Source organism: Rhyacophila brunnea, unplaced genomic scaffold, assembly GCF_057557595.1.
Source record: "Rhyacophila brunnea isolate RB1 unplaced genomic scaffold, BYU_Rbru_1.0 scaffold_13, whole genome shotgun sequence".
NCBI classification, from domain to species: domain Eukaryota; kingdom Metazoa; phylum Arthropoda; class Insecta; order Trichoptera; family Rhyacophilidae; genus Rhyacophila; species Rhyacophila brunnea.
In genome coordinates this window covers 28,671,940-28,744,028 of record NW_028232785.1, presented here as the reverse complement: position 1 = coordinate 28,744,028, position 72,089 = coordinate 28,671,940, and the positions used below count along the sequence as shown (strand labels likewise).

General features: G+C 34.5%; 4 protein-coding genes and 3 long non-coding RNA genes across 7 annotated transcripts in view; 6 read left to right on the top strand and 1 right to left on the bottom strand.

Moving 5' to 3' along the window:
- The first annotated feature begins 3,674 nt into the window (after positions 1-3,674).
- On the top strand, positions 3,675-8,670 carry LOC147077180 (uncharacterized). The gene is made up of 2 exons (XM_085941457.1): positions 3,675-3,903; positions 6,564-8,670. The coding sequence occupies exons 1-2, from the start codon at positions 3,751-3,753 to the stop codon at positions 7,335-7,337; spliced, it is 927 nt and encodes a 308-aa protein (XP_085797583.1). The 5' UTR covers positions 3,675-3,750; the 3' UTR covers positions 7,338-8,670.
- Positions 8,671-15,933: 7,263 nt separating this feature from the next.
- LOC147077179 (uncharacterized) lies at positions 15,934-20,428 on the bottom strand. Its single transcript, XR_015069778.1, has 3 exons — positions 20,205-20,428; positions 18,578-18,712; positions 15,934-17,044 (listed from the first exon to the last, which is right to left on the bottom strand). It is a non-coding gene; the product is annotated as an uncharacterized LOC147077179 (long non-coding RNA).
- A 1,638-nt stretch (positions 20,429-22,066) lies between these two features.
- Positions 22,067-29,396, top strand: LOC147077178 (uncharacterized). The gene is made up of 3 exons (XR_015069779.1): positions 22,067-22,276; positions 24,073-24,210; positions 26,124-29,396. It is a non-coding gene; the product is annotated as an uncharacterized LOC147077178 (long non-coding RNA).
- A 9,915-nt stretch (positions 29,397-39,311) lies between these two features.
- On the top strand, positions 39,312-41,559 carry LOC147077177 (uncharacterized). Its single transcript, XM_085941615.1, has one exon. The coding sequence runs from the start codon at positions 39,312-39,314 to the stop codon at positions 41,310-41,312; it is 2,001 nt and encodes a 666-aa protein (XP_085797741.1). The 3' UTR covers positions 41,313-41,559.
- A 5,180-nt stretch (positions 41,560-46,739) lies between these two features.
- On the top strand, positions 46,740-49,339 carry LOC147077176 (uncharacterized). The gene is made up of 3 exons (XM_085940735.1): positions 46,740-46,993; positions 47,821-48,159; positions 49,178-49,339. The coding sequence occupies exons 1-3, from the start codon at positions 46,817-46,819 to the stop codon at positions 49,181-49,183; spliced, it is 522 nt and encodes a 173-aa protein (XP_085796861.1). The 5' UTR covers positions 46,740-46,816; the 3' UTR covers positions 49,184-49,339.
- A 15,026-nt stretch (positions 49,340-64,365) lies between these two features.
- Positions 64,366-72,089, top strand: part of LOC147077174 (uncharacterized) — a 26,970-nt gene continuing 19,246 nt past the window's right edge. Inside the window, exons 1-2 of the mRNA XM_085941614.1 lie at positions 64,366-64,558; positions 68,712-68,849. Coding sequence (XP_085797740.1) covers positions 64,406-64,558; positions 68,712-68,849 — 291 coding nt within the window. The 5' untranslated portion in view covers positions 64,366-64,405. The remainder of the gene's footprint in view (positions 64,559-68,711; positions 68,850-72,089) is intronic.
- On the top strand, positions 69,576-71,982 carry LOC147077175 (uncharacterized). The gene is made up of 3 exons (XR_015069422.1): positions 69,576-70,202; positions 70,667-70,823; positions 71,097-71,982. It is a non-coding gene; the product is annotated as an uncharacterized LOC147077175 (long non-coding RNA).

Here is a 72,089-nt window from a genome sequence, read left to right as displayed (position 1 = left end):
ATACACACATCTCTACAGTGTCGCACTCAGGATTTAATATTGGGGGGGGGGGGGGCAATGAGGAGAATATAAATTAGTCCCATAGGCTCTTTTTCTTCATCATATAATTATTTTTTACATATTATTTTCACAATACACGGCGGTATATTTTTACAGTTTCTCCTAGTTTTAATTAAATTTCAGGCATAGTGGCGGTAACCATTGAGCGTGTCATCATTCAGTGACTGGCGGATTGGAAGTGACTAACAGCGACCGTGCTGGACATGTGCGCCTAGTATGCTAAAACATTACTCAAATAATATGGGCTGTGCTACCCGCTTGTAGAGAGCTAAAATATTTATGCCGAATTCCACTGAAAAAAAGATTCTTTTGATTTACACCACCACCGACTGTAGGTAATGGGTGTAGTCGTTCTTTTCGCCGACTATTTGTCGTCAATTTTTGGTTTTTTAATATTGAAGTTTCAAAATATTGATTGAAAATGGACAAAAAAAATATTTAGTATTGCATTTAACTTATACACAAACCTATTCAACACAGCACAGCCTAATTTCTCGTTTATCGGTCTATTGCACTTGGTGTACCTGCACCATGGCCCCCACATCCTGAAACGGCCCCTCAGGCTAGGATATTTGGCGGGCCCCCTACCTACCGCTAATATTAAAGGCAGTGTGAAACACTACATTAACGTTTTTCAAATTGTTTTAGTTCAAAAGGATACTTATACAGTGAATTATTGGCGATTTTTAATATATCTACTGCGCCACTGCACCTCTATATCCTTCTGCGCACTGAACGTAGCGAGCCATTGCCGACTCAAGTAGAAAGCCGATACATTCACAACGACTGGTCCTACTTTTTCCGCCCCTCCCATTGTTGTCTAAGTATGAACTGTCATTACCTGTCATTGTTCTATAGAGCGCTCATACTGACACGTCTGTCGTGTTCACATAGGGAAAGGTTTGATTTGAATATTTTTTGGAAATCGATAATCAATATGCCAAGCAATCTGGGATCTGATTTTGACAGCTGAAAAGTGGACCACTCGTTGCTTGTGCAAAAAGTTATGCTCAAGCTTTATTAACTCTTTAGTGCCAGACTCAATTGCTCACGTTAGTAAGTGTCACCCGTTTCCATATGGACACGCAATTATTGTAGTACAGTTTACTTTGCCTAATTGTTATTTTGAAATAATAATTTGGTTTATAAACGTTAGTCAGTTGAAATAAGTACACTGCTTCAATTGTTCGTCATTTGAATGATCTAGCTGACATAATAAAAATAATGTCAAGTGTCAAAGTGGCCATTCATTTTATAATCACTAAATGATGGACTTAATTATGTTGAAGGTAACCGTGGTTTTCTGATTATAGTGTTTCAAAGAATAATATTTCTGTCATTGAATGAATTATAAATGTGTTCAGTTTCATGATATGTAATTATTACGAAATGGAATTATTTTTGTTTATGTGGTGTTATTGCATAATGAATTAATGCGTGTCCATATGGACACGCGTGCCACTTAGCACTACAAATTTAAATTATGATTTGTTATCAGTGTTATCACTATATTTTTTATAAAATATATTATTCTCATTTTGTCAAAGTATTTAGTTTCTGGGATATGTCTAAGATTGAAGAAAGAGAAAATATGCTGGTAAATAATGCATTGAATGCACTTTATGAAGCTAGTGATGATGATAATGTCGACGAATATAATATTATTATTTATCTCACCACCGACCAGATCCTGCGGTTTTAACAGATGAGAATGATGGTGGAACAATCGATAAATTAAAGCATAGACAATTAAAAGCATATACAGAAGTGAAATCTAGGAATGCAAGAACATAGATAGACCAATCTGATATTTTATACTGCAACTGGTGATTCTACACGCAATTACACCTAGCTGCACAAAATATCAATTTTACGGGGAAAATGTAGAAAATAAGAACGCTGATGGATCTTGATAGGATGGATATTCAAAACTGTGTACATCAAAATCAATGGTTCTAGCAGATATATACGATTTAACGAGTTAAATTATTTTATTCAAAAAAATAGATAAAATCGTCGATGTGACTGATTTTTTGAAAGAAAAAGAAACATCTGAAATCAGAACGCAGTGAAGAAAATGGAATATTAGCTTGTGTGTAATGTGTATTGAAAACAACAAAAGTGTCACGCGTGTCCATATGGACACGGCTATTATCTCAAAACTTAAAAACGATATGAAAATTTTATTTTCACTATTCACTCTCTGTTATATTACAGATAGGTACATAAAAAATGTAAATAAGCAATTTTTAAAACAAATAAAAATTCATATCACACCATCAACAAAATTGATGTGTCCATATGGACACCTGTGCCACTAATGAGTTAGTAATCTAAAGATGGCGGTGATTGAGCGCATATTGCCAGCTGGTATTTTTTCCTAGTAACATAAACTACTTACATATAAGACCGGCATGTTGAATTTCAAGCAAAAATCTTGTGTAATATTCTAACTTTATTTTGAGAAGTTTTAAGCTGTTTGCTGTGTCGAAAAACGCTATAATTAACCCCATACCATAACCGGGTACCATATAATCGGGACTCTAAAAATCGAAAAGAAAATATGCAAACTGTTGTTCAAATAAGAAATTGATGCGTTTTCCAAAATGTTTTAAGACACTAACGATTGAATTGGTACCTAGCTTAATCTTTCCGGGCAATTGTTCAATAAGAACGACGATTGCTCATGACAATAGTTGAATCTGGTCGAATCTAATTAGGCCTTAATTATTAGGTCTGCAAGTCTGCTGGTGTAGAGGCCTTTATGCCGGCGCTCCATTGGCACGCAAGTCAGACGATTTACAGTCTTCGGACTTTTTTTTCGTGTGGAGCACCCCAGATCTGCGGATTGGATTTCAAACATGTTTGATATTATAGGTACTTCGTCCGTCGATCACTATGTAAAATACTATTTAACATTAAGGCCGTACATCAGTTGAGGCACGGTCTAAAAAGATCGTTGCTAGGCGATGCGCGGATTGCGGGTCGCAGGTGCAAATGACGCCTGTCAAACGAAATATTATTTGTCATATAAATCAAACATACGTCCATTTTATGTTCTGTTTATTGTTCTATTGGTAACAATAATAATATATTCATTGACATGTTTTCTTTTTAAATTAAATGGGTAACGTTTTTAGTCATCCTTACACGATTTAAGAATTAATTGGCCCGTCGCCATCACGAAGCAAAGTGACGTGTTTCTAGCTCGACGTTATCTCACTGAATGCGAGCGAGTCCAAAATTTCGTCGCGCCTTCAGTTGAAAATTATTTGCCGTTTCACTGATGCGTCACCTTAATACGAGATCATTCGCACCGAAAAAACTCGTATTGTTTTCACTGCTATATTAGTTTATGTAAGTCTACATATTATAAATATCACAAAATTATAGGATTATCGGAAGGTTTTACGATAATCGCAACTTTTGACAGCTAGACTTTTTTATTATTTCGTTGATCAGTAGCAGAACATCGACAAATCGGCGATTTATTGGCTCGCTGGCATTAAATGGATTTTTGTGTATCACAAAATATTATTACATTATACTTTTTCTACTGGCAGCACTGGGAATAGACAATTTATTAATGTTGTCTGACAACTACTGAACTGACATTATACTGTCACATTTTTTCCTTGTTAGATGCTTGTTAATGCATTAGTAGGTATAGATACAATTTAAATACCTAAAATGGATATTAAACGAGAACAAAATGTAGAGGAATATGACACGGAAGAAAAGCTAACGAGTCCAGCTTGGTTTGACGTACCGATAGAGCGACCAAACAGCCCAGCAATTCATCTGAAGCAAGAGAAATCCGACGTAGCTCAGCCCTCATTTGAGGTAGGCACCTACTTTCATATACTAATATACCTACTGACAATAGTCTAGAATTTACGTACTAGTAAAGTCTATTATCCAAAAACATGCATCATAATTCATACCTGACACATATAATTTCTTCTAAAGCATTGCAACCGGTATATGATTGGATGGTTTCATGTAAATTGTACGTAAAACAATTCACCGTGGCACAGTTCGCCGTGAGCATTCTTATCGGAAAGAGATGACCGAAAACTATACAGTCTTCAATGTTCTGATTTTGGCAAAATTCATGAATTCAAGAATGAAATCCTAACCTAATAAATAATTCAGTATATCGACTGTTTAAAAAAATGTTTGCTACTGGCTTAGATTATAGAAAAATATAGATAGAGCTTTTGCAAGTGTTTGTCCCTCAAAACATGACGAACTTTTTCACGTACTTGCCTCGTCCCCTCCACTTGCACTTGCACTTGCAATAGCTCTATCTATATTTTTCTATAATCTAAGGTGCACAAGTTCTGAAAGATATGTATTACTTCAAATTTAATGTAAGCTTTTAAAAATGGATAAGTACTAACTATTTTTGAACTGCAGAAAATATTTGCGGCCCACCCAAAAATATTCGCGGACCACCGTTTAAGAAACTATGGTATAACAGGCTACGTATCTCGGGTGTGAAAAAATATGGGATAAACTTAAACACGTGTAAAATAATATAATATTATTTTCAATAGATATTTGGCGGAGTGTGTGGAGAGTCGTGTTTTCTTGTAGATTTCGGAGAGGGCGTTTATTTGTCGATACAATAATAAATAAACAAAATAATAAAGATGACAGCGTGAGGTTATAATCGCGGATATGGATACTGATGTGATCGAGAGATTGATTATACTAATGAACTGAGAGACTTGACTACATCGAATGGCGGACTCGATGAGTGAGTGAGGATTCATGGTGTGTCCTTATTTTTACAAATGCAGTCCATATATTACAATAGATTTTTTCGCAATTAACAAATCATAACAGACCCTACTGATTTTGTTATGATTGGGCAAATGCTGACAATCCTTTTCGTTGTATTATTTTGAATTGACAACTTACGACCATATATGATACTAATAAGATCATACGGGCCTCTACAGAGTGAAGGTTTGAATTAGAAAATTTTGTTTTTACGAGAAATGGATGTCAGCCACTTGCTCAACCATACTCTGACGCATGCACAAATTGAAAAACAGTATGTGTACTTTGCCAGACCCAGAATCCGAACCTGGGACCCACGATGCCATAGGCCGACGCTTAAGCCGCGCAGCCATCGTGGGACTGTAAAAATATTAATGTACCTATGTCACCCATGTAATGCTGAGTGGTATTATTGCTACTGATACGTCTGTATTATAATAATATGCATTAAAGTTTGTCACGTAAATTTAACGACCATGCAATATTGAGGGCTGTCAGTACTCAGTGTAAAAATATGTGTTTATGGTCTGATCGTCATAAAAGTACAATGCTTCTACAAAGCTTGATCAATGATCAATGACCTTTACATTTTATTAATCTGTTCTGTGCGTCCCACTTTTTAAGATTCGTCTTCATCTTGGGTTCCAGACTTTTAGTATATTCAATCTCAATTATATGGGTTTAGCCTGGGTAGCCTACATGGTGGGTTGACCAGCTAAGTGAGATAAATACACACCGCAAATGTTCCTTCATAGTAAAAAAACTAGTCGATAACTTCAATGTAGAATTTTATTTTATAATTAATTTAGTGTGTTTCCTGCCTAATAACAATGGTTTTTTATCCAATATTTCAAAGGGTCGCAGGATTACTTGGCCACCGCAAAAGGTGATCTCGATCAATGCTTCATATTGTTGACAACTCAATAATTCAACTGGGTTTATTTAAAATACAAAAATCGCCCTAAATACACTGAATATCCATAATTTTACCTTGCGTAACCCTGTGGTTCCGCGGATTACCATTCGGGGCACACCACTGTAGAACATCAGCTTTTAGTCTTAGTGATGGCGTGTAGGAGCCATGCCCAATTCAATGTATTTATAATATACTAGCTGAAGTACCTAACTTTCGGTGATAGATATATAATTAATTATCTTACTTAACATAATACTAACTTAATTCGATTTTTCAACATCAACATCATTATCATCATCAGCTGGGATCAATCCATTGCTGGTTGAACCGCCGGATCGCTCCAAATTTTATTTATGACGTACTTGCACTTTCTAATAAATATGACACTTAATTATTGATACCTTGATTTAATACATAAAACTGATAGCTAAAATTAACGCAAGTTAATAAGCATTTCATTTAAAAACTACTGATGGGATGCCTGTAGCTTAATCGGTAAAGCACATTGACGCAAATCCAGTGGTTACAAATTCAAATCCCGCCGGGCATCGTATTGTTGTATGTTATTTGATTTGCGGAATTTTTATAATTCAATTCGTAACAAGTACTAGTGTATTTAAATGGTTTTGAAATCAATGTCAAGCGAGCTGGGATCTGATTTTGACAGCTGAACAGTAGGACTACTCGTTTGAGAAATATGCTTGTAAGAAAGATAGGTTCAGGCTTTTTAATAAGAAGAGAGCGGTCTCTCTCATTTTTATTAGTGTTTGGGTGAATAATTAGTGTTTTTTTTTTACAGGATTCAGATCTACTGCTAGAAACAGTCGAGAAAGTTCCAATAAAAAAAGAGAACGACCCATGCGACGAAGAAATATTAATTTTTGCTCCTAAAGCCTCTCATTATGAAATAGCTATAGAATATAATAAGACAAGAGAAATTTCACCGGATGATATCGAAGAAGTTAAACGATTCAAATGTGATGTATGTGGCTACAAGTGTAAAACGAAGAGCATGCTGCGCGTGCACAAAATGAAACATTCAGGGGAAAAACCCCACAAATGCGACCAGTGTTCGTACCGATGCGCCATGCCCGGCGGAATCAAAATACATAAAAGAATTCACTCGGGGGAAAAACCTTACACTTGTAATATGTGTCAATTCAGCTGTACGATGTCAAGCACTCTAAAAGCACACATCATGAGTCATGTTGGTGATAAGCCTCACAAATGTGACGTATGCTCTTATACCTGTATACTGTCAAGTGATCTCACTGCACATAAGCGAATTCATACCGGTGAAAAACCTTATAAGTGTAAGCTTTGTTCTTACAGTTCCAGGAAATCCTGCACGTTGAAAACGCATATGATGAGTCACACTGGAGAGAAGCCATATCAGTGTGATGTGTGTCCCTACAAATGTAGGTTGTCTCATGTTCTTACTGTGCATAAGCGGAAACATACGGGTGAAAAACCCTATGGGTGTGATGTTTGCTCTTTCAGATGTACGACATTGTGCAATTTGAAGAAACATAAAAGGACTCATGGTGAAACGAGAAAAATAAACTCAGAATAGATTTTCATTATTGACCTGCTTTGACCTCCTGTAAGATATAATTTTGGCTAATTCGTCCTTTTTTCAAAATACCGACGATATGGACACCGAGCGATGCTTCCGAGAATCTCTGTCGCTAGTCAGTCTTCTTGCATCGTTCCAAATCATACCTGCATTCCGTAGATCCAAAGTCTCTTGGTATGGGGAATATGCCCGGAAAACCGCGGTTGAAGCGACTAGAAACGTAAATCTGGAAGTCATTGGCACCTGCTAAATTTTGTGAACCCTGCCTCCCGACAGTATCTAGCGATTTTTTATCCCTGGGAGGCCCGGAGCCAAAGTATATGCGTGAAATGGATTACACCGAAATTTACTAATTATCGTTAAAACCCATTAATATTGGCGATCATTCATTTTCTCGTTTATGTATAGTGATGTCTTTACAAGACTTGTTTCCTTACCGATTAACATGTGACTGACAACAAAGGATCTCATATTATGTCGATATCGGGAATTGATTGTGGAAATCATAGTTTTAAGTAATATGTAGTATTATTTTTAAGAATATTTTAATGACTCATTTATAACTCACGCAAAAATAGTGTTCCGTGTGTATTATTTACTATTAGGAAGTAAATTTATTTAGATTGAACAGGGGAAAAAATATTGCTTTAGGGCAGGGGGGGGGCAAACTGCGGCCCGCGGGCCGCATGTGGCCGCCGGGTATTTTTTTGCGGCCCGCCATCATTAATTGTACTTCTGATTACGAATAACTTTTTTTATATATATTTTTTAAAAAATATTGACAATAGATTAAAATTTTAAGAATTTCTTGTTTCGTAAATGTATTATCTCAGTACGTCTTCCTTGCGTCTCGTCTCATACTATGTAACCACTATTTTCTACGTTGAACATCGATTTCAATAGATATTGATAGTGTGCCAACAGAGCTACAACTTGAGATTATTGATCTGCAGTGTGACACTGATTTAAGAGAATTGCATCGTCGTGAAGAAATCTCCAAATTTTACAATGCCCTTAATTCAGACAATTTCGACCAACTTAAAGATTATGCAAGAAAAATGTTCGTTATTTTTGGATCAACCTATATATGTGAACAAACATTTTCGATCATGAACCTCAATAAAAATTCTTTACGATCAAATATCTCCGATGCCCATTTAGAAGCAGCTTTGAGAATATCAACTACAAAATTAACACATGAATTTAAAAAAATGTTAAAAAAGGTACATCAGTTTCATTCTTCTCATTATTTTTTTGTAATGTTTATTTTTCGTGATAATAAATAGTGTATATCTAAAAATGGTATTTTACTTGCGGCCCGCCGCTCATTTTTAATTCTTGAATTTGGCCCTCCATCCAAAAAGTTTGCCCCCCCCCCTGCTTTAGGGCCTTTAGGCCATTAAACCAAGTTATATGTAAATTATAAATATTACATTTCACCGTACACAGTTCGCCGTGAGCTTTTTTATCAGACAGAGATGATCGTATACTATACGGTCATCTCTATTGCGCCGGCTACACGTCAGCGTCCTGCCTACGATGTATAGTTTGCGCAACAAATAACACTTTTACAGCGCTTTTCAGTTTGCGCGAGCTACATTGAAGTACTTAATCGAGCGTACCACGTGGCCCTACATTGGCGATGTGAAGCATCTAGTTAAGTTTTAGGCCGGGAATGCCCTAGGAGGAGATACCCAGGACTAAAGTTGCTACGCTCAAAGTGAGCTCTGACTGAGTTTAAAGTTACTTTCTAATGCAAAGTGCCGGGGAGAGAAGATCACAGGGAAATTATGAAAATAAAAATCATTCTAGTGTATATAAAACAAAATAATGACGCTAATCATACGAACAGCAAAAATTATGTGAAGAGATCTTCACGCCCGCAGTAAGACGCCGCAAATTTTTTAAATGCAAGATAATTGGCCTTAATAGCAACCAAGTTGCACGGCCTGATGGGCCCAACAACTGGTTGGACCGAGCTGAGCATCTCCTCCCGATCGGAGCACATTCTAAGACATTCCCAGAGGATGTGGTTTGCATCTTGAATCTCCCCTCCGCATTTGCTCCGCTCCCTCCGCTCGAGCTACAGTTTTCCCGTCCATACACACGGGTTTTCCGATAAGAACCGATTTGCGAAGGTAAGCTTGTGGTAAAGCATAAGCGTCCAGCCAGCGCTATAAGCACCGAGATGAAAAAATTACGCGTTACGCCAAAAACTTTTTTTATTCGTCCTATCGAGATAAAATCGTCTTTGATTACCAGATATATTTAATTTATGTCGGCCATTTAATTTCCAAGTTAATTAGAGCAAACTCCGAAAAATAGCTCCTTTGGTATTGTTAGTAAACTGAGAGGGCGGTTAACGTTTTTTTATTGTGCCACATAAGGGACAAAGTCCACCAAACGTGGCGAATAGGGGCGCTCACTAAGTAGTAGGCCCGTGAAGCCTGAATACAACCGAAATGACACTCCTTCCACTCGCGCATTAACCTTCACCTATGTAATAAAAAGCGCGAAAAGCACATAATAATTATTATTATCAAAACCTCATAATAAAGCAATAAAAATATTATTTTATTTCTCGGTGGCTTGTAATTCATATTCACGATGACATAATTCTACTAGCAATATATCGCACACCCAGCAACTAAACAATGACTTTATTGTTATCAAAAGAATGCCAAGGCGCCCGTCTATCGACAACGCGTCCAGAAGCGGATAAATAAAAAAGCGCGCGCCCCTTGTGCTTGTCGAATTCAATGGGCTTTGACATATTTGAACATGTAGTATTATCGTTAATTCGTCCCGCTGAGAAACCAAATGTGCTTTGAATTATGGGGCAGGCGGGCGCAGCGCTTCGTTAAAACCAGTTACTCTGCCGTATTTGATCACGTTGTAATTTCGATTATTCACCGCGCCACTTGTGAAATTTTGCGCGAGCGCCCCACTCGCTGCGTTAAGTGGGTTTCACGCCTAAGCCTTCGCCACGTCGCCTTCTATGTGTTCTTGGTCTTGCGTTTTAAGGCGATGTTCCTGGTCAGTTCCACTTCGGTCAAAAGGTCAACTGAATCAATGAAATCGCGTGTAATAAAATTGTATTTTAGCATTTATTAGATGATAGATAATACCTATTTATTGACATTATAGATAACGAAATCATTGCAGAGCATAGATATAACAAATATAGATCTCAAGTTAAAATGAAATATAAAACGATAGTGTTCACGAAATAAAAATTCGAAGTGAAAGCATCACGTAAGTACCTAAATATTAAGCTGCGTTTAGACCAAGCGAGGGAATGTTTGTTCTTCCCCCACTCCAGCGAAATTTTCTTGACGTGAACGCTTTTTATTGCGCGAGCATAAGAATTTCGCTGGAGTGGGGGAAGAACAAACATTCACTTGCTTGGTCTAAGTGCGGCTTAATATTAAGGTACTATATTAACTATTATAACAGTATTCTAAAGTTTAACTGACCTGTAACAAAGTCACTTGAGTGAATAATAAAATTACCTAATGAGATTGAGATCTCATACTCACTATGAAGTCATCTCCGGCCAATGATATTATTAAGGGAGAACGCAGTCAGTACAGTAGCTAGCAAGTATATTCGCACATGTATAGGTAGACGTCACGTGACAAAATTTCGCAATTTCCATTATGCGATATCACGCATCGGGAATTTATAGCAATATCACTTTTATTGTAATGGCGTTAAAACAGTGTTTCTAGTGTCAATGTTCATTTGAGCGAGCGATATTGATATTAAAATATGAATTATGCCATTCGGCAGACCCGACAAAAAGTATCGGGAATTTATGGCAATATCACCTTTATTGTAATGGCGTTAGAACAGATTATGCCATTCGGCAGACCTGACAAAAAAGTGAGTGTCATTTTTTTCCAGATGCTTCGTCCATATTAATGTTATTGTCTCCGGCAACCAAAAACTGCGGCTAGTTGCCGCAACTGTGTGTATAAACACAGATTTCCTTTATTATGCCACGTGGTTGCTGTCTTCCTGTTAACCGGCGGCTAGGGAATCCAATCCAGAGCCAAAATTTAGATCCCGGGATTGACGGTTTTTTCGATAGTAAATATTTTTTTTTATTTATAAAAATAGCATTCTGATAAATCGGTCAAAAATGTCTAGTCTAATTTATACTATTTAAGACATTTATTTTAATGTCAATATTATGTACGTTCAATCTTGGAAATACATGGGTTTAATGGAGTAAATAATATTGTAATATAGATAATAATGTAAAACAAGTTTATTTATTTAAGAAAAGATAACATTCATGAAATTCTGCGGTGAAATAAATGCCTGCCTGCACGTCCGTGGCACTGGCGGTTAGATGCCATTCGCGTGCCAGAACGTCAGCGGCGACACCATAGCAAATCATCTCACACATCTGTAAACCTTTTATCTTACTCTAGCGCGTGTCGTAGAGATTATAAGTGTGCCGGATACTTTCTCACTCGCACTTGTGCATCGTTTTTGTTCAGGCCTTGTGTACACCTCATATTTTTCGCTGTCCTGACACACTCTAATAAAATGCAGCTTCGGAAACTTTACCTCCCGCGAGTGAAACGTCACCCCATGCCATTTTATATTCGATATGGTGAGCGTACGTACTTTATAGTTATTTTGGATTGATATCAGTGATGTCCCTAGAAAAAGTGCCGCCCCTAGGCAGTACCAAAATGCCGCCACATTTTTTTATACTTACAGTACTTTTTATCATCCTTTCGTGACTCCGATATCATATTTTTTTTTGTATGGATACATTACTATCAATAGGTATATTATACCAATAAATCTAATTTAATTGCCATATCTACTTCAATAGACAATAATGCGAGTTTACGATTTCAGATAGGTACATTTAAAAATACGCCTAACAACTTCCAAAACTCGCGTAACTAGCAAACATATTTGGATACGTTTTAAATAATGTAAGTATGTACCTACCCATAATTTAAATATTATTTGAAAATCTGCACGTGCCATTGCCGTTCACCAAGGACGTGACGTCCAAGGACAACGGAAGTAAACAAGACATCGCGAACCCGACAAAAAAAATAAAGTCATGTTAAAACTTTTATAGTAATTAATACATTTTATTTCCAACCATTGACCTGAATTTTTTAAACTAAGTTTAGGTGGCTATTTCTATATATAAATAATGATATATATACTCGATTTGCCGCCCTTCGGGTAACTGCCGCTTCCAAGCGACGCTCAATCTGCCTACCCCCACGGGACCTCACTGATTGATATTGTAGAACGTATTTTATGTGTGAAATTTATTTATTTGTCTATATTATAAAATGTATCCTTTGAATTATATAATACAATACTCTTTACCCTAAGACATTTCAATAAATAATAATCATTCCTATTGTATCAATATTTTAATTGTTTTTTTTTTATCAAATCGACTGTTTTCTTTGCTAAATGTCGCAATCTTCGCTGACACAAATAGTTCTGACCCCTCAACGATCCTTTACCATGTTTTCCTATATCCCACAGCTCTGAAGACCCATGGTAAAATACAGTGGCAAGGGGTGGACATGGCCTGTTAAAATTCGACATAAAGCACACTTAACTCTTTCAGTCATATTATGTAGTTGTTTTCATTGAACTATGTATACAATTTGCAAAACGGTGCTGGTTAGTTTTTTAAAATTAAATTAAACCCTGTCTAAAGCACACCATAATACGAGTAGTTTAAGTATGCTTTGGCTTATCCGACAAAAATAATGCACACTTTTTCAATCCAGCGCCATCTTTAGATTAAGGCCATACCTTAGTTGAGACACGGTCTAAAAAGATCGTCGCTAGGCGAGGCGCGGATTGCTAGTCGCGGGTGCAAATGAGGCATGTCAAACCAAATATAATTTGTCTTATAAATCCAACATGCGTTTATTTAATGTTCTGTTTATTGTTTTATCAGTAGCAATAATAATATATTCATTGACATGTTTTCTTTTTAAAGTAAATGGGTAACGTTTTAAGTCATCTTTACAAGAATTATTACGGCCGTCGCCATCACGAAGCAAAATGACGTGTTTCCACCTCTACATTCTCTTTCCGAATGGGAGCGAGTGCAAAATTTCGTCACGCCTATGGTTAAAAATTATTTGCCGTTTCACTGATGAATCACCTTAATAAAGCCTGAGCATAACTTTTTGCACAAGCAACGAGTGGTCCACTGTTCAGCTGTCAAAATCAGATTGTTTGACATATTGATTCGCCCTTTCTCGTTTCAAATTGAATTAAGTATATAAAATTCTCAAATCAAACAATATATTAACTTTCAGTGTTATTTATAAATAATATTCCTACATATCCTGTTATTCATCAACGGTTAAATTCAGACTAGTCATTTACACAAAAACCGGTGGTAATATTGATTTCCAAAAAATATGTAGCATTGATCTATGCATTACATTTGTAGAAGTTGTGTAAATGCCAGTGTATTATTTATCATGTAACTCATCTATTCAAATCAAACCATTCCCTTTATGAACACGACAGACGCGTCAGTATGAGCACGCTATAAAACAATGACAGCTCATCCATAGACAACGGGAGGGGCGGAAAAAGTAGGACCAGTCGTTGTGAATGTATCGGCTTTCTACTTCAGTCGGCAATGGTAATACTTATTTGTTTTCGTTGAATTAAGAAGCCATATTACAGATGGTGTTGGTTATATTTTTTTTAATTCATTAAGCCCTGCCTAACCAAATGATAATCGATAAAAATATTCTTCCATCTAGAAAATATCTAATGTTATGTATGGTTTCATGGCATATTTTTAGATAATTTATAGATAAACGAATATTTTTTTACTATTATCTACTATGGCTTGGATTAGGCATGGTTTAATTGAATTTTAAAAACTAATAAATACTATCTACACATTGAAGTCTCAGTTCAATGATAACGAATATATTTGACTGACAAAGTTTAGAGTGCACTATTTATGTCGGATCTTCACAGCCTACCTCCACCCTTCGCCACTGGTAAAATGCCTTTCAACGTTTTCACCCAGTTACTCCAGCGAGTCTTAAAGCGATACTTCAGTGAAACGGCAAATAATTTTTTTCACAGTTTGGTTTCAGGGCTTAATGAATTATAAAAAAAGAACCAACAATATGTTTAATATGTATCCAATGAAAACAAATATGTAAACAGTATGAATGAAAAAGTGTGCACAATTTTGTCTTATCGCCCAAAATATACCAAAACTATTATCGTATGGTTTAGGCAAGGTTTAATTGATTTTTAAAAGGTAACTAATTTTATCTGTAAATTGCAGTCTTAACGGCCCACATGCTCGTCGTAGGCAACATTGAGTTTTTATTGTATTTTCAAACCATGATCCTGGACACTCCTTAAACGTTGTAGATAACCTATTTATATAATTTTGAAGCCTTATTATCCTTTATATTTATTTTAAACATTTGATGACTGCATAAAGTATTTTTGTTACATAAAATAGTATTCTTTTAAACATCTCGCTCTAATGTTTTAGAATATAGTCATATTTCGGTACATGAATGTGCAGTGGTGATAAGATTTTTTACATTTATTAATTTTTAAACGCATTTATAAAACCATTAGTATTATTTATGACGAGATAATTTTAGTAAAATATTTACGATAAAAAATTATATTGATAATCTCTGTGATCCCAAATTTGTCAAGAATTAGGCATTTTAAGTCAATAAAAACAAATACGTACGACTAACAAAGTTTAATGCGCACTATTTATGGCGGATCTTAACGGCCTACCTCCACCATTCGCTACTGAGGTGAACACCTTTAGTTATATCCGCAGACCAGGTGTGTATCGCTAGACTCACAATTCGGAGTGTTTGGTTATGAGGAATATATCTTGAAAAGTGCTTTGTTTAGTTTTTGATTGCGATGAGCAGCTATAAGTGGTAGACGGAGTAAATGTGAGTACCATAGATTTTCTCAACTACGCCCTCTCCTGCCGCCTTAAAAATTAATAAAAAAATTATGAATATTTTTTAAATGGCCCCCCTTCTCAATCATATTCTGTGTGCGCACCTGCCTAAAACCAATCCCTTTTAGTGTTGTTCAGATAGGAGAAATTAACCCACTGAACCTTGTGAAACATTTGTGTGATACATCGTGTAAAGCAAGCAGAGATATATATTTAGCTACGTATTTTTTCGACTCATACTAGGTATAAATGAGAACTCTGCCATTCCGGGCAGTGTTGACCTGTGTCCATGATAACTATCTTAGAAATAGGGAGCATCAGTTGTATTTTACCCCAAAGTGCAAAACCAACCTGCCACTGGTAATGCAAATAGAGAATGCGATAACTATGTTCAACTAAATTGCTTCGGGTTTTGATATATTCCACTTGCGTGAGGGTGAGTTTAGGTGGACGCTATTTTTTATAAATTATTAAAATAGGGTCTCCTTAGCAAACTCGGTGTACTTATTTGAACTTCTACAGATGTATGATTGTATTTTCACTGCTATTGTATATTTATATTATGTTCTCTTTTATATTTTCATTTTTATCGTTTTTATTATTTTTTTCTTTATAATAATGTTTCATGTCATGTTTTTAACGTCTTAAAATTATAATTTGTAATGTCCAACAATGTTAAAAAATAAATTGAAATTGAAATTTGTTTGTCACCAAAAATACTACTCTGAAACTGTTGGTTATTTTATGGTATTATAATTTCATCAATAAATGAATCGTATTGTTGGCTCATATCAATATGTGTCATTTTATGTGTTTTTAAATTACTTATCCGGTTACATGTAAAATCACATACATCACATCCGAAGGGTTTTTCTCCGCTGTGCACGCGTCGATTATGAACCTTCAACGCGTTAGAATACGCGCACATATAGTCACAAAAACTACATTTAAACGGCTTTTCTTTATTATGTATCAACAGATGCACTTTTAATGTATTCGAATACGAGCATGTATATCCGCATACATTACATTTGTACGGTTTTTCGGCCGTATGAACCATTTTAATATGTCTCTTCAAAGCGAAAGAGTGCGTTGTTTTGTACGTACAAAAATCACATTGGTAGGGTTTTTGACCAGTATGAATCAATTTATGTGTTTTTAAGTTCCTAGCACTTGAAAATGTACAGCTGCATTCATCGCATTGTATCGGTCGGACGCCATCGTGCATCGCTTTGTGATTATTTAAATAACACAACTTGGTGCATTTATAATCGCATAAATCACATTTGAACGGTTTTTCAGAACTATGAATGATTTTATGACGTTTTAATTGAGAAGGAAATGTCGCCATATAGTTACATTCATCGCATCCAACATAAGGTTTTTCGTCAAAGTGTTTGACATATTTATTGGACAAAGATGCGCTATGAACGAGTCTATGTTCGTACAATGTACTCGCACTTGGAAAAAATTCAAAACACAACTTGCAAACAAAATTTTGTTCGTGGAATAAAGATCTATTTAATTGAAGGATGGCTTTTTTTTCATCATACATAACCGAAAATTCTTGTTTGCTACCATGAGATGAATTATTGAAATCTATTATTTTACCATACTTAGGTTTTGAATCATTTTTCACACGTTTTTGATAATACAATGAACTCGCTTCAGTAGAATGTATTGGTTGAATGACACTCTTATTTGTGGCTTCATTTATTGAGACCTGTAAAATAAAAATTATTCATTTTCATTCTGACCATGTCCGATCCAAATAGGATCATATTACGGACCTCCACAGAATAGAGGTTTGTATTAACAGATTTTTGTTTTTACGAGAAATGGATGACAGCCACTTGCTCAACCTATTAGGTCCATACTCTGACTTATACACAAATTGAAAAACAGTCTGAGTACTTGCCAGAACCGGAATTCGAACCTGGAACCCACGACGTTATAGGCTGACGCTTAAGCTAAGCGGCCATCGTGGGCGGTAAAGAATTAACATAAACATAATTACTGCAACATTTTTTGAGGAAGACGTTAATAGATTCGATTATAGAAACTGCGTGCCAAAATTTCCCAATTATAATTTTTTGATTGTCTGACGTGCCGAGCAGTTTTTCATAGGGAAAAAAATAGTAATAATTATAATTGGGTTCTTGATTATTGACTGAGGTGCTGGCAGGTTTGGAGAACCCTTTGCGAAAATTGCACATGTGCGCTAAAACGTCATTAGGTGTTAAAAATAAACCATAAGTTTGATATAATTTAGGAAAATACATAATTTTGAAAAAAAATACGACATCCAGCATAAATTCAACCTGCGTCTCTCGGGATTCACGGCCACGCACATTGACCACTATGCTATAGATATCCTATCTATTAATAATTAATAATTGCGATAAATTTTATCAAATGGCTGTTACAATACTCTCTGAAGCGCTTTCCAAATTGAGTTACTGTCGGCAATCGGCTTTTGTATTTTAAATCAAAGTAGGTATTAATTACTTTAATTACTAACCGACGTCCCTCCAAGATTTTAGTGGGCGCGGATCTCGAGAGACACAGGTTGGTTCCCTGCTGGTTGTCGATTTTTTTCAAAAAAGATTTTTTTCTATTGGTTCCATATTTTCTCAGAAGCGTTTAGAAAATTATGTTCTAAATTATAATATCTAACTCATGGTTTATTTTTAACACGTTTTTATTAGGTAATATTCTTGTTTGTCCGGTGGTTGTTTATCCAGTACAAATCTTGCAATCGATTGTTAACTAACTTCCCGACTAGCTAGATATTTGAAACTTTTAGAATATATCAGAACACGATGCCAATGCATTCTTTTAATACTTTTAACCATCTTTAAGCAGAATTGAATTCATTTTTAGTTAATTCTGTTTTGTATGAAAAGTTATTTCGGAAGATATCCATAAAAAGTAAAACACTATTATTGGCTGCTGGGGGTCTGGGGTAGAAGCAACTAAATTATTAATATATACGTGTGTTACTATGGAAATCAATATTACATTTCAGTATTATTTCTATCAAGTATATATTTTTTGATCGTTTAAGCTAGTCAAGTCAAGTTTATAATATGATTCAACAGAAAATTTAAAAACGTTGAATATAAAAAGTTATTTTTATCTTGTAATTATTAACACTTAATAACGGTTTAGCACATATGAGCAATTTTCGCAAAGGGTCCTCCAAGCCTGCCAGCGCTGCCCAGCCAGGATATAATATAAGGCGCACTCTTATTACCTGATTTATTGTACTGGTTTCGGAATATGAACATTCACCCGATTCTTCAAAATTGATATGTTTATCTTCATCAAAGTCTCCAAGGCAGTCATCAATTTCCGGTTTTATATTACGTATGATGCCTGCTGTACAATTCTGGAACGTAACGTAGATATTCAAGTGGCAATTAATTATTGATTTGCAGTTCGCCGTATTACAGTTCACCGTGAGATGTTTTACCGGAAACAGTATAGCGTTGATTTTAAAAAATGACGCGTTGTTGCGATCGCCTACTTTTTATCATCATGAATTCTATAATTCGACCGTGTTTATGAAAAAGGGCGTAACCTACACAGAACAAATTTTACAGGAGAGGCAAAAAACGTTTTATGAATGATTTTGGTTCAACATTAATAAAAAAAATAGGCACAGATATTGGGTGCAAGTTGATCGATGATTTGGTGTGATATCTTTTCGATCTAATAATAATTTAAGAAGTTATTACAGAAAAATCATTAAAATTGATGGTAAATGCTTTTTTTATTAAATGAAAATTTTAAAGCCTGAATTTAGATAATAAATTGGCATTTGCGGCTTACCTCCTTTTTACAGAACGTGTATTTAGTTGTATACATTGTTAATATCTAATAAAAGCACTTTTCGAAAAATCGAGGGTTACGCCCTTTTTCCTAAACACAGTCGTATTATAATTATTAGTATTATAATTATATACGATAAACATGGACCCTAAGTAAAAGAGAGATCCAGAAACAGAGTAGCACAACGTGGTATGGAGAGGTGCATGGTGGGCATAAAGCGAAAGGATAAAAAGAGGAATGAGTGGATAAAGAAGCAGACAAGGGTTTGCGATGTAATAGGGTATATTAAAATCCTTAAATGGAGATGGTCTGGACACATAGCTCGAAGAAGGGAATCGTTGGACAAATCTAGTCATCCAGTGGTATCCAAGAAGTGCAAAACGTCCGCAAGGTAGACCTAGAGGCCGCTGGATCGATGAAATGATAAAGTTCTGCGGAAGTATGTGGCGACGCAACGCACAGGACCGAGAGAAGTGGAAGCAGCTGGAAGAGGCCTTCATCCAGCAGTAGATAGATTCAGGATGAATGTATTTTTAACTTACTTAGAACCTTCACAGATGGCCCGACTTGACTCGCGCGTTATCGAGGTACAGGTAAAGGTTGAAACAGACACAATGACGATCTGGCACATATTTATGCTAAGAGCGATTTAGTATCTATGATTATATATATGTCATTCCGACATATTATACATACATATTGTATGACATCGTATTTACACTCTGTGACATAGGACGCCAACATAAGAAACGGGTTTTTCGACATTTATATGACCGATCGTCATAGTCTATTTGAGCCATCCATATACACTCGCGAATGAGAATTTTTTATAATTCAATTTGAAACGAGAAAGGGCGAATCAATATGTCAAGCAATCTGGGATCTGATTTTGACAGCGGGCCACTCGTTGCTTATGCAAAAAGTTATGCTCAGGCATTATTAATCTAAAGATGGCGGTATTGCAATACATCTGTCGAAGTCAAAGACATGTATATTATTATTGAAATTACCGACATATTGTTATTTCGGTGAGAATAATTAATACTAACCTCAAAACTGCAATCGATAATTTCTTGCTTAATAAATGTAGGGCTGTCTTGGCCGTTTGGATGTATTATTGGTACTTCAAACCAACCCTGACTATGTTGCGTTCTTTCCTCGTCAGATTGCTCGGAAATTGGTTCGCATTTTATATCCATTTTACGTGTTTAATGTGTGTTATAAACGTCAATACTCCATACATGACACCATTTTATGTTCAACCATAAACAATAATTAATACACAGAGCAGTATTGCCAAGTCAACATAATGTTAATAGATATTGACAAATAATTCAGTAGATTCTATAAAATATCAGTAGATTTTGGAAAATGTAGTATAATAGATATGATTTAAGACTAAACAGAATAACAATAAAATAATAATATTCATTTTTTATAAACAATGACTATGTTATTGGGTCTGCTGCTTTACGGTAACGAATCATGGCACCTTACGAAGGCTAAGTATACTGAGCTTCGAAAACAATAATGTTTGCGACGAATACTGGGTGTGCGGTGGGTATGACTTTATGAGCAACGAGGAGACAAGAGAACGCACCAGGCAGCCTCTCATCACGCTGAAAGTGAAGAGGCGACGTTGGACCCGGCTCGGCCACGTGCTGCGGATGCCAGAAGAGAACTTAAACCTGGCTTGCCTTTTCTTCAAGCCGTCCGGATTCCGGCGTCCTGGAAGACCGCTAAATACAATCTACAGAATGTATACGGCGCAGCTACGGGATGCTAGTTTGACCTGGAATGAAGCAGGGAGACTGGCAAGCGAGAGGGATTCTTGGAGGCGCCGCGTGGTGTCCATATGCTCCAGTTAAGGGGCGGATATGGCTAAAGATGCTAGTGGGTTAAATGGCGGTCATGGGTAGAGTTAGGTACAATGTTTTTTTTTCAATGTAGAAGTGTCGCACATCAAAAAAAGGTGTGCGTAAATCATTTTACGTTTATTATTAAAATAATCATCAGTTTATTTACAATAAAATTAGAGAAAAACCAAAATATCAGTAGATTTCATGGATTTCGAAAAAAAATCAAAAATTCAGATTGATAAAAAATCAGTAGATGTATTAAAATTTCAGTAGACTTGGCAAATATGACAGTCAGAGCGTTCCAGCGGGGCACGGAGCAGCAGGCTGCCAACCCGTACTATAATACTATTATAGTATTTTTTCGTACTATAATTTTGGTCCGCGTACCTACTATGAACGATATATAACAGGTATAGTACGCCCAAAATACCATAATTTTGAATATCGGAAAAAACATGTAAAAAGTATTAAAATTTCGATATTTCCGTTCGATAAATTGGTGCAAAGTAGTACTATAATAATTTCGCAAGATTAAAGTGAACAAACGTAAAACAATCCTTTGCCTTTTAAAATGAAATTTCTTGAATAAATTCTTCGGTAAGCATTTTTGGTCGGAAGAGGTGAAGGTCTCTCAGCCAGAGCTGGTGCGAACGCAGATACGAAAGATTGTGTGTATTGGTGCATTTCTGAGGCAAGAGTCATTGCACAACGTCTATAAAAAACAGCCATTTGTCTTGCTTACGCCTACTTATTGCGCTTATAGCAAAAAATGGACAAAATGCGCATAATTGATGTCGTTGAAACATCCTTATTGTAAACAATACGTCTGTATGAGTATTGCTTGGCCACATCTCTTAGCACATCTATTCTACCTAAATAAAAAAAGGTCTCGAAGTTTCTCAAATTCTCCGTTATTTTTTTCTGAGAAACAAAAAACCTATTCATTTTCAACAGATGACTTTCCCCAAATACTATAATTTTGGAGGCTATGTACTATAATTCCACTTTGAAAAGATGGTAACACTGTCAGGGATACGTATATTTACATTATTATCTATGGTTAGGAAAACGTTAATACGTACGTGTATGTCGTATGTGCCCTCGCAAACATGGATGTAAAGCGAGAATATTGTGATGGAGACCAGTATAATGCAGAGGATAAACCTTGGATTGACGCACCGATGATTAAGCATCCAAATAATCCTGACGCCAGCACTTATGTAAAGCAAGAGAATAGAGACGATCCCATTTGCAATTTCGAGGTTAGTTTTTTTTACTATTAATAACAATTAGCCTTATACCCCGTTTACACGTACATAGATTTACTGCTGACAGTACGTATTATCGCGGCCATTAAAAGAAAATGCACATGCAAACATGTATTATCGTGCAAGATTCCATGAATCAAAAAAGTTCGCTTCAGAATTTTCACGCGACAGATAGGATTTAATCGATATCTGCACCTGCGCAGTAGAGCGATAGAGGCAAACATGCTGGAAAAAAACTATACCGCGCAGTCTCATTTTGAGGTTATACGATATTCACGACATGTCAAAAAGTAGCATAAAATGACAACATCGCGTCTCGCTTAGGGCCGTTTCAGACAGGACACCGGTGTCGCGCTCGTATATAATAAGGAGGCCTGTGTATTTGAATGCTTTTGGGCTTTTGTATTATGATTATGAACGCCCCAGAGATAATGACTCAACGCGTGTCCAGTACACTTTTTCGTCGGCCACTACATTCTCAAGCCGCCGATACACTTTTTTTTTATTACTGCAGCCAGTTTTATGTTTAATTTATAACGCGAAACTATGCGTTGACTCGTTACCTCTGGGCGTTCATAAACATAATACAAAGGCACCTTTCTTCGAATACAAAAGCCTCCTATATTATATACGAGAAAAACTGTAGAATTCGTCTCAGACATATTGTCGAGAGACGTTCCTTTATAAAATATTAGCATTTTTACCACGTTTTATTAGCTCGTATTCTTTTTTGTCCAGTACAAATCTTTTCTTGTTTGTCCAGTACAAATTTTTTCTTGTTTGTCCAATACAAATCTTGCAACTAACTTCCTGACTAGCTAGACATTTGAAACTTTTAGAATATATAATAACACGATAACAATGCATTCTTTTACATCTTTTAGCCATCAGGAGAATTGAATTAATTTTCAGTTAATATTGTTTTGTATGGAAAGTTATTTCGGAAAAAAATCGTAAAAAAATGGTAATATACTATTATTGGTTGATAAGGGCGTCCTAGCAACTAAATTATCAATATATACGTGCGTTACTACATAAATCAATCTGAAATGTCAAAATGACATTTTAGTATTCTATATTTATTCAGTATTTATATCAAGCACAACGTTAAGTTTATATGATTCAACAGAAAATTTTAAACTGTGGTATATAACAAGTTCTTTTTGTCTTGTAATTATTATGTACTTAATTGTATATATTGAACATATTATTTAATACATTAATTTTGAAAACACTTCTGAAAAAAATTATTATAACAAACGGAAGAAACCTTTTTTTTGAAAAAAAATACTTAAAAAAAGTTCTTAATTAAAGTAATCAATGCCTACTTTGATTTAAAATACAAAAGCCGATTGGAAATAGTAACTCAATTTGGAAAGCACTTATTATTAAGCGCGATATTATGGTTTAGTTTAGGCAGGGTTTAATGGAATTTTGAAAACTAATCTAATGAAAACAAAATATAAGCAGCACTCGAGCAGAGCGCTCGGTAATTTTCTGAAAATATTAAGTACCTAACACAGTTATCTAATTTTATGTGTTTTATAAAAATAGATGTGTTTGATTTTTTTTTATATGGCCATTCTAGCTCAAACGATAAAATTATTTTTTCCGCGAGACGGAACGGCGCTCCGGTTCATTTCGAGCCCTGAATATAAGTATGCCTGATCATGTTTAGTGTGCACTATTTATGTCGGATTTCAACAGCCTACTTCCACCTAGATGATTCCATTTTAATTTGTTATATGTAAATATTGACAACACGTTATATGAAACGTTGTTTATTTCAGTTCGCTGTGACGGGTGTCACTGGTATCAAAGCTGAGACTGACATAAAGCGCGAATTCACTGAAGATAAAATGCCACCATTTTCTGATGAAGATCCTCAACCCGGATGTTCGCATTCAGATTACAAACCAGGACATGGGGTACATTCGATTTTATAATTATTGTAACATTTGATTCTCTATTAGTCGATTTTTATCGAAGGTTGACGTTTAAAATTTCAATAAATCTCCATACTATTTCTAGCCAGTCGTATTAAAAAAAGTAATTGAAGTAATCAATAGGTACCTACCTTATTTGATTTAAAATATAAAAAATTGATGATTGCCTATGGTAACTCAATTTGGAAAGCGCTTCAGAGAGTATTGTAAGAGCCATTAGTTAAAGTCTTAACTTATTATATAGATAGGTAGGTTAATTAATACTGGGTAATTATTGAGTTTTGAAGAAGACACTCATTAAAGCCACATTAACTGATTGTATTGCTGCAGGTATGGATTTATTAAATTATTAAGAGAACACAAATTATGACTTGAGTAGTAGAAGTGATTAGTATAAATATTAATATATCGATGACCCATTCAATTTTTTTTTATAATTTTCAAGTAATTTCTATCGGTTTTTTAAGTAAAGCTGTTATAAAACGGAAACTGTGAAAAACATTTTCCATATAAATATATCCTATCATAAAATTGTATTTTTTTTTCATCACTTTTAAATATTCCGTCAAATTAAAAACATTAATTTCTCGTGCTTGATAGAGATGAGGTTTTCATTAAACACTGTGAATATACTATTGTATCGTGTAAAACAGACTTTTCACACAAAAACGCAGCGTTTACACACCTACTATATGCGCACGAAAATAAGTGTGCTTCTGCGCTGGTCCATTTTTAAGTTGTTAATTAAAAAGTTAATTTATATATCAGATGTGCTCAACGGGTAAACTTTATTAATTCGAAAAATATTTATTCTATAACATTTTATATGTGTAAATTATATAAACCTAGTCATTCCATCTCGAGAGTGTTGCTCTTTGGATAACTGCCATCCCTATGCGACGCTTAGTATGCGTGCCTTCACGAATTAAGAAGTATGATATATTAAAATATTGTTTTAACTGTTGATCGAAGTAGCTTGATGAAATTTGAATATAAATTCACTCCCGCACTTTCAGGTATAAATCTGCGTCCTGATATTATAGTCTTTAACACTGCATACACTTTGTAATCGTAGCCAAGACAACATGGTTCTTTCTCTCTTTTCCTTTTGACCATGTCCGATCGTAATAGGATCATATGAGCCTCCACAGAGTGGAGGATTGTATTTACAGATTTTGTTTTTACGAGAAATAGATGTCAGCCACTTACTCAACCTATTAGGTCTATACTCTGACTCATACCTGATACCCACGACGCAATACGCCAACGCTTATGTCACGCGGCCATCATGAGTGTTCTAGTTCTTCAAGATGGTTCTATAGTATAATATATTAAATCATTGTTTATACTATTGATCGAGGTTACTTGATAAAATTTGAATAGAAATTCTATCAATTTGAATATTTTTTGTGACATTGGTTTTGCCTTTCGGCATCTTCCGACACTATTACTAGTTACTACACGAAGACTATAATGTTTTTTATCGAACAGGGTGCAAAACTGCCACATACGATGTACATTTTTCTGGTCATCTAAAATTATTATTTTATCAAGAATTATTAGAAATAGACACATTAAAGTGAAACTATCTTATTCACATCAATCTAAAATTTTGTATTCGAAACTATAATAGATTTTTACATATTACCATAAACAGTACCACAATTGTGTAATTGTCTGTTTTGTACATTTGCTTTTCAATGTTAGATGTAGGTGCATTTTTTAAAAACTATTTATGGATCACATTCCGTAACATTATTTGTATTGAATATCTATGTCGTTACTTATAATGTCTGAAGATGCTAAAAGGCATAAGCTTCGAAAAAAATAACTCAAATAGAACAGTTAAAAATCTAATTAGAATAATATTGACTAATTATTTTTGTTTTTTATAGGTTTCTCCTGAAGGCTTTTTCACAAAGCATCACGATATAGACAGGTGTCAAAAATCCTCGCCTGATAAAATCCAATATAGAATGATACAAAATTCTGAAATGACAATAGATGAACGAACCATTAAAGGAGAAATCTCAGAACGATCGACTCCGATGGAACTTCGACTTATTCTGAGAAAAATAGTACATTTCTCACGTTATTTGATTTGCAGCTTTTGTAACGCAGTTTTTGGATGCGAAAGTGCTCTAAAAAGTCACAAAGTAATTCACACGGACGTGATTGCTAATCAAAGTCAAGAAAATATATTGTCGCAACTGAATCATCTCAAAACAAATAAAATTACACATACTGGTGAAAAACTTTATAAATGCAAGGAATGTCCATATAGATGCTCCCGACTTAGTTATCTTAAACTCCATGAAATGATACACACAGGTGAAAAACCTCATAAATGCAAGGTATGCCCATATAGGTCCTTGCGACTTGTTAATCTTAAAGTTCATGAAATGACACACACAGGTGAAAAACATCATAAATGCAAGGTATGCACTTATAGATGCTCGCAACTTAGTAGTCTTAAAATCCATGAAATGACGCACACAGGTGAAAAACGTCATAAATGCAATGTGTGCTCATATAAATGCTTTAGACTTAGTAGTATTAAAAAACATGAAATGACACACAGAGGTGAAAAACCCCATAAATGCAAGTTATGCTCATATAGATGCTTGCGACTTAATAATCTTAGAAACCATGAAATGACACACACAGGTGAAAAACCTCATAAATGCAATAAATGTTCATATAGAGGCTCGCAACTGAGAGATCTAAAAAGACATGAAATGATACACACAGGTGAAAAACCTCATAAATGCAAGTTATGCTCATATACATGCTCGGCACTTAGTAATCTTAAAAACCATGAAATGACACACACAGGTATAAAACCCTATAAATGCAAGGTATGCACATATAGATGCTCGAAACTTGTTAATCTTAAAACACATGAAATGACACACACAGGTGAAAAACCTCATAAATGCCAGTTATGCCCATATAGATGCACCCAACTTAGTAGTCTTAAAAACCATGAAATGACACACACAGGTGAAAAACCTCATAAATGCAAGGTATGCCCATTTCGATGCGCGCGACTTAGTCATCTTAAAAATCATGAAATGACACACAAAGGTGAAAAACCTTATAAATGCAAGTTATGCTCATATAGATGCTCGCAAATTAGTCATCTTAAAAATCATGAAATGACACACACAGGTGAAAAACCTCATAAATGCAATGTATGTTCATATAAGTGTTCGCTTCTTAGTAATCTTAAAAAACATCAAATGACACACAGGTGAAAAACCTCATAAATGCAAGGTATGCCTATATAGATGCCTGCAATTCAATAATCTTAAATGACATGAAATAACACATACTGGCAAATAATTTTATAAATTCACCGTATACCCAGAGATGCTTACAACTTGTTCACTTAAAATACATACAATAAAGTATTCTGTTGAAGATCTTTTCTTGCAAGAAATGCCCTTGTAGTTCTTTGACAAAATGAGTACATATCTCTCCTAATTTGATTCGCGTAATGTTTCACATGGGCGTAATTGCTGATCAATGTAAAGACAATGTTTTTTCGCGCAAAGCCAATAAAAGGACACATACCGGTTAAAAACCTTGTAAATATATTGTGTGCTTTTATAGTTGATCGGACCATGCTCATCTTAAAGTACGTAAAATTACACATTCTGGTGACAAACCTTCTAAATGCAATGAAGTTCTGCAACTGTTCACGACTTATTGGTCTTATTTATTGTGAGTATTTTATTGAATGCAAAATTTTTCTCGACCATGTCCGATTTTAATAAAATCATATGGGACTCCATAGAGTGGAGGTTTTATTAACAGATTTAGTTTTTACTATAGATCGACGCTTATGCCGCGGCCTACGTATATGCTATGTATTCATAATAATATGGACGTCCTATGCTTGAATAAATGACAAGATTCATACTGTGAATACCAATAATGTAGGTTAGGAATGCTTTTCTATTGCTATCTTGTATAATATCCTACCGGAATAAATTAAAAATTTTAAAACTATTTTCTGCTTAAACTATCGCACATCTGGAGAATAGAAAAATGTATGTTTATATAAACCTGAATTGTTATTTTAAATTATTAGAAGTTGAAAATTTACCCACACCAATTTATCGGTTCATGCATGTATATTTTCATAATTATCCACTAAAACAATACGCTGCAACGTAAATTATGATTATTTTGGTTTTATGTTCCATCATTTTATTTAGAAATTTGATAAGAAAAATGATAAAATTTTGAGATTGAAAAAAATGATTATCCAGTGTTGGGGCATTGTACTCGTACATGAACAAGGTCATACGATCTACCTATGTCCATCGCCACGTCTCGCGACATGTGAGACAAGCGGTGCGTTGGTCTCTCATGTAGCGTCGCTGGGGGGAAAGGAGGGTAATCCATGGTGACGAAACTCATGAGGTATAGCGACGGGTTTGTTTCTGATGTTTTTATATTATATGTGTGTTGTTACCAGACGAAAGAAAGACCCCGGCGCGACAATTTCAAATTCCGAATCCGCAATTTAATCAAAGTCAGGAGGACCCCGACCGAAAGTTTGGTTCTTCTGCCGTGCGGGATAGTGTCCCGGCTTGACCGATAACTTCTAAGAAGGGCCTCCCCGGCCGATGCGCGCCCAAAAATTTACAGTTAAAAGCTGTGACAAACAACCCGCCCACACCCCTGGGATATCGCGCATGAAAGTACCCCTTGCCGTTAATTTTTTTTCGATATTTTTTGAAAGTCAGGTTCAGTTCCAATCCTGCAGTGAAGCTGACAAAAACATTCCTCCGCCCGTCCTCGGCGCGGCGGATACCTTTAACGCGTGTTTCAGTTAGGATCCTAGCGTTAAAAATAATCAATCAAAAGTTATCATATCTTAGAAAAAGTGACACCCCTTATCGTTGTCGTGTGAATAATAATCTATACAGTTGCCCTTAAAGCAAACCGCGAATCCAATAAAGCAAACCATGTGTCGCGTCCTCGATAAAACAATTTCGCACCGATTCGGCTAATGTGTTTAAACACGTGTTCCCATATAATGACTGTGCGATAGCTAAATCTAAGACTCCTGTGCAAGTGTAATTAATGATGTAATCCAACCAATGTCTGAAAAGTTAATGTAATTAAACGTCCCTGCGCAGGGAAATTGTCAAATCAAAGACGTGTTTTATCTTGAATTATATGTCCTGATGTCCACACAACCCTCAATCAAAGTGATGCTCGTGAAGAATGCTGCCAGCATACATGTGAGTTCTCCACCCTTTTTCTCGGTATCAGTGTATATTCAATATTGAAAAGAAAAAATATTGTTGTGTTGAAAATGTAGTTGGCAACCCTGTTATATTATGGGTTTTAGATAATAAAAGATATAACTACTTATATAATATTATTCTTTTATTAAAATCCGCTGTAAATCCGCATAATACTTTATACTTAAAAGTTTGGATATTATGTTGTCATTATTATTAATTGGCTCCACAATCCTTTGTAGATCTTGCCCGCCCCAAAAACAGGTTTCATAGCATTACTTTTTACGAGAAATTGATGTTAACCACATGCTCAACCAAAAGCTCCATCCTTTGGATTCAAACACACATTGAAAATCAATATGTGAATTTTGACAGACCCGGGATTTGAACCAGAATCTCTCGACCCACCAAGCGGATACATTACCACTCGGCCATCGCAGGTTCTTTTATTATAGCAGTTATTATTGTTCAGAGTCTAACAAGACTGTCGATTTCAGTGACATTCCTAGACAAAATACCGACCCATTTTTTATATAGTGTTTTTTATCTTCATTTAATGACTTCAATAGGTACCTACCTATCTGAGAAAGGTGTTGAATACATTACTAACAAAATATATACCACTAAATCTAATTGAAATGCCAACTCTAATTTAATGGTCAATATTGCGAGTCCACGGTTTCAGACACATTAAAAACACTACACCAGCTGACAACTTTCAAAGCTACGAGTGATTATCAAAAATATTTTGAAAAATAAATAGGTAAGCATGTCCAAACCTATAAAAATTCAAGTATACTAAGAAAATGTACACATGTCATTGCTGGTCATCAAGGACGTGTCGTCAAATGACAATGGAAGTAAACTAAGCATCGCAAACCCGACAAAAAATTGCATTCCTGTTAAACATTTTATGTTAATAAATAAGTACTTACATTAGGTTTCCAACAAGTGAGCTTTTTTTTAATGGAACATTACATACATACTTCGTTTATGTACCTACTTATTTTTATAAATACCTAATGATTCTTCTCGATTTGTCGCCCTTCGGCAAGCGACGCTCAATCTGTCTACCCCCACGGGACGTCACTGGTCGATTTGTATCTAAGAATTTTCACTCTTTTCAATTCTTTTGTCACAACAGCGTCAGAGTAAGTGGTTTGAAGTATTGAGTCAAAATCTTTTCTGACCACTAGTAGATATGTACATAGCATAACTTGCGTTAGCGCATATAGAAACGTTGAATTTCAAACGGTTTCGGGTTTCTTTCTTGGCATGCGAGACCAATCAGAATATTTCCTTACGTAGTTTGGTACCTGCTATAATAATTCTGGTTGTGATGATGTTGTGATTGGAATTTCTTCCTCGAATAAATTGAAACTAGGAGAAATGTATATTTATGAAAACCTGATAATATATTATCTTAAAATAATATTGTTTCGTAAATATAACAATGTATGCATGTTTTGATTATGTTATGATTACCTACCTATTTAAACTATTTTATATAGGTACGTGTTTTGCAGTGGCAAAGGGTGGAGGTGGACTTTTAAAATCCAACATAAATTGTGCACACTATACTTTGTAAGTCAAACATATTTATGTTCATTTTATTCGATGACCATGACTACAAAATGTAGATACTACCTACTTAGTGTTTTTTAGTTTTTAAAATACAATTAATCTCTGCCTAATCCAAGACATAGTAAATAGTGAAAAAAATATTCAATTTTGCCATTAAATCATAGAAAATTTTAGATATTTTATAGATACTTATATGAATATTTTAATCGATCATGGTTTAGTAAGGCAGGGTTTAATAAATTTAAAAAAACCTAACTAAAACTGTAATATGTTATAATATGTATTCTTAATTCAACGAAAACACATAAGTATGACTGAAAAAGTGTGCACTATTTTTGCAGATCGCCCACAACATACGAGTAACTAAACTATTATGGTTGCAAGGCTTAATTGAGTTTTAAAAACTAATCGGTGCCATCTACTGATTATATTCTATCTGTATCATTTTGAGTAAATCGATTTTAAGAGTTTCAAACTCTGAATACGTGACAATAATTAATCTTTCACTATAATTTTTAAATGATTTTATATTTGTTATTACATTGCATAATAGGTCATTCACCTAAAAAATATTATATACGTATATATTTTCCTGTTTTTAAAAAAAATCTTTTTCCAGTCAAGTCATTTTTTGTAGGAAGAAATATTCCATGTGCTGTTGTCAGATCAGAGTAACTTTATTATTATAAATCCTAGACTTTTCAATTTGCAGATCAAAATAATAAAAAACCATGTCTAGATGTAGGGAAGTACATACCTACTTTATTCTAAATGTGTAAGTACATAAAAATCTATTTATTAAGTACTTATGTAAAGTAAAAAGTTAACATTGGTCAAATAATACTGTAGTTCAATATTAATTGTTTATTATTCAATAATATACATAAATTTATGTATGTATATTATAATATTGAAAGTTTCTCAATATGCTTGGGTGTGCTGCAGTTCCGCAGTGCATATGGACGAGCCGCCACTGGATACAATGTAAAATTAACATTACTGTCCATGGGAGGTAAACTGCACTATGTCGATTTTTGGCGAAATTGAAATATCGACATAGTGTAGTATACCTCTCGACGCTCTTTCCAGTGATATACTTAACAATGTCATAATCCTACTAGAAACAAATATTATGAAAGGCATATTACACTATGTTATAGTTTATTTCCGAGGGATATGACACCAAGAAGATATGGTGTTCATTATCCCCATATGCCAAGTAATAGGTGGTTAGAGGGAAACAACACCGAAACGATTTGGTGTATTTTACCAATGGCATATCCAAATTTTCGAACGTCAACACCAAATGTCATAAAAGAAATCAGGTGCGTGTGTGCGTGTTGCCACTTCTCTGCTTCGAATACTGCACCATGTCATTTGAATGTGTAAAACATTTTAGTGGTAAACAGCACCATAATACGTATATATAAAACATCATTTATTTTGAGAAACAAGTGCATTTTCTTTTAAATTTTCCTTTAATATTGTAGAAAAACATCTCAAGTACGATTAAATTTTAATCAAGTATCATAACAAGTAGTATAAGAGAACCAATGGTATTCTAACAAAAACTTCATGAAAAAACTTTAAACAACCATTGTGAAAAAGTGTGATCTTTCACATAGATTACATTTTTTTTATTAAATTACTTAACTACTAAATAAAATTATAGAATTATAATTTTTTGTATAAAATGATCTGTTAATGCCATCGTGTGGAGAATTTCTTAACGTGATTTACTGTGTATAAACATTTTCGAAAAAGTCAATATTTGTCCTATAAAAACCTGTTTCTAGTAAAGGTGATCAGGGAAAGTATACTCCTAGAGCGGAATGCAGAAACATTTGTCAAAACTAAAATTTAATTACAACAAAACACTAAAAGAAAGTCTTTCATAGTTATGATCGAGTTGTCTATGGTCCACCAGATCTGCAATAGCTTCGTTCTGTTTTTATATTGAAAATATTACCATATACCTATATAAAATTCTCTTTTTCAAAATTTAGGTAAATTATTTTGTAACTGTTAAACGATGACAAAAATATGAAAAATATACAAAATAAATTCAATAACTATAAATACACAATAAATATTTAATTAAAATGATTAAATGTCTCCGCAATTAGTGAATTAATATAAGTTATTTTTTGACCCATGTTTTTCCCGATACGGTAACACTTGCCGTTGATTATGTCAGCTGATATCGATATGGTGTCATTTACAATTATTACAAATATGCCATGATGTGAATAATTATATAGAATGATTAAGACTAATATTACCATGTTGGTGTGTAGATAACTAAGTACTTATATATTTCAACTACCTATCTATTGCTTTAATATTACATAAATATCTAAATCCGAATAAGAAAAGTTAATTCATAATTCATTGACACTGACATTTCAATTCGATAATCAGTTTTACTAAATAAGACATGAACAGAATCAACGAAAGCAAAGGAAAATATGTCGTATTAAATGTCACGGATATTTAATAGTTGTTTAACAGTTTTAATTTGCAATAGGTAATTAAAATATCGTATATCTACCATCGTACCTAGGCACGTAATCTTTTTCAATGGCTTTTTTGTCGACATGAATGACATGTTATGAAAGTTTACCTATCTACTCATAACATTATAATAATAACAAAAGTAGTCTATGGTTAAGGATTCCTTATCTCTATAATCTATAGTTAACAGATGGATTTCGGCTATTTACAGGTCCATTTACCTGGATCACCCAATGTTAAAACTCCAACTTTTTTTGGGTGCATTTGTTTGTGCATCGTTAGTGCACGTTTGTGCACGATTTTTTTTCGTTTGTGCACATATAATAACAGAAAAATTCCAATTTCAAATTGGGTGTTCCAGCTAAACGTTTGGTCTCTAGTGACTTGATACTTGAACCAATAAATTAGCCTAAAAATTTTTTGTTAAATGCATCTGATTAGGTATATTTATGTCAACTTTATACACGATTTTTTAAATTTTTATCTCTTATATTAAGCTAGTAATTTAATTTTGAGCGGCCGTCAAGTCTTAAAACCAAACATTTTTTTTCCACATTTTTTAATTACACACCTTTGAGTAATTTAATTACATGATTTTTCATGAAGTTTTTATTGTTTTTTCATTTAAATTACGCGAAAAATTCTCATTTTTCCATTTTCACTAAGTACCCCGTGAAAATATCCCGAACAAAAAAGACCGCATCCGTTTGGAAAATCCAGTCAAAAGAGTCTATACAAAATAGTCGAAACGGTGTAATGCTCACTAAATATGTCCGTTTATACTACCTAAAACTTAAAATTACTACCTTTAAAATGATATTTTGATTACACAAAAGTGTCAAAATTACAAAAACATTCAACATTCTTAACATTTATCTTTTTATTTATGATTTTGAATAGATCAATGTCAGTTGCATACGGGAAAAGCAGTAATTAATAATTATTCTTAGGTACCTACTGTTTTTTAACAATATGATCCGTAATAAAAATAAATAAGTTATTAGAATACAATTAGGTATGCATATTTTTGAAAAATGCAATATATTTTATGCAACGATATTTTCTTCAAAAGATAATATTGGAATGACATTTATATTTATTTTGTATATAGGAGTTACCTTGCAGGCACTTAACTCTTCCTAATAATATTTGCATAGGTATTATGATTTTTTTCTTTTTCTCTGTTTCTACAGATGGTGCAACGTATGCTTGTAGTTCTGGTAGGTATTATGTTAGGAGAGAAGTGTTAGACAAAAACTTCATATTATGCTCTTCAGAATCGATATCAAATGAAGTTTTGTAGGTACTTTAAAAAGTTATTGCCTCTGACGGCTTCGACAATTGTTTCACGCAAATGGTTTTCTTCAGAATGTGTGAGTTTATGACTTCTTAAACAACGTACCGACCTACATATCTGTTTACATTTAAAATGAAATTCATCACACGCAAATGGTTTTTCTCCTGTTTCGTTTTATGAACTCTAAGATAATGTTGTGCCGTGGCTCCGTATAGGTAGTCAATTTATTTAAAAGGTTATTCACCATTAAGTATCTTTACATGTGTTTAAAGATTACTCCGTCGCGAGCATCCAAATGAACATACATTGCATTTATAAGATTTTTCACGAGTATGTTCTATAATATTCATTTCATGTGTTTTAAGACAACTAAGTCGCACGCATTTATATGAATATACATCGCATTTTAAAGGTTTTTCACCAGAATTGGTCATTTGTTTGTTTTTAAGATGACTAAGTTGCGAGCATCTATATGAACATTCATCGCATTTATAAGGTTTTTTTTATCAGTATTGCCATTCCATAATATTATGTTTTAAGCTTATTAGGTATTTTTAAATTACATCTTTGATTATCTTGGAAATCACATTCATCACACGCAAATGGGTTTTCTTCTGAATGTGTAAGTTCATATTATGAACTTACACATTAGAACTTTAAGTTCTTTCATTGAATAAGTTTATGTAATTTGATAATGTTTCTGATATTTCTTCGATATACCTTCTGTTGAAAATAATGTAATTACATTATTCTAGATTAATACTGTAAACATCTCTACAGTCTTTTGATGTTGGGAAATTGAAAAAACAAGAGTTACGTATTTTTATCAAGATAATAAATAGCTAAAAATACAATGTTCTAAAAATCGGATGACCTTGATTTTTTTTTCTAGCAAACGTATTTAAGTATAGACATCTTATCCGTGGTAAGCTCAAAATACCTACTTTTTACGAATACTGCTGGCACCATTCATTCTGCTTTGAGAGAAGCAGAAGCTCGAGAAGGATTGAAAGTCTTGGTCGCTCAAAGGATGACAAAATTAAAAAGTGGTAAAGATCCTCAGCCATGAGTATACAACAAAGAAGAAAGGAGAAGACAACTAATTTGCGAGCATCTATATGAACATTCATCGCATTTATAAGGTTTTTTTTATCAGTATTGCCATTCCATAATATGTTTTAAGATTACTAGGTATTTTTAAATTACATATTTGATTATCTTGGAAATCACATTCATCACACGCAAATGGGTTTTCACCTGAATGTGTAAGTTCATATTATGAACTGACACATTAGAACTTTAAGTTCTTTCATTGAATAAGTATATGTAATTTGATAATGTTTCTGATATTTCTTCGATATACCTTCTGTTGAAAATAATGTAATTACATTATTCTAGATTAATACTGTAATCATATCTACAGTCTTTTGATGTTGGGAAATTAAAAAACAAGAGTTACGTATTTTTATCAAGATAATGAATAGCTAAAAATACAATGTTCTAAAAATCGGATGACCTTGATTTTTTTTTCTAGCAAACGTATTTAAGTATAGACATCTTATCCGTGGTAAGCTCAAAATACCTAAACTATCGACTAACCAACTTTTGGCAGCAACGTATTGAATACGATGTTTAAGAACTCATAAACTTACACATTCAGGAGAAAAACCAGTTGCGTGTGATGATTGTGATTTGAAATGTAATCAAATATGTCATTTAAAAACACCTTGTAGTCTTAAAATATGTTGAATGACAATTAATACTGGTGCACACCTTCACAAATGCGATTTGTGTTCATATAGATGCTCGCGAATTAAATTTTAAAAAGACACAATGACGCATTCTGAAGAAAATCTAATAAATGCAATGTATGTTCATATAGATTCTCGCGAATAATATGCATACTTGCCAGACCGAGGATTAGAACCTGAGACCCTCGACGCAATAGGCTAACTCTTAAGCTGCGCCGGCATTTTTGGTGACTGGTGAAAAACCATATAATTGCAATGTATGCTCATATAGATGCTCGCAACTTAGTCATCTTAAAAACAAACAAATGACCAATTCTGGTGAAAAACCTTTAAAATGCGATGTATATTCATATAAATGCGTGCGACTTAGTTGTCTTAAAACACATGAAATGAATATTATAGAACATACTCGTGAAAAATCTTATAAATGCAATGTATGTTCATTTGGATGCTCGCGACGGAGTACTCTTTAAACACATGTAAAGATACTTAATGGTGAATAACCTTTTAAATAAATTGACTACCTATACGGAGCCACGGCACAACATTATCTTAGAGTTCATAAAACGAAACAGGAGAAAAACCATTTGCGTGTGATCTATTTCATTTTAAATGTAAACAAATGTCATTTAAAAACTCATAAACGTGATGAATTTAAATATAAATGTAAACAGATATGTAGGTCGGTACGTTGTTTAAGAACTCATAAACTCACACATTCGGAAGAAAACCATTTGCGTGAAACAATTGTCGAAGCCGTCAGAGGCAATAACTCTTTAAAGTACCTACAAAACTTCATTTGATATCGATTCTGAAGAGCATAATATGAAGTTTTTGTCTAACACTTCTCTCCTAACATAATACCTACCAGAACTACAAACATACGTTGCACCATCTGGAGAAACAGAGAAAAAGAAAAAAATCATAATACCTATGCAAATATTATTAGGAAGAGTTAAGTGCCTGCGAGGTAACTCCTATATACAAAATAAATATAAATGTCATTCCAATATTATCTTTTGAAGAAAATATCGTTGCATAAAATATATATCGCATTTTTCAAAAATATGCATACCTAATAATTACTGCTTTTCCCGTATGCAACTAACATTGATCTATTCAAAATCATAAATAAAAAGATAAATGTTAAGAATGTTGAATGTTTTTGTAATTTTGACACTTTTGTGTAATCAAAATATCAATTTAAAGGTAATAATTTTAAGTTTTAGGTAGTATAAACGGACATATTTAGTGAGCTTTACACCGTTTTGGCTATTTTGTATAGACTCTTTTGACTGGATTTTCCAAACGGATGCGGTCTTTTTTTTTCGGGATATTTTCACGGGGTACTTAGTGAAAATGGAAAAATGCGAATTTTTCGCGTAATTTAAATGAAAAAACAATAAAAACTTCATGAAAAATCATGTAATTAAATTACTCAAAGGTGTGTAATTAAAAAATGTGGAAAAAAAATGTTTGGTTTTAAAACTTGACGGCCGCTCAAAATTAAATTACTAGCTTAATATAAAAGATAAAAATTTAAAAAATTGTGTTTAAAGTTGACATAAATATACCTAATCAGATGCATTTAACAAAAAAATTTTAAGGCTAATTTATTGGTCAAGTATCAAGTCACTATAGACCAAACGTTTAGCTGGAACACCCAATTTGAAATTGGAATTTTTCTGTTATTATATGTGCACAAACGAAAAAAAATCGTGCACAAACGTGCACTAACGATGCACAAACAAATGCACCCAAAAAAAGTTGGAGTTTTAACATTGGGTGATCCAGGTAAATGGACCTGCTATTTACCAATTTTACTGTAAGTTTGTGGTAAGTACGAATTGAGCATTACGCCCCTAGTGCATGAATGAATACTGGGTGATAATGTATTGTATTTTTTTTCAAATAAATTGTAGTATTGTTGTTTTTATTTAATAAAACGCAATTTTTTTTTATAGTACTTATTCCACTTTTAACTAATATTAATGGTAGTGTTTATTAATCATATTTATAATAGGGTGACGCACCCAATTGTTGGCACTCCACCAATTATCAGCACCCTTCAAGTTAACGTAAAAATATAAGATATGTAAGCATAGTTAAGTCTGCCAAGTATAAAAAATGTGTTTAGCAATTAATATTGTTTACGACAAGCAACATTCATCACACCAGGATTAACAAAATAGCGAGAAAATAGTGCGTCAAAAGTGCTCCGTTGTGTTTTGTGATTTTTTCCGCCATTTTCTTTTTGCCACGGTAAGAAAATGTTTCAATAGCCTTGCTATTTTGTCTACATCTAAGTGTTTATCAATAAACTGACGATTTAAATGATTGCGGGATAGAGCCAGGCATTTGAATTTAAAATTTAATTTAAGGATAATTGTTCGTTGTCTATGTTTAAAGGGTGCCAACATTTGGTATCGTGATTGAGTAGTTTTCCTATTATTGGCACATGTGCTAATAATTGGTTATTTTGATAAAGTATTATTTTTAACAGATTTGAATTTCTATAGCCTATATCATTAAGGCTCTAAGTAATTCCATTGATAAAAATATGTTACACTCGTTTTTTCCAAATGTTAGCCACATGCTAAAAATTGGTTTTGGCTTGTGCCAATAATAGGGTTAAATTATAGCTTGTGTCTTTATTTTCAGACTGAAGTATTCAAAATGGAACCAGTTAATGTGAAAAAGAGGAAAGAGAAGAAGAAGACTCTCGACAACACAATAATAAAAAGAAAAATATACAACCATGATAACTTGGTAAAAGCACTTGAGGCTGTAAAGTGCGGTATGAGTAAAAAACTGGCCGCAAAAACCTTTCATGTACCGAGAGGAACTATTCAGTTCAGGTTACGGAAAGAAGATCATAAAGACCTTCCAGGACCAAGTACAGTATTAACCAAAAACGAGGAAGAGACTTTGGTGAAATGGATAAAAGACTGTTGCCGCAAAGGATTCCCTAGAAGAAAACTAGATGTTCAATTGAGTGTTGCACATTTCATAAAGAAAGCAAATAGAAAGAATCCATTCAAAGATGGAATACCTGGTAATAAATGGTACCAACTCTTTTTGTATCGTCATCCCGGATTAAGTATACGTGCACCTGAGGCAGTCACAGCATCAAGTGCGGCAGTGTCAGAGCAAGATATAAGAAACTGGTTCATTGGAATTGAAACCTACTTAAAAGACAACAGTTACTTTACCATTCTCTCGGATCCAAGTCGCGTGTTCAACGGTGACGAGTCAAACTTTCAGCTATGCCCAAAAAGTGGAAAGGTTATTGCAATGAGAGGTGAGAAGGATGTTTATGAAGTAGACCATGCATCTGCCAAATCTGCTCTAACAGTTCTATTCACGTTTTCTGCCAATGGAGATACCACGCCTCCAATGATCATATTTCCGAATAAAAGGTTGCCTAAGGATATAACATTAAATGTGCCAGGAGACTGGGGTATTGGTTTGAGCGATTCGGGATGGATGAAGGCAGAGGTATTTTATGATTATATAAAAAACGTTTTACACCCTTATCTATTGAAAACAAAAAGACAACTCCCCGTTTTACTTTTTGTTGACGGACACAAAACGCACCTCTCTCTGGAAGTGAGTGAACTGTGTAAAAGCTTGGACATAGTTTTGGTAGCTTTATATCCAAACGCAACAAGATTGTTGCAGCCAGCCGATGTTTCAGCATTCAGGCCACTTAAGCAAGCTTGGAAAGAAAGTGTATTGAAGTGGAGGCGTGAAAACCCCTTAGCTGCACTCACAAAAACAGATTTTGTTCCTGTGCTCAAGGAAGCTGTTGTAAACGGCATTAAGCCTTCTACTGTTATAAATGGTTTTAGAACCACCGGTTTATGTCCATGGAATTGTGATGCAATCAATTTTAACAAATGCCTAGCACGTCAGAAAACTGTTGAAAATTCAAATACCGAAGAGAAGAACAATGACAATATCAAAGAAAAGTCTCTATCAAAAGATACGTTTTATAACATAGTGGGAGAGAAAAAATTGAATGCCTTACAAACTCTTACCGAAGACTTTCTAATAGACAGTGACAAAATCCTGAAAAAGCTTTTGAACTATTTCCAACATGATGAAAAGCACCAAGAATCAGAAATATTACATGAGGACAACCTTACAGAAGAAATCACTATAGAAGAGATGCCAATTTTATTTATGGATATCCTTGATAACTCACAGTTTGATTTAGTTACTGTGCAGAAATCTATTGAAGAAATGGGAAAAAACAAATTTGAAAGAAAAGAACACAAAACTTTGCTTGAAAGTGACTTAGTTACTTTAGATAAAAACGAAATGGAGATTCCAGAAAGTGGTTTAATAGCAACGTGCAAAGAACATGTAGTTAAAGAATGCGAGATTATGGATATTATTAGTCAACAGAAAGAATATTTAACCCCTGTAAAATTAAGTGACGTTTTAGTAAAACCGAAAACACCTCAAAGAAAAGGCGTTAAACAAAGTGAAAGAGTTTCCTTTGTCTTAACTTCAGTCGAATGGCAAAGCAAGGAAACCCAGAAACGGAGAGAAAAAAGTCTTAAAGAAGAACAAGTCAAGAAAAGAAAAGAGGAGAGAATCCAAAAACAAAAGGAAGTGAAAACTAAACAAGGAGAAAAGAAAAACCTTACAAAAAAACAGCAGCAACGTTAATAAATAAACAGAGTAAGAAAGTGCAGTTCGGACCTGTGCAAAATACAACTAAAAGAGAATGTCAAGTGGAAAGAGAACCTAATGTAAAAAAAGAGAATATGATATCCGAAACGAAAAGAATCAAAGTACTGGCCGATATAAGATTGAACAAGCCTCTGGTGCCAATAGTTAACCAACAAGTCTCGAATCCCATAGTTGATGAAGACAAGAAAAATGATGGGATTAGAGATCCTTTTGATAAAATTTTAAGCAGTCGTAAGAAATCATACACGGTGGAAGAACTTGAAGCCATTTTAAATGAAGATGATTAAATATTTAAACGGTTAACATCATAAGAACTTACGTAATTTATTTTAGACACCTAAATATTTTTTGAGAATTTTTGATCTCAATTAGTTCCTGAATTTATTTAAATATAATCATTATTTCTTTTGAGGTTTTTTAAAAATAATGTTACCTAATAATAAATGTATGAATACTAGTGTAAAACGTGTTTAATTTGCATGATTAATACACTTTTTTGGATCTCTATTAACTGTGCCAATAATTGGAAAAGGTTGTGTCAATAATAGGAAAAAGTATGCCAATAATTGGAGTAAGGGCCAAACTCAGGAAATATCACAATTGTGTGCATATGCACAATACAAAAGTGTTATTGGAAGTATTCAAATAAAAGTTAAGTAAACATATTATTTAAATCAGAAACATAGGAACTTAGAAAGATAATTGATAGAATACTGTGCGAACTTGAACTGCTCAGTTCCCTTAAAGTGCCAATAATTGGGTGCTTCACCCTATGTTACCTTGTGATTTTTTAAACCTTATGGTGAGGCGGAGTTGTGAACCTTATTGATACCACTTGGCGCTTGGGGTAAATGTCGGCGAGTTCTGTGTTAAAGGTGGTACCTACCTAGGTGTGGGCAATGGGCTGCTGGTGTCCTTCCGAAGGCCCTTGTTCTTTGTGCCATCAGGATGTATATTAATACATGACATTCATAGATAGGTACGTTTAAATTGAAACGTTCGTATTTGTGACGCATTTTATTATTTCTATGTAGGTAAGTTTAATATAAAACAAGATTCTAGAAATGGCACATAAAATCAGGATATCTTATTTATTACCTATAAGGTGAGTCGGTGTAAGTGTAACTTTGGGTAAGTGTAGCTACTAAGATATCTCAGTATCTACTAGATACTATCTACTACAAATTGGATGATACCATCTATGGAAAGGTGATAGCAAAGTCACCGATTTATAAAAATAATCAGAAATGGTGTCGATACCATGTTTTTTGAGGTGACTACATGGATTATTCTCCAGACGACATTTTGAAGTCGACGAGTGAGATGGTAGCTGTTACTAAAATATTTTTTTAAACACGGAAATCTGCAAATTGTGGTTTTAAAAATTGGTGAGGATATGTGTTTTGATACGCTGCTTCACGTTGTGTCATCGTTTTACTGAATTATAAGCATTTGAAACCTTTAATCAAGTAGACCCACTTCCCCCACAAAAGTAAACACGAGGGATAAATGTGCCTTTGTATTATGTCACACTTCCCCCATATATTTTATATGAATTTGCAAAGTCAATATTTTAACTAGTGATGGGACATGACGCATTATTTATATCGAACGAAGTATCGAAGATCGAAAATGTTCGTAATTGAAATAGAATGTTTAAGTAAGAATTTGTATACCAGTATAACCTAGATAATTCAAAATCCAAGGGAGTCTGAAAATTTTATTTCGAATTCGCGAAAATCGCTATAAATCGAATTTTGTGAAGAAGACAATTTTCGTCTATTTGTATGGGGACTGTTCGACTCAAAAATGTTTTTCTAAGCCTATAATTCTGGATAGAAAAGTTGTTCAATTACCAAATAAAGAAATTACCGAAAGTTTAATAGAGATGCCACTGTTACAAAAGTTTCCTGCAGAAAATATAGAAAAAAACTTTGTTTGAAACACTTTTGCTGAATTCTATCAGTAGTAAGGCCTATAAAGAATAAGAGAAAAATGGTTGCCTCAGGAGCAGAAGTGATTACATGTTATGATATTATAGAGCGAATGAAAAATATTATCCCAATAGAAAAGAAAATAAAGCCATTGCAAGACAAAACTAACATGCAGAAGAAGGTATTGAAACCGATAAAAGTACACCAAGACAAAAAAAAACACGAACCCATGTCATCGGAAGAAGATTTGTCATGGACATCATGTGACGAAAGCGAAGATAATTTGCAAGACTATATTATTAATGATTTGCTCGGCGATGAGGAAAACAATCCTTCAATTAATATGCTTAATATATCAATGTTTGATCAGTTTGATGATACTGCAGTATTTCTGCGGAACTTTTAGAATAATGGTGAATTGCCCCAATATTGGGGTAAGTGTAACAAACTGACTAGTAATCAAAAAATATTAAAATGTCGTATTACAGTAAGATATTATACAGTGGGCTCATTCTGTACATATTAATTATTGTAATGATATTGTAGATCATAATAAAAGTAAAGTAAAGGTAAAGTTTTCAACTGTTTAAAACATAACTATTCACATGAACCAGGTTGAAATTCATCTCATTAACCTTTCCTTTACCATGGTAAAAAATATTTCGCGCGTTCCCATGCTGTCCACTCAGTGGACCGATAGAAATTTGGCATTTTAAGGCATTTTAAAAGCTAATTGATTGCTTCAAAAGGTAAAGTATGTTTTGAAATACTGTTTAGTCATCATTTAACATTTAGTTCTGTGTAGATCACATGCAATTATCTTATAATCTTGTATAATAATCGGACATCGATAGATGTACGTCATAACCAAACCATGGCGTGTCTCGATCTGTTTTAAATGGAACAACGAACACACGCTGTCATTTTACGTTACCAACAACATGACGTGTAATAATAATATGTATTTTATATTCAACGAAAAGAAAAGTATGAATGAAAAAGAGTGCACAAAATTGTCGGATTGCCCAAAGCGTACCGAAACTATTATGCTTTTATTTCGGCCTGGGTTTATCTGATTTTTAAAAACTATCGAACACCATATTATGTAAATTTATTATTGTAGTATTAGTTCAATAAAAACAAATAGGTAAGTATGACTCACAATGCACTATTCATGTTGGATCTTAACAGTCTACCTCCACACTTCACCACTGAGAAATAATATAATAGTATATTATTATGTATATTATACCTACTTCAGATTGAGTATGATAATGTTTATTATTAAATTTATATAATAATATTTTGGTACTTATGAAATTATGATTCAGTACCTAATGTTAAAATGAATTTCTTGTACCTCACCCACAATTCACTGATCTTATGGACATATTATTATACAGAGTTAATAATATTCACTTCATCGTTCAATCATAGTTCACTATGATTATTTATTTACATATTAGGTATGTAAGTAGGTACCTACTTTATAATTTTATTATTGGTATAAAATTCAAAGGTAAAAATGTAAAAAGATAGAAGTAAATACTCATTGTACATACTAAAAGATATTATACCGATTTGTCCGACGAGAAAGTTTGAATATAGGTAACTGAAAACACTATAAAATATTACTTTCAACTGTGTGTCTACTTCATAAACAAAAGAAACCCCACGTGTTCTACTTAGTTGCACTTGAATTGCATTTGCTGACTTATTTTTATTTTCGGATGAAAGCTATAATTAGTGATTTACGACGACAATACAATTTTATACGGTTCATCCATGGACCAACAAAATAATGTCTCATTTATAATCTTTTATAATTAAAAAAAACTAATATAGGTAGGTATTAGTAATATCGTCAAAAAAAGGATATTTTAGAATATCGTATTAACCGCACCGCACCACAATTTACAAAGCTACAGTTAACGATAATAAATAGATACAAATATATTATTATTGATGCCAGTCATTAGAACATACCTTCATTTTCTGTAGCTATCTGATTTCAATGCAGGGTATTTATTTAAACGGGTTTAATATCTGGGTTTGAATACAACATTTGAATGGGTAGGTACAACATTATTATGAAATTTATCGCATTGTATTATTTTCCCAAAATTCTAAAACAGAATGAAATATTACCCTTGCCAATATTTAACATATTGCATTTTTTTTCTTTTATTTTTTAACTGTCAATTCGTGGTGGAACTGCATTGTATTGTTGTTTTTAGTACTTATTCCACTTTTAATCAAGAGATTAGGACCGGTTTCGTCCGCCTCATAGGAACATTTTCAACTCTTGAAAATGTTCCTCTGAGGCGGACAAAACCGGTCCTAATCTCTTGATTAAAAGTGGAATAAGTACTACATAAAAATTGCGTTTTATTAAATAAAAACAACAATACGATATATTGCATTGCCTAATAATATGATAATAGTATAAACATGTAGAACATGTGAATACGCTACGCCACATGCTGTGCTGTTTTTATTTAGCCAGCTCGAGATTTTTTTTCAATCGCTTATGTCCCACAAACTGATGTAATCTTTACATACCTTGTAGCAAGGGTCTGTATTCTAAATCCGGGGGAAAAAAATTATGACTTGACTAGACAATGGTCAATAGCATTCGACCCTTTTCGTCAATTTGTTTATGAATAAACGCCACATGTAGCGAAGTTAACACGGTAAAATGAACACTAAATAGTGTCTATAGTGTCTCATGTTTACATTACTATTATGCGCGTTTCACTAACGTTTATATTTCTAGATAGCCCTATCACTGTCATCAAAACATTGATTAGACTTTCGAAAAATGATTAATTTTACATATAAAACATTCAATTCAACCACCTATATATTTTTCTTTTTATGCCTAAATATTTTATCTACAAATAGCTGAAAGTAGACGTTTATATACATAATAATAAGTGGGGTATCTATGATTTAAGGTCATTTCTCTACTGCGAGATAATCGTGGCAACGGGAGTGTTCTATGTCACACTTACCCCGACTCACCATACAATAATAAATAAACTACCTAATTATGACTTTATTGTACAATATTATGTAATTAACATGTTTGGCTTAAAGTTACCCCGTTTTACAAAATTCCAAAGAATTTTTTTTATTTACAGTAAACAAGAGTTTTGTGCTTTGAGACAGATTGGCAAAATATAAGCAAAAATGAAACCTTTTCGATGTTAATTTAATGATGGTAGGTAGGTACATTGGTAAACCAGTTGAAAATAATTTAAAGAAGGGTCCACCAGAACCTTATAATTAAATACAGTAATATTTTAGGTACCTAGGTAGGTATGTCCCCAGTTATAGATCTTTACAGCAATAAGCTGTGTTTATATTGGTAGCTGCTCAACTCAATATTGTCAGTATTACCAGTCTACTTTGTGATCGATCTCCTGATGTCTATGGTAATTTGGTAGAAGCCATTTTGTCTATGCCATTGAATATTATCTATTAAAACACGACGCACGTGGTCGTGAAGCTATTGACAGATTCTGATATCAAATACCGAATATAATGGATATAAAAACCGAAACAAACGATGAATTATTGCCTGACGAAACGGCGGAGGTAATCGGCGACCGTGCATACCAACGGATAGACGTCAATCACTTCAAGGGCATGGATCGATTTGACGTGTCAGTAAAACAGGAAAATATCGAGGACGACAGCAATATTATCCCCTTAAAAGACGTAAGTAGATCCTTAATTTGTTTAAGCGATGGTATTCATCATTTTGTCGACAAATGCGGAGTCAATTTCTAAACGGAATTTAGCAAACAATTAACAATTGGATGTTCTAATGTCAATAACCCGTATCCGACCTATATGACAAAAATATCTTTTTGATGTACCTACCAAAACAACAAAAACACTGGTCATCGACCGCGAAAATCCTGTAGGTATCTGTAGTTATTTTAACAAATATGGTACAGTCATTATAGTAATTTCCCGTATATGAACATTGCAGGAATAAACCTGTAATAGCCCTTATCTTGCCTCTAAGCTGTCAAGCGGTACACATGTGTGGCAAACAGGTAAAAGAGTAAGAAATATAACAAATTTGGATGTTTCTTTTTATAATCCTAATCATAAAAATCCAACATGCTTCCATTTAATATTATGTTTATTGTTATATTACTAATAATAATAGTATATTCATTGACGTGTTTTCTTTTTGAGTAAGCCTTACGTACCTAAAGTTTTTTAGTCATCTTTACACGATTTAAGAATATTTTCATCCGATTAAATGACAAACAAATCGACGTGCAGACACCTCGTGTTGGTCTCCGAAAATTATTTGCCGTTTCACTGAAGTACGCTCTTAATAAATATAATTCCGATAAGCTATTCCCCAAATGCTTGCCTACCTACATTTTGAGGCAGGGTTTTGAATGTGTGAATGTCCTACAAAAATGAACCACACATTATAAACGTACAATAGTTACATTAAGCTTCAAGAATGTAACTTCTTTACAAATGTTTTCATTTATTTATGTTTGTATTTTATTTTTCGACAGACCCCCTTCGTATACCGTGATATGGATCCAAAAGCACCTGCTAACTTGGTGAGACAATCCTCACAGCCATTTGGTGAAATTGAAGTTCACGAACCAAACATTAAAATGGAAATAGCGCTTGCCTCTGCAAAAGAAATCTGCCTAAGATTGAACAGATCTTCATTTTATGTTATAAATTTTGTGTGCAACGTGTGTTATATTTTTTTTCCATCTGAGCATGATTTGAAGTACCACAAAAATATGCACGATGCGTCGCAGACTTTGGATGAAGTGGCTCTTTTTCGCGCACAAGTCGTCGCCGAAAGCCGGGATGTGTCGACGGTCGATATTGATTCACAGGTAATTCATACATTCTCATTTTTTTTATCGTTGTTACTATTATAATATATCAGTAGCATAGGGTGGAGGTAGGCTGTTATGATCCGTCATAAATAGGTAGTGCACATTAAACTTTGTTAGTCATATGTATTTGTTTGAACATGTACCTAACCGAAAAAAAAATATTTTTCTAAAAACGGTACATGTTCAAACACGCTCGTTAACATGATCTTACTCCCTACTTCACTTATCGTTAGTAAATTTATAGCTACGGCCGTATGGTTTAGCTTCACCACTGGGAAATGCCGATAGAATTGGCGTATTTCATAAAAATACTACCTTAATCTTAGGTCAATAATTATTATAAAGCAAACATTATTCGTAGAATGTTTATCACATTTGAATTGTCAAAAACATAGCTTATAATCAGCATCTTTAGAATTATCTTCAAATGTGTAATTTTTAAACACTTTATAATGTTAACATTAATTTCACTCATGGTTTTGTAAATGCGTTTAAAAATTAATAAACCTAAAAAATATTAACACCATGCACATGGATGTACCGAAATATGACTATATTCTAAAACATAAGAACGAAGGTTTTAAAAAAATACTATTCTATATAATAAAAATACTTTATGCAGTCATAAAATGTAAATAAAATAAATATAAAGGATAATAAGGCTTCAAAATTATATAAATAGATTATCAACAACGTTTAAAGAATGTCCAGGATCATGCTTTAAAAATAGCATAAAAGCTCCATTTTGACCTACGCGGAGCATATCCCCCTTAAGCGAAGGTATTCATAATTTTGTCGACAAATGCGCAGTCAATTTCTAAACGGAATTAAGCAAAAAATTAACAATTGGATGTTCTAATGTCAATACCCCGTATCCGACCTATATGACGAATATTTCTTTTTGATGTAAGTACTAAAAACAACAAAAATACTGTTCAACGAATGTGAAATTCCCATATCTGTAATTATTTTAACAAAAATGGTTATAGTAATTTCCCGTATCTGAACATTGCAGGAATAAACCTGTAATAGCCCGTATCTCGCCTCTAAGCTGTCAAGCGTTGCGTGTGTTGAATTCAGCTACAAAATGTCACTTTCGAATTATTTAACAGGCAAAATAGTAAGTAATAATAATATAACAAATTTGGATGTTTATTTTATATAGGTAGGTATGTCACATTTTATTGGCTGTTATTATATTAATCGTTAAGTGCTTTGCTTTAAGTACCACTTTTTACTCTACGGGTTATTAAATTTTTCAGTTCAATTTTCAATATTTAGTTTTCTTAGCTTCCTAAACTTTTTGTAAAAAGTCACTTACAGGCCATCTAGTATTCTTTTGCTGGACAATACTATTTTTAAATCGGAAGGAACAAAAAGGTTTATACAGTGGTCTTTTCTTCGAATGTGTTACATCGTCTTATAGCGTCGTGGGTCACAGGTTAGAATCCTGGGTCTGGCATGTAGGTACACATATTGTTTTTCAATTTGTGTATTAGTCAGATTATGGACCTAATAGGTTGAGCAAGTGGCTGACATCCATGTACGTAAAAACAAAATCTGTTAATACAAACCTCCACTCTTAGGAGGCCCATATTACTCTATTATGATCGGACACAGTTATTTATTATATATATGTGTGTTCACAATAATTATGGATAAAGTCAAATTTTCATAAAATCCGATTTAATGAAAACAAATAAGGACCGTAAAACCCCCTAACTTCGCCATTGTGTCCCTAACTTCACCTAAATCAATTAAACACTAAAAACTCATGTTTTTACTATCGCACCACTTTAAGTCACTAAGGCGATTTTAAATAAAATATTCGTCCTGTCACCACACAATTTTCAAACCGCTATTATTTTCACCGTGTTTTTGTTAGTGCCGTTTTTTCGAGTCCGGTTTGAAGAGATTTTTTCGGAATACCTCTGAACTTTTGCTGATTTCCACGAATCTTGTAGAGGTATGTTCTTCATATTTTTAATATAATATAGTGATATAGTCTGCTTGCCAAATGTAACGTGCGATTTCCGATATTCATAATAAAACATCAATTATTTAAATATGCAATGTCAGGCTATGTTTTATGAACTACGTATTCCTACACTTCCCCTGGCTTTAGGGTTGTCACAAAAAAACGATTTTCGTGAAATAAATGTGTTTTTTTTATTTTTATGGTTTTTAGACTAAAAACTATTCATCACTTTGAATCACCAGTTAACAATTTTTCTCATATTTCCTTAATTAAAAATTTACTATGTAAATCAATACATAAAAATGATACTATAATGCTTTGGGTTTTGGCAGCCCTAGCGTAAATTGGTAGTTTGTATGAAACTGTCATTGAAGTGATTCCTATCTTCGCCAACGTACATATTTCTTTAAAATATGTCAAATTGTCTCTAGCATAAGACCTAAATTTGCTTAACGTCATTTTTTAATAGATTTTGTGAGTATCCATAGACAATAATTTCGTACTGGACCTACTAAAACACATTGGGCGAAGTTAGGTAATCGTGCCGTAACTTCGTCTATATAAAAAATAGTGATTTATTGTATTATTTAGTATGAAAAGGGTGTTACTTCAATATAAATAAAAATAAACACTATCATTGTGCATTACATATGGTCTATAAAACTTCATATTGGTGGATATTTTGGTGGCAAAACGACTTTCTGTTAAAAAACCGGCCGAAGTTAGGGGGTTTTACGGGAAGTCTGATAATGTTTAGTGTGCACTATTTATGTCGGATTTCGACAGCCCACTTCCACCTAGATAAAAAAAACTTTAATTTGTTATATGTAAATATTGACAACATGTTATATGAAACGTTGTTTATTTCAGTTCGCTACGACGGGTGTCACTGGTATCAAAGCTGAGACTGACATAAAGCGCGAATTCTCTGAAGATAAAATGCCACCATTTTCTGATGAAGATCCTCAACCCGGATGTTCGCATTCAGATTACACACCAGGACATGGGGTACATTCAATTTTATATATTGTAACATTTGCTTCTTTATTCGCCGATTTTTATCGAAGGTTGACGTTTAAAATTTCAATAAATCTCCGTACTATCCTAGCCAATCGTATCGGCTATGAATATATCAGTGGCGAAGTATGGAGGTAGGCAGTTAAGATCCGTTTCAATTCAAATTCAAAGTCAATTTCATGATTATGCTGTCTACACCGAGTCCTGAGAGTCCATCGCTCCCTTTTTAGTATAGGGCTGTTGTTGATGACATGCCACACAGTTTGAGATGTGTTGTCGTTACATGGACAACAGTCATCATCTCTCAATGTGAGGCTTTTTAGATAAGCTCGCACCGCTCCGTGGCCTGTTAGAATCTGTGTGATACTCGTATTTTAAAGTTCCTGCCAAGAGTGATGGCAGAGTTTATGTTTGGAATAAATTTCTGCGTTATTGATCCTGTCGCGGATGTTGTGTATCTGTGGTTCCATAGCTCTATTGTGTCTTCGTTTAGTTTTTGTTTTGCGTAACTTAGAGGGAAGTGTGTGTAGGTTAAAGGTCTATTATCTGTTGTGGCTTGTTTAGCGTATTTATCAGCTTCCTTGTTTCCGGCTATCCCTGTGTGACTTCTTATCCAGAAGAATCTAGGGTTTGTTCCTATCATTCGAAGCTATATTGATAGTGTTAAAATGTCTCTTACAAGTGGGTGAGTAGATGATGGGTTTTGGAGAGGTACCAGACTGGATTGGCTATCTGAGAATATGTTAACATAGTCGTATCTGTCGAACTTTAATTTTTTCAGTACCCACTCGAGAGATTCTCTAATACAAATATTTTTGCTTAGTAAACAGTGCAGTAGCTTTCGAGCTTAAATTTTCGGGGGGTTATTAATGTTCCATTTTAGTAGGCTACAAAAGCTGCCCCTACTTTGTCATCGATTAGACTGCCATCTGTGTAGTAGATCTCCAATCCTGTGATATGGTATTTTGTTTTAGTGTCTTCGTCAACTGTTCCTATGTGTTCTATATTTTCTAGATGTCTGATACCAGGGTGTGGAAGTTGTATGTAATGTATTTTGTTTTCGTATGTTCTATCTGTAGGTGAGTGTCGGGGAAGTTTGTGGCTTGTTTTAACTTGGTATATTCCTATAAGTTCTTGTATTTTTATATCTATTGGCACTTTGCCTGCCAGGACTTGTGCTGAGGTTAGTGATATGGTGCGATATCCCTTGCAAATTGATATTGCGAAAAGTCTTCGCGTGGAATTCAGTCTTTTTTGGATTGGATAGGTTGGCTTCACATCTCCATGATATATAATTTTCAAAACTTAAGCAGAAGCCTTAAGCTTAAGCCCCCCAAGTGGCTCTTGCTGTTTTTAAAAAGAATTTTCCCATTTGAGCTGCTTTCTTACATATGTAGTCAATGTGTTTCGCCCAATTGATGTGCCTGTCTAGTATTATGCCAAGAATTTTAAAGGAATCAACCAATTCTTTTGGTTTTCCTTTCCACTGGATTTCTGGTGTCTGTATTTTTCTTTTGTTGATAAACATTACATTTGTCTTAATATCTGAAAATGTTAGTTTTGCGTTTTCACCCCAAAAGTTTACTTTTTGAAGCGCGCTATTGATTTTTAATTCCAGTTTGTCGGTATCTTTTGCTGCTATCAATATTAATACATCGTCAGCAAAGGCTAGTAGGTGTGTATTGTGGGGTAAGAGTATTGTTATAGACTGTCTAAAGCGATATTCCATAGTGTTGGGTCACAAGTTTAGCCTTGGATGCAACCTTGGGTTTGGTCTTGTTTTATTTCTTCCCCTGCATACTTTAGTTTTACTTCCCTATCTTCTAGATAACTGTTCAACAGTTTGTACAAGTTAGGTGGTGTTGACTTGATTGCAAGGGCGTTTTTATGTGTGGCCACCATGCATTATCAAATGCACCTTGACTATCTAAGGAAATTGCTATAAGTGATTCTTTCAATTCGAGATGCGTTGAGATTATATGTACGGCTTTGTTAAGTGGGTTCTGTTGATGTCTGAGGGGTAAAGCCAAACTGTTTAGTGCTCAATTTGTTGTTTTTTGTAAGATGCCAGTGCACTCTCTGAATTGCTAGTTTTTCTGGCACTTTTCCGAATACGGGGAGGAGGCCGATAGGCTTGTATGATTTTGTGTCCATTGCATACTTTCCAGGCTTAGGAACGGCCTTAATGATCTTGTGTCAGACATTTATTGTAAAGTAGTAGAATTTCTTCTGGGAAGTTTTTTGTGAAATTTTGGCAGATATCTAATGTGAGGTTGTCGTGTCGTGTCCAGGTGCCATTTTTGGAGTCATGTTCTGTAAAACGGATAGAATCTCAGTAAGTGTGAATTGGATATCATCCTCTCCGCCTGGTATATGGTTGTCCGATGTGTATCTGATGTGGTGTTGTATTGGTGTATCTGTTGTTGGATCATCGTACGGAAAGAATTTTCCCATTAGGGCTTTTGCAGAGTCTTTTGCGGTTGAGTGGTTTACTCCTTCTGTGGTAAGTGTCGATTGTATGTTGCTTGCATTCGTTTTTTTTTTGTTATTTTGTTAAGCGAAGACCATGCTGTCATTGGCGTCTGAGATTCATAAAATAATTTGGCGCTTTTAATTTTGCTTCCTCAGTGGCCGTTGTATATGCTTCACTTTTGTCAATATGATGGTGTCACACATGATGTCACTTGAGTTTGTAATTTTCGTTTTGATCTGAGAGTTATTCTTTTCATTTTTGTTAATTCAGCGTTCCACCAGATTGGATTTTTCCTGATATCATGTTGCGTTTTTTATGGGAGTATTTTATGGCATGCTATAGAGATTGCCGAGGTGACCTTTTCCACTGCAGTGTCGAGTTCAGGAGTTGTATGTATGTTTTCAAGGTACTGTTTATCTATGTTAAGCTCGTCCATGTTTTCCCTTATCAATTCATTTATTTTTCTCCAGTCGGTTTTCTCATTTGTTTTAAAAATGCGACTTGAGTCGGTCGTGGGTGAGAGTACGCTAATTGTATTGTTCCAAGTAAAGGTGATTGGGTTGTGGTCTGAGATGGGATGGTGTTGGTCTTCTACTATCTAGTTAGCAATTTTGTGTGTTGTGTTGTGTTTGGTGAAGAGATAGTGATATCGATATGAAATTCCAAATGTTTCCCGTTCCGCCAGGTGCTGTAAGTTGGAACTGATCCTTCATCACATATGTGCCACCGAATACTGGCTAGGCAACTGATAACCTCTTCGCTTCTTTTGTCCTTTTTCGTGCTACCCCACCAGTTGCTTTTTGCATTGATATCTCCTCCTATTATATATTCGCCTTTATCTTTTCCTAATTTTTCAATTTTTTCGAGTGTTGCCAATATTGAGGATGGTGATGGTATATAAATTGATCCAATCGTTAACTGCAAAGTTCATGATATCAAGGTTGCAAATGCATTGCACTGGTCAGATATGTCGCTTCTCCTAAGAAGGCGGAGGTTAGGATTGGAGATGATTATTACGGCTTTGCAGGGATTTTCCGCTATTCCGTCGGGGCCTGATATGTTGTTAAATTATGGAGAGATGTTACTCTGCCCATATTTCCGACGTAAGGCTCTTGAAGAAGTAATATACCATAGTATTTAGCCTGAGATATGACGTGGTCCATTGCTGAGCGGCATCGCTGAAGATTTTGTTGAAGAAAAATAATTTTGTATGCTGTAATATTCCAAGAAGTTTGATTTTTCTTTTGGTCTGATGTCCATTGGTGGATTATTGCTCTCTGGCTATGACCGATATTGGAGTGTACTAATTTTATTTTACAGCCATAAACAATTGAGTTGAGAGACTTTTTTAAATATGCTTCTTGTACAGGGAATATTTTTTCCCCTGTCTTGTGAATAGCGGGCTTCCCGTAGCGTGTACAAGCTGCAAATGTTGGTGTTTTATTAGACTATGGACACTCGTTAGATATGTGACCCTGTAATGCACAGTGGGAACAAACTTGAGGCTCTTTACAAAATTTGCTCGGATGCCTAAACATACAACACTGTGTGCTCAATGTTATACTGGTAAAATCCCGCACTCTGTCTGAAGACCATTCAAAATAGCACCGACCTTGTTCAATTAATAGGTGCCTTACTGCTGGTTGGACATAAAATACTCGGTGACATGTTGGGCCTTCTTGAGGTCCAGCAAGATGACTGCGGATGGTTGTTTTTGTGAACACTTCGTCAGGTTATTTTATTTTGCGGATTGATTGATAAATACCTTGTAGGAAGTCTACGTCCTCAACTTTCCGGGGTATGACGTAAAAGATTATACGTGGAAGTCTTTTGGGTGGGATTTTTGCTTCTAGTTTGTTTGATTTGAAACCTGGTGCGGCTGCTAGGCGTTCTGAGTCTGACTCTGTGGCAGTGTTTATTACGACCCCACGATTGTTTACAAATCGTACGCCGGTAATTTTCACTTCTCACTCTTTGGGGTTTATCGCTTCTTGTATGATGGCCTTTGTTGATGCGGAATCTTTTATTTGGTCATTTGTCGAAAAAACCAGTACCACAGGCTTGGTAGGACGTGCTGCAGCGCCTAGACGGGATATAGGTGGTGGAATTGTTGTTTGTTTTACAGCACCAGCATAGGATGAAGTGGAATCTTTAAAGGCTTTCATTTTCATGAGTTCCATTGCTTGACGAACAGTTCCTTCATTCGTGGATAATTGTTGTGCTAGAATTCTAACAGATGCTAAATTTTCTGTTGATTCGGCAACTGTTGCGGCAAACAAATGCATCAGAGTATCCATCTTGTCTAAGATTATTGTTTTTTGTTGCGTTAGGTTTCTAGCTGACTGGGCAGCCAGTGCATCCTTGATGGAAATGACCAACCCATTTGCTTGGTTCAGCAGTTCAGTGGAATTTATTTTTGAGCATATCTTGGTACATTTTGCTTCTGAATAAGTTGGTGTTCTCTTAAGAAGCGTACTGGGGGTGAATGGTGAGTCTTCTCTCAATGAAGAAGAGTCATCCCGGGCGTCGCTATTTATGAGTCGGCGTCGTGGAGAACGCCGCTTCTTCAGTTCGGTGTCACTCATTTTTAATAATGCGTAATCGAGTCTGAGACCTTTGTAAGTGAAGTTGATAACCCTTGTTGTTCGACTGCTACTGCCCATTAAGTATTAAATTATTGACACTTAATGATACAACATTTTATTGCACTAGCACTTAATTGCAGATTAACACTGATTACTTAATCACACTAGCACGTTAGTAGTTTTGCTTGATATTTGCACTGTGATATATATTTTAGCTTTAAAGTTATTCAATTGTCATTAGTTTTTAACAGTTATATTGGCACTATTAATTGGTAATGATAATGGTTCACTAACGAGGCGTGGTATAACACAATGTACGTTCTACTCGCTCAGCATTTCGAACTCGAATCTAAATAATATTAAAAAATAATAATAAAAATAATAAAATAAAATAGTGGACATTAAACTTTGTCAGTCATACGTATTATTTGTTTTAATTAAACTAAAATTACGATTTGCAGATGGTGTTGGCTAGTTTTTAAAAATCAATCAAACCCTGCCTAAACCAAACCATAATAGTTTTGGTGGGCGATACGACAAAATTGTACACACGTTTTCAATCATACTTATTTGTTTTCGTTGGATTATGAATACATATTACACATATTGCCGGTTCATTTATTTTAATTCATAGCCCTGCCTAACTTAACTATAACAGATATAAAAATATTATTGTCCCTGTACAATATTCAAAGTTATGTATGATTTAATTGGATGATTATAAATATTTTATAGATAAGCGAATATGTGTTGGTATGTACTATTAACTATCGTGGCTTGGTTTCGCAGGGTTTAATTGAATCTTAAAAACTAAGCAACACCTTTATAAATTGTAGTATTATTTCAATGAAAACACATACATAGGTATATCTGTCAAAGTTAAGTGTGCTTATTTAAGGCGGATCGTAACAGCCTACCTCACCCTTTGCCACTGTAATATAATATGTTATATTGTCATTTTATACTTACGATATTATTAGTAATTTACACTATCATCTTCATGCTTTGTATATACACAAAGAACTAGTGTGGCCATGTAAATAGATTGAACATGAAGTGACGTCCCTTGACACAGTGCTGCCTTTGATATCCAGACTAACTGAATATTGCCGCCGATAAATGCTTATTTTACATCGTTTTTCTTAGCTCGTATTCTTATTTGTCCGGTACGAATCTTGCAATAGATTTTTAACTAACTAGCAAGACATTTGAAACTAACCTATATCAAAACACGATGACAATGCATTTCTTTAATACTTTTAGCCATATTTAAGTAGAATTGATTTCATTTTCAGTTAATTCTGTTTTGTCTGATGTCTTTTTTATCAATTTTTATACTATTGGTCGAGGTTACTTGATAAACTTTGAGTATAAATTCTCTCAATTTAAATATTGTTTGTGACATTGGTTTCGCCTTTCGGCATCTTCTGACACTATGCACACTCTCCAATAATACACTAACACAGAAATTACTAGCTACTACACGAAGCTTACAATATGTTTAATCAAACAGGGTGCAAAACTACCTTATAGTATTTACGTTATTCTGGTGATCTTAAATTATTTTATCAAGAAATATTAGAAATAAACACAGTAAAGTGAAACCATCTCATTCAAATCAATCTAAAATGTTGCATTCAAACCTATAATAGATTTACACATATTACCAAGAGCAGTACCTACCACAATTGTGTCATTGTCTGTTTTACTTTTGATGTTACATGTAGGTGAATATTTTTAAAAACTATTTACGGATCATTCCGTAATATTGTTTGTATTTAATATCTATGTTTCTAATTTTACCATTTTTAACGTCATTTTCATTCTCACCACGCTTTAATGTTTGAAAATACTGAAAGGCATACTCAAATAGAACAGTTTGAAAGCTAATTTATAATAATAATGGGATCAATTATTTTGGTCTTTCTAGGTTTCTACTAATGGCTTTTTCACAAAGCATCACGATGAAGACAGGTTTCAACAATCCTCGCCTGATGGAATCGAAGGTAGAATGATAAGGTATTCAAAAGTGACGATAGATGAACAAAACATCAAGAGAGAAATCTCAGCACGAGACACTCAGAAGGAACTTCGACTTATTCTGAGAAAAGTAGTACATTTCTCACGTAATTTGATTTGCAGCTTTTGCAATGCAGTTTTTGGGTGCGAAAGTGCTCTTATAAGTCACAAAGTAATTCACACGGGCTTTATTGCTGATCAAAATCAAGAAAATATATTCTCGCAACTAAATCATCTCAAAGTACATAAAATGGCTCATACAGGTGAAAAAATTCATAAATGCAAGGAATGCTCATATAGATGCTCACGACTTAGTAATATTAAACAGCATAAAATGACACACACAGGTGAAAAACCTCATAAATGCAAAGTATGCACATATAGGTGCTCGCGACTTGGTGGTCTTAAAATCCATGAAATGTCACACACAGGTGAAAAACGTCATAAATGCAAGGTATGCCCATTTAGATGCTCGCAACTTAGTAATCTTAAACACCATGAAATGATACACACAGGTGAAAAACCTCATAAATGCAAAGTATGCACATATAGGTGCTCGCGACTTAAAAATCTTAAGAGACATGAAATGACACACACAGGTGAAAAACCTCATAAATGCAAAGTTTGCACATATAGATGCTCCCAACTTTGTAATCTTAAAATCCATGAAATGTCACACACAGGTGAAAAACGTCATAAATGCAAGGTATGCCCATTTAGATGCTCGCAACTTAGTAATCTTAAACAGCATGAAATGACACACACAAGTGAAAAACCTCATAAATGCCTGTTATGCCCATATAGATTCTCGCGACTTAGTCGTCTTAAAAACCATGAAATGACACACACAGGTGAAAAACCTCATAAATGCAAGGTATGCTCATATAGATGCTCGCAACTTAGTAATCTTAAACACCATGAAATGACACACACATGTGAAAAACCTCATAAATGCAAGGTATGCCCATATAGATGCTCCCAGCTTAGTATTCTTAAAAAACATGAAATGACACACACATGTGAAAAACCTCATAAATGCAAGGTATGCCCATATAGATGCTCGCAACTTAGTATTCTTAAAAAACATGAAATGACACACACAGGTGAAAAGCCTCATAAATGCAAGGTATGCCCATATAGATGCTCGCTACTTAATAATCTTAAAAATCATGAAATGACACACACAGGTGAAAAACCTTATACATGCAAAGTATGCCAATATAGGTGCTCGCAACTCAGTAGTCTTCAAAAACATGAAATGACACACACAGGCGAAAAACCTTATAAATGCAACGTATGCACATATAGATGCTCGCAACTGAGTAATCTTAAAAATCATGAAATGACACACACAGGTGAAAAACCTCATAAATGCAAAGTATGCCCATACAGATGCTCGCGACTTAGTAATCTTAAAAACCATGAAATGACACACAGGTGAAAAACCTAATAAATGCAAAGTATGCCAATATAGGTGCTCGCAACTGAGTCATCTTAAAAAACATGAAATGACACACAGGTGAAAACCCTCATAAATGCAAGGTATGCCAATATAGATGCTCGCAACTTAGTGTTTTCAAAAACATGAAATAACACACAGGTGTAAAACCACATAAATGCAAAGTATGCACATATAGATGCTTGCAAATTAGTTATCTTAAAATCCATGAAATGACAGGTAAAAAACCACATGAATTCAAGGTATGCCTATGTAAATCCTCGCAACTTAGTAGTCTTCAAAACCATTAAATGTCACACACAAGTGAAAAATGTCATAAAAGTGAGGTATACTTATATAGATGCTCGCAACTTGTTTATCTTAAAAACCATGAAATGACACCTTAACTGAATAACCTCATAAATGCACATATAGATGCTCGCAACTAAGTGATTTTAAAACACATGAAGTGACATATACTGGTAAATAATCTTATTAATTCACCATTATGCTCATATAGATGTTTGCAAAGTAGTTCTTTTAAAAACCCAAAGAATGAAGTCGTATACTGGTGAAGACCTTATGACCGACGCTTATGTAGTTATTTGGGAAGATTTGCAGCTTTTGTATCGCAGTTTTTGGCTGCGGAAATGCTCGAAAAAGCTTTGAAATGATTCACATCTGCGTTATTGCTTATCAATGTCAGGACAATGTGTTCTCGCGCAAATCAAATTAAAGGACACATACCTTTCTTTCTCATTTTGAAGTTCGTGAAATGACACTTTTAAAAGCATTATAAATGCACTTTATGTCCATATCCATATCATGACGTTATTACCTTAAAAGACATCTAAGAGACCTTTTCGTAATTTTTTTTTAAATGCAATATTTTTCTCGACCATGTCCGATTCAAAAAAGATCATGTGGGCCTCCACAGAGTGGAGGTTGTATTAACAGATTTAGTTTTTACGAGACATGATGTTAGCTAGGATTCGAACCTGGGACCCACGACCCTATAGGTCGTGTCGTAAAAAATATATTACGATATTTTATATCGTACATGATATATATTCATAATATGAACGTTCGGGACGTTCTTTGCTTAAATAAATGATAAGATTCATTCTGTGTGTACCCTTATAAATGTAAGATAGGTATGTTCATATTATACTCTCTTGACTAGCGACCCCAGGGTTAGTGCATATCTAGAGTATTTTCATGAAATTGTTGTTTTCTCAGTCGCCGCCTTGTCCACCTCAATCGACTTAATAATGTCAGTAACTATTTTTTGGATGACCGGCAATAATAATTACGCAGGCATCTTTCAAATGTCAAACTTTCCCACCGCGGCCATCGGATCGCAAAAACGTACATCCTAGCGCCGCATCGCGGTGAATGGCGGCCCAGCCGCTGAACGGATAAGATGCTTAGCACCTATGTTAAGGGGGACGACCGTCAAAACGCTAAAACCAGAGAAGTCAGGTGGACGACATCCCAAAGGGCCTCCAGAATACCTTCGTCTGGTTCAACAATCCTGTCGAAATACCAGGCCAAAATAAAAACGGCGGATAGCGAAACCATGGGTCGCCATCAAAACATTCCTTACACCTCGGCGGCGCGAGAGGGGCTTTAAATCTCTCTCTTCTTCCCCGACGCCCTACGGACCACACCTGAGTCCCTGCAGAGCCTTTCTCCGAAGGTCCCGAAGCCATCAGCCCGCCGCCATACAACTTGATTACTCTTTATCTTATTTATCAATGTTTCTTTCTTTATTTTTAATCCTGTTTAATAATATCTCTCGTCGTTCCATTTTTTGTTTTACGTCAATTAATGTAAGTTTATTTCAAACTAATGCATTACATTGTGCTTGATTAATATTAAAACCGTGCCCTGTCAGCGTTAAAAATAATTCTAGTTGACATTATCTTTATTTTTAATTATCATTATTTAGTTATTTCATAGTTTATAGTTCCCTGTTAATTTTAAAGCATATTTTTATTTACTGTGTTCTTTGAGTGTTTCTCTTTTAATCGAGATCGATTTATCATCCCTAGCCATCCACATTCCGAGGAATACCTCGTGATTATTTGTAAATTAATTCTCGTCTAATTGTATTCATATCGCCGTTTACGTGTTTAGGAATTAAGATTGCCCTGTTAATGCGATGTTTAATTAAGACCCGTAATATTATAGTATGTTATATTGTGCCACGATGCGTTAATTGGTGTGTAAGTGAATAATCGCTGCATTGAATTCTCGTATGTCGTATTTATCCGGTTTGAATTTACCCCAGTAATTTTGATCTATCGAGTGTACTGCCATCTGTGAAAACCCGATAGAGGCGTATTAGCTGGGACGCACGGTTTTGTTTGTTTGTGTCTCGTAAAAAAATATTTCACTTTCATTATATTTTAATTCTACCCATTTCATTATTACATCCGGACAAATCTTCCTCAATAAATAAATAAACGACACATTGGACGAATCTCTGAGGGACTGTGCCTCTATTCCCGCCCGCAAAAGTGTATTTCATCGAACGTCATTGCTCTTTGATTGGCTAATTTTTGTGGCACCATATCTCATCAAATATAAATAGATATAGGTTTTTGTTTATTCCCGGTTGGCCTAATCGCCAATACAACCATACCTGTACGGCTAGCAAGCTTTTAACAGCTCCCAATCCTCGATTCTAAATTAATACAATTTTTCTTGTAAATATCACTGCCACCTGTGTTTTATTTACGTAACATAATAACCTTTAATATACTAAAATATTCTGCCAGAATACCAGGAAGTATCCTTTTCTCTGGAAAGGGGCTGACTTGTGGATTGGTAAGCACTTCGTGTAGCCAAATCCCTACAGGTTTGATCTGTGGTTGTCATACTGGGCATCATTGGCCCAGTATCCCCAAACAAAGCCCTGTATTGGGGCAATTAAATAGGATTAAATTACTGTATAATCTTTATAACAATAATGCTTTCTTTTTGTTTACTATTCGACGTGTCACTATTCAAATGTAATTTAATTTATATCATACCTGTGTTATTAATTGACTTTTTATGCCTGTTTAATTCCATGATTACATTTGTTTTGTTAATAATTGACTTTTTATGCCTGTATAATTCCCATTAAATTTATTTTTGTTAATAAACAATCTAACCCTATATTTCTGTCACCTATTGCAATAAACGTGTTCTTTTTTAACAGACCGAGCGTTTGATTTCTACACCCTCTTCACAGTACCTACCTATCTTCAAAATTGAAAAAAAATAATCTTGTAAATGTAGTTGGAAGCCCTGTTATATTATGAAATTTGGATATTAAAATAGTTTAAACCTTATAATATTATTCTTTTATTATAATCCACTGTAATATAACATAATCACATAACACTTTATTATTAAAAAGGTTGAATATTATATTATAATCATTAATTGTCACCACAACCCTTTGTGGATCTTGCCCGCCTCACGAACAGGTATCATAACATTAGTTTTTACGAGAAATGGATGTTAACCACTTGTTCAACCTATTTGGTCCATACTCTGGATTTCAACAGACATGCAAAACAATATGTGAATTTTACCAGACCCCGAATTTGAACACGAGACTCTCGACTTACCAAGCGGATACATCACCAATCGGCCATCGCAGCGCTCATGTTATTGCAGCTGCTATTATTGTTCAGACTCCAACAAGAGTGTCGATTTCAATCACTTTCCTAGACAAAATACCGCCCCATTTTTTATCATTTCATGACTTCAATACCCTCCTATATGAGAAAGATGTTGTATACATTACTAACAAAATATATACTAATAAATTTAATTAAAATGCCATCTCTACTTTAATGGTCAATATTAGGAGTCCACGGTTTCATTTCAACATTAAAAACACTACACCATCTGACAACTTTCAAAACTAAGAGTGATTGGCAAAATATATTTTGATAAATTAAATAGGTAAGCATGTACCAATCTATAATTCAAATATAATAAGAAAATGTACACCTGTCACTGACGTGACGTCTAGTGACAACGGAAGTAAACTAGACATCGCATACCGGTCAAAAACTTAACGTCTTGAAACCGTTTATGTTAATTAAAACACTTTGTTTCCAACCACTGAAATGATTTTTTTAATGGAATAATAATTCCATCTAAAGTTTTGAAAGGTTACCGACCTGTTGCTATTATATATAAGTACCTAATGATTATTCTCGATTTGCCGCAGTATTGAATCAAAAATCGTTTTTGACTATTAGCATATAGAATCGTAAAATTTCAAACGATTTCTGATTTACTTACTTGGCATGCAAGGCCAGTCAGAATATTTTCGTAGGTAGGTACTGTAGGTAGGTAATTTAGAGAGTTTTAAAGAAAATGTGTGCAAGCTGAGAGAATACTATCGTGAAAGAGATAAAAAACCCTTGACTTTGATATAAAATGGATTTTATAGAATTCGCCAGGGAGCATTATTGGGCGGTAGTGTCCATAAATGCCCTCGGAATTTCTCAAAAGCTCAGTTTTTTTGTGCGAGAAACAAAAAATCCATTTGTACATTTTCAACAAAGATGGCAACGCGCACTATAATATAATAATAGCCGAAATACTATAATTTCTTGGACCATTTAATAAATTTCGGTGAGAAAAAGATGGCAACACTGCGCGAAAGTATCTATGGTTTGGAAAACGTTGATACGAAGGTGTATGTCGTATGTACCGTCGCAAACATGGATGTAAAGCGAGAATATTGTGATGGAGACCAGTATAATGCAGAGGATAAACCTTCGATTGATGCACCAATGATTAGGCATCCAAATAATCCTGACGCCAGCACTTATGTAAAGCAAGAGAATAGAGACGATCCCATTTGCAATTTTGAGGTTAGTTTTTTTTACTATTCATAATTATTAGCTTTATACCCCGTTCACACGTACATTGATTTACTGCTGACAGTACGTATTATCGCGGCCATAAAAAGAAAATGCACATGTAAACATGTATTATCGTGCAAGATGCAAGATTCCTTGCATGAATCAAAAAAGTTCGCTTCTGAATTTTCACGCGACATTTGGTATTTGTTTGAAATCTTCGCCTGCGCAGTAGAGCGATACTGGCAAACATGCAGGAAATAAAACAAACTACACCGCGCAGTCTCATTTTGAAGTTAACCGATTTTGGCGACATGTCAAAAAGTAGCATAAAATGACAACATGGCGTCTCGCTTACTATTTAAGAATGAGATTGGCGACAGTCAGCACTTTTACGTGTAAACGGTTATTATCGCTAAATAAAAGCCCAATTCATCTGTATATTTTCAATGTTTCCCATTAGTTCTTAGTCGTTCCCTCATGGTAGAGGTCAGAGGATGGTAACCACCTTGGCATGTTAACATCTTTTGAGCGATCAAGAATTTCAGCTCCTCTCAATCCTCTGCTTCTATCAGGACAGAGTGAAGGCTGCCCTCTGTCAGCTCTTTTACTTGGTCGCTCTTCCTCCGCTTCATCTGCCTTGGAGGCTACCCAAAACTACCTGTCTCTCCAGAGTATCAGCTCCGTGCCGAACAATATGTCAAAAAACTGTAGAATTCGTTTCAGACATATTGTCGAGAGACGTTCCTTAACAGTCCCCTCTGATCGGCACCAACGATTATATGCCCCTCTGACGTCACACCTACTTGGGGGTGACAGCGTCTGATGTGTGTGGGGGTCAAATATGGCGAACTCCTATGTTCGACTAGCTCAAGTGTCGTGAGAGGAAACCACCTTAGTGAGGAATAGGAGTAGACGGTAGATGCACTCGTTGATGGTGCTCCAATATAGGCACTGATGTATGAAACTCGCTTTATTTTAATGACATTTATTGTCGATGACACGGCCCTCTTGTTTAGGGCCAAGGTCACAGTAAAATATAAAAAAAATATATAGTTTATATTAAGAATTCTACGAACTAACTTATTTAATCTTATAGACTTGTAAAAAGTCTTAATTAGTCACAGTAATAGGTTCACAAACAACCTATAGTTATTGTCTTTGGTCGGAGCATAAAGTTATAATTGAAAATAGTTCTATATGATTATTGTTAAAGTTTAAACTTAATAATACTATTTTAATTTGAGAGGAAAGCGTCTTGATTAAATTTAGAAGATCGTACGCGTATTTATTTTGTGTTCGTAGTAGAACAGCTGATCGTAACGTTGAGCACTAGTTTCGCGGTTACTGTGTGTGTGTGACGTCATAGAAGAGTGACGACTGTTTGGCGAGGAGTAAAACTCGTAGAGGTTTTTATTCGCGGGTACGTATTATACCGAAACTGTTAACGAAGAGTGCGTAGCAGACCAGAGAAGTCTTGCACGTGCTCGGAGAATATCACTGGGACGGAACTGATTTGTACAGAGATATTATCCTCTTTTATAGTGGCCCAGAGGGACATCGGGAGGGAGTTTTGCCAGAGAGGGAAAACCCTCCCGTCCCTTTTTACCGAGAAGAAAATTCGTGGGTAAATGCACCGGTTGTAATTTTCCGATATAAGGGGGGGTGATTAGATAGAGGCTGATGGCCTGTATGCATACTGCGAATTTCATATGCCTACTTCCACCATTTCTCACAGTGGACACTAGAATAATAGGAGAAGAGCTAAGAGCATACTCTTAGATGGGGGTCGGCAATTACGCAAAGATTTGCCCAAAAAAGGTATATACAAGATAGAATAAGTTTTCGAAAAAGATAGAAGATTTGGAAATAAGGTATTTTGATATCTTTAATATTCCATACAACTTCTCTCGCGATACGCGAGCCAATCAGATTTGATTAGGAAGAGTGAAGAGATACGTTGCGTCGATTAATATCTTACCTCTCAAACTCAGTGGCGCACCCAGGGGGGGGGGGGGGGGGGGGCAAGAGGCCCTGTCACCTCCCAAACATTAAAATTATCATAATGATTAAATCTATCTAACACAAAGGGTTGTATAGCATCTGTTGGAACGAGAAGTCGCGCGACAATATTCGCGTGAATTTGCATGACAATAATAGTATTTGAAACGTACAGCTTTCACATGATTCTATACAATCGCAATTGCAGATTAAATTTGATCTGTGATTTCAAATTGATAATACGATAAAATATCTCAGATATATAATGATTCGCGATGTACGCGAGAAGTACCAACAAAATTTACGAAACTATTCCTATGTATTTTTTTCTATAATACCTTCTTATTTATGATTTATTCTTGACCGTTTAGGTCGACTTTCATCATCCACAGCTCACTCTGAGTAGTTGCTAAACTGATCAGTGTGAACTGCGGGACTTACTTCGGGAATTTTGTATCGGTTTTGTTGTGGGCGGTTAACGTCACTTTATTCAGCGAAAGGATTGACTACAAGGCTGAAATTTGCAGTTACCTATGTCGTTAAGATTCTACTTCTACAAACACCAACCGAAGATCAACGTTTTTGTGTTGATGTCATCCTTTATAAAATATTAACATTTTAATGGTATTTTATATATTGAACATACATAATTTTGAAAACACTTCCGAGCAGCGGCGGCTCCTCTAATACCATGCAAGTGCAACGCACTGCCTGCATTTTTGAAGACATCGCTCAACTTTTCATTGTTATTCATACGTGTATCACCCACTTCGCGAAGTAGAACATGTAGCAGTATTATTAACAATTCTCCGTTCATGAGCGCAACACGATTGCGTCCAAATAGATTTTCAGTTTGCACAGAATTACAATGAGATCATTGTATACTGCTTAAACGGTAACCGAATGTTCCTGTAATGGCGTTTTGTGTAGAATTTTTTACACACTTTTAGATCGGCGCACGAAACGTAGGACTCTAGAAACAAAAACGCTAGTTTCTGTTTTATAACTATGTTGGGGAGTTAATTTTTTATATTTTTACAGTTAAAATATTTAATGAATCGCCAACATTTTACGAAAATACAAACCTGCCGCGTTTATTTCTAAACCACTCAAATTCATTCAAAAAAATAAAAAAACACATCAGCGATTATTTATTTGGCTAAAGCTTTGTTCGCTCAGAGCGTAAGCCATAAACTGTGACATTTATATTTCTTTATTGATATTAAATCATTCTTGCTGTTAAAATCTTTTTTGAGAAATAGTATAAATAAACAAAGACATATTTAATTTACCTTCTGAGAAGTCGGTAAGAGAACACGGTAGCCTTCGGTGATTGAGGCAATCATGAAAAGACGCTTTACGACCTTACGTGGCTAGGACACGTGCTCCGGATGCCGCCAAAAAGTGTGACACGTTGTACCCTTATGGCACAGCCTCAAGGGTTCCATCGCCATTGCCGGCCCTCACTCACCGTGCAGCGGTGCCACAAAAGCGACCTACGTGATGCAGGTCTGACATGGCGGAAGGCGCAAGAGTTGGCGATGGATCAAGGGAAGTGGCGCGAACTTGTGCTTGCCCTATGCTCGAATGCTGGGTAGTGACAGGGTGAAAGAAAAAGATCTTCTCTTTATAGAAGGTAAACCATTGCGCACTACCAGAAAATGCTATTCTGAAGACTACCGGCCGCCACTGCTTCTGAGAAAATATAATATAACAAACAAAATATTTTTTTTTAGAAAAAAAAGTAAAAAAGTACATAATTACAGTAATTAAGTCATTGGACGCTAAAGACGCACATGGTGCGTAATGACCAGGCGGCTTATCGATAGTAAATAACGTGCATTTTAAATTACCTTTAAAATTTACATTTTATAAAATCTACTTTGATAGGTACTAAAATACAAAAGCCGATTGGCAATAGTAAATCAATTTTTGATAGCGCTTATTATTAACCGCGATATTATGGTTTAGTTTAGACAGGGTTTAATGGAATTTTAAATACTAATTTAATGAAAACAGATAAGAATGCCTGATAATGTTTAGTGTGCACTATTTATGTCGGATCTGAACAGCCTACTTTCACCTAGATAATAACGTTTTAATCTGTTATATTAATAATATGTACTTATTGACAACATGTTATATGAAACGTTGTTTATTTCAGTTCTCTGCGACGGGTGTCACTGGTATCAAAGCTGAGACTGACATAATGCGCGAATTCACTGAAGACGAAACGCCACCATTTTCTGATGAAGATCCTCAACCCGGATGTTCGCATTCAGATTACATACCAGGACATGGGGTACATTTAATTTTATAATTATTGTAACATTTGCTTCTCTATTCGCCGAATTTTATCAAAGGTTGACGTTTAAAATTTCAATAAATCTCCGTACTCCTAGTATCTTAATTATTATGATCGGTTGATTAATACTGGGTAATTATTGAGTTTTGAAGAAAACACTCATTAAGGCCACGTTAACTGTTTGTATTGCTGCATGTATGTATTCATTAAATAATTAGGAGAACACAAACTAAGAGCCCGATGCTCAATTCGTACTTACAGTAAAATTGGTAAGTAACCGAAATCCATATGGTAACTATATAACTAAAGAATCCTTAAGGTGATGTCTCTAGGTAAAGTTGTTATCGAAAAATAGCTAGAAAAGTTTATTAATCGGTAAATATATATTCAAAAGTAATGAGAAAAATAAAATTAAAAATTAAGAAGTATCATGGAGTTCTATATACCAAAAATACGTGTCAAATTCGGTACATTTCTATCGGGTGGTAAGAATGAATGACATAAGATTTATTATCAAAATTACGATAAAAATGTACGTAAATCTATTACCCAGGGAAACGCTAAACGAAAATTGGAATTTATTATATCCTTATATCTTGTTTTTCAAATTTAAAAAACATCGATTTAGAGGTTAGAAAGCACGCAATTAAAATCGAAAAACCTCGGCTTAGACGCAATTTATCGCGATAAACGCTTAGCGTTTCTATTAAAAATATTATTTATTAATTTTTACGGCAGTAATTTGAATTTAATCTTGTATTTTTGTATATTAACGAATCGATAGAAATCGAAACAATAATAATTGCCCAAATTCAACCGATGTTTAGCTGTCCGGTGCTGCCACCGTGGAACTATTTCGAAACAATACACATATACAAAATACACACACATGCAACAACATGACATTGAAAATGAAACTCACACATAGACAAGACAAAATAACATTTTTCTGCTTCATTTTCGCTAGGATCAGTTTGTGGTAAAACTTCGACGCGAAATTGCCATATGAATAAAAATAACTTTATAATTAAAATTACAATATTTACTTAATATACGTAGGAACCTGCCTATATTCAAAATTTGAAACTGCGAATTATTTGCAATTAGTATTTGCTTAAATTAAAACTGTTTTTTATCATTATTTATGATAAAAATAATCAACAAAATAAACAAATCTCGCATTTTAACATATGGTAGCATTCGTGCTCTCGATCGAATACACAGACATCGAATATCGGGTTTATAACAATTCTTCTTTATTTTTTTGCCATTATTATATTGTTTGAAAACAGGAAGGAATCGACTCATCAGCATAGATAAGATACTTCTCATCAGTAACATTTTTGTCAAGTAAGTAAACTTTTCAGTGTATAATAAATAATATTATTATCGTACATCAAAATGACAAACTATGTCACGCAGTTTTGATTGTCAAACAAACATTCAAAAATTATTTAAAAGAGTTACATATACTGTATTTTCAATCACCATCATGCATTTATCATCAATATATATTATTTTAGGCGTATACTCATCGTTTTCGTAAAATTATAAATACTTTACGTCAGTTTGAGGTTATGTTTATGACAAATGTCATCGAGCCTATCTTGTACGTTTTGTAAATTATCTAATAGATAGTGAATTTCTTTCATTCGCATAATATGATTGTAGAAAATCAAATATTTTATGTGCTTTCAAACACGTGTCCGTGTTTTTAATACAACATAATCGTAAATTGAAAACGTTATCTACAGTGATAAGTTTAACACGAGTATATGAATATAATGAGGATATGTTTTTTTGTTTACATATAGATAAATCTTTTAATACTGATGAACTCGACGAAATATTGGACGACAGTGACTGCGAAGTCGGCGACGGTTACGAGTCCGACAACAGCGACGACATTTACATTCGACATTTACAACCTTCGACATCACAATCCAGGGTTCTTCCCTGGCTCACAAAATGGTAGGTTTACAATTTTCTTAATAATATATTTATTGGTTTTATATACCATCCAGTCATACATTAGATTCATTCATGCTTTGGCATAAAAACAAGAATTCATTACATCTTGTACACATGATGTAGCGATTGTCTCGAATGAGGAGTTGATGGTTTGAATAGTAAACTTCAATCAAAACATATTATTGCCCATCATTATTTGTATTTTTACTGCTAAATACTTGAATTAATGAGGAAATATGGATTATGTAATAATATTTTTTCCTATTGTTTCAGTATGCCGAATGCTGGTCCGGAATTGGAGGAAGATTTGTTGGCGAGAGGGCATGTTGCTGACAATGTACTCAGCTCCTTTTTCGAATACTTCAACCTCGCTCTCTTCGAAAAAATAGCTGAGCAGACAAATTTATATTCAGCACAAAAAAGGGACTTGTGGTCGGTGAATACGAATTCGAAATTCGTATTCACCGTCATCCAAATTATGATGGGTACATTAAGGTTTCCGCAGACTCGAATGTACTGGTGTTTATGATCTAAGCATTCCAATCATTAATCAAGCAATGCCCAGAGACGGGTACTTCGAACTGCGGAATCACTTTCATTTTGCAGATAACACTGCTGACCGCATGGGCTGCACAGATAAACTTTGGAAGATTAGTCCCTTTTTAAGTGAGGTTCTAAAAAAATGCCATACTTTGCCCAGACCTGCTCATAACTCCATCGACGAGCAAATGATGCCGTTCACTGGCCGCTGTAGACACAGGCAATTTGTGCTTAACAAGCCAAATCCTGTAGGCCTTAAAAATTTTGTTCTCGCGGCCAGAGATGGATTAGTGATAGATTTTCACATATATGTAGGGAAGGGAACGGTATCAGATGGAGATATGAAGCAGTTCGGTCTGGGCGCAAGTGTGGTCAAGTTACTCTGCCGGACTCTCCCCAATCCTCCTGCATTGTCTATACTGATCGTTTTTCACTAGTTTGAAGCTCGCCGATTCGTTACTTCAAGACAAAATATTCTTAACTGGAACTGTCAGAAGTAATAGAATCGGCGATGTGATTAAGAAATTAAAAAAACGATAAGGCAATGCAGAGGGGAGATTGGGATGAGAAGGTTCGGTAGGATGACAAAGTCTGTGTAGTCAAGTGGAAAGATAATAAATCCGTGTTATTATTTTCCACTGCGGTCGGCAGTACTCCTGTTGGTACCTGCATGCGATGATCAAGGAAGTAAAGAAGAAGATCAGTGCCACTCAGCCGGCCATTGTA

Bases quoted from the DNA above. Each gene is read 5' to 3' on its own strand.
- LOC147077180 (XM_085941457.1), top strand. From the start codon at position 3,751: ATGGATATTAAACGAGAACAAAATGTAGAGGAATATGACACGGAAGAA. The intron at 3,904-6,563 runs GTAGGCACCTAC...TTTTTTTTACAG, and splicing joins TAGCTCAGCCCTCATTTGAG to GATTCAGATCTACTGCTAGA.
- LOC147077177 (XM_085941615.1), top strand. From the start codon at position 39,312: ATGGAACCAGTTAATGTGAAAAAGAGGAAAGAGAAGAAGAAGACTCTC.
- LOC147077176 (XM_085940735.1), top strand. From the start codon at position 46,817: ATGGATATAAAAACCGAAACAAACGATGAATTATTGCCTGACGAAACG. The intron at 46,994-47,820 runs GTAAGTAGATCC...ATTTTTCGACAG, and splicing joins ATATTATCCCCTTAAAAGAC to ACCCCCTTCGTATACCGTGA.